This window comes from Peromyscus leucopus, chromosome 8b (genome assembly GCF_004664715.2).
Source record: "Peromyscus leucopus breed LL Stock chromosome 8b, UCI_PerLeu_2.1, whole genome shotgun sequence".
Taxonomy (NCBI): domain Eukaryota; kingdom Metazoa; phylum Chordata; class Mammalia; order Rodentia; family Cricetidae; genus Peromyscus; species Peromyscus leucopus.
The window spans coordinates 68,248,919-68,318,716 of NC_051086.1; the positions used below are offsets into that span (position 1 = coordinate 68,248,919).

General features: G+C 48.7%; 3 protein-coding genes and 1 pseudogene across 7 annotated transcripts; 2 read left to right on the forward strand and 2 right to left on the reverse strand.

The window, feature by feature from the left end:
* Window positions 1-2,851: 2,851 nt before the first annotated feature.
* On the reverse strand, window positions 2,852-8,590 carry Pigw (phosphatidylinositol glycan anchor biosynthesis class W). Of its 3 annotated transcripts, none has more exons than XM_028890562.2 (2): window positions 8,523-8,590; window positions 2,852-6,225 (listed from the first exon to the last, which is right to left on the reverse strand). In XM_028890562.2, exon 2 carries the CDS (start codon window positions 6,211-6,213, stop codon window positions 4,702-4,704), a length of 1,512 nt encoding a protein of 503 aa, XP_028746395.1. In that variant the 5' UTR covers window positions 6,214-6,225; window positions 8,523-8,590; the 3' UTR covers window positions 2,852-4,701. The 3 variants fall into 3 exon arrangements, with proteins under 3 accessions (XP_028746395.1, XP_028746394.1, XP_028746393.1); XM_028890561.2 differs by lacking the exon at window positions 8,523-8,590 and adding an exon at window positions 8,055-8,215; XM_028890560.2 differs by lacking the exon at window positions 8,523-8,590 and adding an exon at window positions 7,782-8,215.
* A 47-nt stretch (window positions 8,591-8,637) lies between these two features.
* Myo19 (myosin XIX) lies at window positions 8,638-41,010 on the forward strand. 3 transcript variants are annotated; one of them, XM_028890552.2, is made up of 26 exons: window positions 8,646-8,773; window positions 9,394-9,528; window positions 11,001-11,144; window positions 14,205-14,343; window positions 14,674-14,822; window positions 17,966-18,079; window positions 23,224-23,356; window positions 24,456-24,525; window positions 25,098-25,200; window positions 25,824-25,920; window positions 26,042-26,118; window positions 27,778-27,868; window positions 28,236-28,407; window positions 30,201-30,274; window positions 30,991-31,112; window positions 31,304-31,417; window positions 31,679-31,855; window positions 32,139-32,291; window positions 33,345-33,452; window positions 34,314-34,384; window positions 35,494-35,597; window positions 37,136-37,302; window positions 37,409-37,538; window positions 38,241-38,326; window positions 39,179-39,478; window positions 40,274-41,010. In XM_028890552.2, exons 3-26 carry the CDS (start codon window positions 11,130-11,132, stop codon window positions 40,400-40,402), a joined length of 2,895 nt encoding a protein of 964 aa, XP_028746385.1. In that variant the 5' UTR covers window positions 8,646-8,773; window positions 9,394-9,528; window positions 11,001-11,129; the 3' UTR covers window positions 40,403-41,010. The 3 variants fall into 3 exon arrangements, with proteins under 3 accessions (XP_037057375.1, XP_028746385.1, XP_028746387.1); XM_037201480.1 differs by lacking the exons at window positions 37,409-37,538; window positions 38,241-38,326; window positions 39,179-39,478; window positions 40,274-41,010 and adding an exon at window positions 36,703-36,819 and having other exon boundaries at window positions 8,638-8,773; window positions 37,136-37,223; XM_028890554.2 differs by lacking the exons at window positions 8,646-8,773; window positions 9,394-9,528; window positions 11,001-11,144; ... (4 more) ...; window positions 24,456-24,525; window positions 26,042-26,118 and having other exon boundaries at window positions 25,112-25,200.
* Window positions 26,953-27,080, forward strand: LOC114707755 (annotated as a pseudogene).
* On the reverse strand, window positions 40,843-50,187 carry Znhit3 (zinc finger HIT-type containing 3). Its single transcript, XM_028890564.2, has 5 exons — window positions 49,737-50,187; window positions 49,545-49,576; window positions 46,982-47,062; window positions 45,531-45,611; window positions 40,843-41,556 (listed from the first exon to the last, which is right to left on the reverse strand). Exons 1-5 carry the CDS (start codon window positions 49,820-49,822, stop codon window positions 41,375-41,377), a joined length of 462 nt encoding a protein of 153 aa, XP_028746397.1. The 5' UTR covers window positions 49,823-50,187; the 3' UTR covers window positions 40,843-41,374.
* Window positions 50,188-69,798: the final 19,611 nt, after the last annotated feature.

Genomic DNA, 69,798 nt, shown 5'->3' on the forward strand with positions numbered 1-69,798 from the left:
TCGAATATTTTCTGGTAAATAGGCTAAAGCTGTTGTTACTGACCTTTAAAAAGTATTTTGATCATCACATGAAGTCTTTGAAAGTCATAACAAAAAAAAACCCATAGTGCATCCTTAGCCATGTTGACTTATGACATTATGTGGTCACTGTTAGGGTAGGTGACATAATAAACTGGAAGAACCATTGTGTGTTCCCAAAGGTGTGATTATCTAGTAAATATGTCTTTGGGCCATACTAAAAGCCGAACAGTGTGATCCTTAGCTTAAATCCAGTAAGCATATGGGGTTTGCATGCACCTGCCAGGTGAAAGTACACAGAAAAATACGGACATTTTTAGAGAATCTGGTGTTTTATGTCTACAACTACTATAATCCATGTACCTGCTTTAGATCATTTGAATTTTAGGTTATGCTTGGTAACTAAGATTGAGCGTGGGGCCGGGCCCAGACTGCTAACTTTAATTTTCACTACTAAATACTGAAGAAAATGGCCGTTGATTAGCTGGAATACCTTCTGTTGTCACTATAAGTATAGGCTATACTATTTGATACGGCAGCAAAATCAGTGGCAGACTTATTTAAATTAGTATGTCTGAGAATATATAAGTTGGATTTTCCTTTTCATGATCTGACAGGAGATTCTGTTTTAGCAATTAAAAACAGAAACACAAGTCCAGTGTGGTAGCACATACCTTCAATCCCAGCACTTGAGAGGCCAAGGCAGGAAGTTTACCATAAATTCAAGGCCAGACCCAACCTCAAAATAATAATAAAAGTAAACATATATTAGGTATTTCTTTAAATAAACGTAGGTTAAAATGTAAGCTCTTTAAAGGCAGGGACTTTGTATTCCTGGCACCTACACCTGACACATTAGAGCTCAGTAAATCATTGTTGAATGATCTTTCTCTTCTGAAAAACAATCAGAGGGAGTTTTGGTAACTAATTCTGATTTTATGAATTCATTAGCCTTGCTTTAGGACCTTGGGAATTAGAAGATAGAAAAAAGTGTATACTTTGTCCTTTCTAGTTAAACCCTGTAATTGTCAAAGATATAAACTTAGACTAGAAAAGAATGGAGGGATGAGGATACAGTGGTAGAGCACTTGGCCTAGCCCAGGATTCGGTCTCCAGTACCACAAAAATAAATACCATAAAAATAAATAAGACGCTAGGCAGGGGCGGCGCATGCCTTTAATCCCAGCTCTCAGGAGACAGAGGCAGGCAGATCTCTGTGAGTTCGAGGCCAGCCTGGGCTACAGAGTGAATTCCAGGAAAGGCTCCAAAGCTATACAGAGAAACCCTATTTCAAAATAAAATAAAATAAGGCAAAATAAGTAAGTGCCAGGTGTGGTGGCACATACCAGCATTCCAGAAGCTGAGGTAGTTACATCTCAGTGAGTTCTAACCCAGCCAGTCCTATACAGTGACACACTGTCTTAAAAAAAAAAAAAAAAAGCAGTTATTAACAAAAAGCAACAGACCAAATGAGACACGTTCATTAAGTCACAGGATAACTACTTTCTCTAAATGAATGTAGTAGCTGAGCTACTCTGCCTTCTTCTGCAGCTCCAATAGATAAACTGTGGGGTCCTGGTACCGTGACACAGCAGAAAAATCAACTGTCCTAGTCATGCTTAATTTACATACTATAATCTTATTGGTTAAATTTCAAAAGTCTTAAACTATTTAATTGAAAATATAATCTGATGTAATTGTAGTCAGCAAATACGTCATCTTAACACAAAATTAGCCACTAACAAGCTGAAGTTAGTATATTTACATTAAAAAAAATATATATTTACATTAGTTAGTATATTTACATTAAAAAAATACATTCTCAGAGTTAGGGGTGTGGCTCAGTACAATGCTTGCCCAGCAAATTTGAAGTTCTGGTTTAATCCCCAGCACCACTAAAAAATTAGAGTCTACAATCTGAAGTCAACTAGTTCAAACAGCAAACCTGTACCAGGAGGCTCCACCTGTTCTGAACTACACAAATAATTTAGATTGCTAGTAAATATCAAATTAAACACCCTCACAATCAACTATTTCTGATTTGTCCTTGAAACCAGAAAAGCACAATTTCATTCTCATCCCCCACCACTACACACACAGGTCTAGCCTGGCTTCTACCTCCTGATCCTCCCACCTCCATCTCCCAAGTCCTAGGACTACAGGTTTATGTCACCACAGCTGGCCAGTATTGTCCCTGCCTTAAAATATACACATTGGCCAAGCATGGTGGTGGCCTGCATTTATTACAGCACTTGGGAGCAAATCCATCTCCATGAGTTGGAGGCCAGAGTGGCCTATATAGTTCCAGACCAGCCAAGACTACACAGACTATCTCAAAAAAAAACAAAACAAATAACATACACATTGAACATCAGAACTGGAAACTAAAGACCCTGTGATTTTTACATCTTTAGATTTAACAGGCGAGTCAAAGATCGGCTTGAAAACTTTAAATCGTTCAAGTTCTCAGCAGACTATTAAGCCTTAATGTAACCTTATTTTTATTAGACTATATGTGCTTGAAGATTTCATTTCTCACTGACTTTCTTGATGCTCTTTCCTTTAGTTGAGGCTGCCTTATCTGTTCCCATTTCTCCAGCTTACATCCCACACTCCCTTTTTCTGAGTTACACAGGTTCCCTCCCATCTTATAACTTTTGCTGACAGATTCATCATACATTCAGTACTCTCGGCTGTCTACCCTTCTATCCCCAGATACACGTATCATCCATTACGATTACCTCAAAAATATCCACCTATGGAGAAAACTTGTTTCCTTCCTAGATTGGTTCTTGGTTTGACGATTGTAACAATCCACAGGTTGTTTTTTTTCTTCTATGACTCAGTATTTATATTAGTTTAATGTGTTTCCCTTCACTAGACTGAAAGTTCCAAGATACTAGAAATTTCTTTTATCTTTTGAGACAGGATCTATGTAGCCCAGGCTAGCCTTGAGCTCTAGCTCCTGCCACAGCCTCCTGAGTGCTATGATTACATGATGGATGCATCCTTAGTTGTGTTTTATTATTGTGTGCCTAGCACAGAGTAAGCTACAATGAATCAGTCTTAAAACTTGTATAGCTGGGTTGAGGGTGCACACTTACAATCCTAGCATTTGAGAAACTGAGGCTGGGTGAGCATAAATTCCAGATGAGTTTGAGCTACAGGGAGAGTTCAAAGCTAGTGTGGACTACATAGTAAGATCCTGTATCAAAACTTAAAGATTAAAAAGGAAGATGTATCAGGTAACTGAAAAAAACTTGTTTGAAGTAATATATTTAAGATCATCCAATTCAATCATTATTTATTACACTTAACTTTTTTCTGGTTTCAAATGTATCTGGTTTTAAGCCCTTGCTTCTTAGTCCTAGACTTTATTAAAAGATGAACAGATGTGTTGAAGGAGCAGGAGAATTGGCTCAAATGGTTAAGAGCAATTACTACTCTTGCAGAGGACCACGGTTCGATTCCCAATACCCACATGGTCATTTACAACCATCCATCACTCGTTTCCAGGAGATGGAATGTTCTTCTAATCCTTTAAGACACTAAGCATGCTTGTGGTACACCTACACACGTGCAGGCACAACAAAGAAGAAAGGAATAAATCTAATAAAAAGAAAACAAAAAAAAATTGATGCATTGAAAAATCTATAATTTTCTGGGCATGGTGGTACATGCTTTTGATCCCAGCTCTCAGGAAGCAAAAGATGACAGATCTCTATTGAGTTTGAGGTGGGCTTGGTCTATATATTGAGTTCCAGGTCAGCCAGGGCTACATAGTGAGATTCCCAACTAAAAGAAAATAGAGGAACTTAAAAAATGGCTTAGTGATGAAGAGCACTTGCTTCTCTTCCAGAGGCCCCAGGTTCAATTCCTAACACCCATACGGCAGCTCACAACCATTTGTAATTCCAGTCCCAAGGTATCTAAACCCCCTCTTCTGGCCTCTGTGGGCATTGCACACCTGTGACGTACATACATGCAGGCAAAATATACACACATAAAATCTTTTGAAATGACAATTCGTAAATATCTTAATGTAAACATCATGTAACAAACATAATCATACAATTATATATTCAAATAAACCATCACAAATACAATGGCATAATGTTATATGAAAAGTAAAAAAAATCCCACCCTCCATCTTGCAGTGTCAAAACTACCAACAAGTTGGGTGTGGTGGCTCATGCCTGAAACCCCAGTGCTGAGGCTGAGGTATGAGCACCATAGTGAGCTCCAGACAAAACAAAATCCTGTAAACAAGTTCTTTAAAATACTGGTATTTTATAAGTTCCAATAAGTCACAAGACTTTGTTTCGCCTTTTTTTTTTTTTCCCCTTGAGGGTCTCTCTCCATAGCCCTGGCTGTCCTGAAACTCAACATACATATCAGGTTGGCCTCGAACTCACAGAGACCTGCCTGCCCCTGCCTCCCATGCTCTGAGATTCAAGCCACCCACCACTTCTGTTGGCTTGTTTTACATAATGTCGAAATGTATTACACATCCAGGTAGAGTGGCAGGAGTCTCCCTCAAAAAAGTCGAGTTTAATTTCTGTCAGAGGATTGAAACTTCATGATAAAATACGGTGAAGGCTGGATTGCTAAGAGCACATCTCCTCCACATTTACTCTCCTCCCTAAAATAATGCTGTTCAAATATACACAGCCTACCCATTCATCACCAAAACTTGACGGTTTTACCTTGTAAATCAAGGACATATATAACCAAACAGTTGGTAAACATATACATACCGAGCACAACTAAGGTCCAGGAGGCACTACTGTGTAATGTATCCACCATCAGGTTAATCAGACCAGTTGTTATATTTGACAGCAAGAAAAAAAACAGCTGGTTTCTGTTCAGAGCTGTGATTAAACAAAGGCTGGGTTCTTTTTTTTCACCTTCTAGGATTGGAGATTCAGAATGTTTTTTATTTGTAGCAGGCAACTGTATAAGTTTCCAAGAACATGGTACTAGAGCCCCTTTAATTAGAAATTTGGCAAAACTCAAAATTATATCACTCAGTAACAGACAGCTAAGAAGCAGCAGGCTAGAAGCAACCACCCACATACAAAAGGCTAAATTGGCCATTCTTCGAGATACGGCTTCTATATTTACTTGAACTATATAAAGGGAAATGAAGAAGCTAACAGCCACTAAGAGAATACAACAAGCAACTTTTATCCAGTCTCTGATACGTGTTCTGTTCTTAAGCACATACAACCCTGTCTGCACGCCAGCCATGTGGATCGTCACGTACCCCAGAGTGGAAATGATTCCTTCCCGGTTGGCGTTAAATAACCCAGCTCTCGTGCCACTACCATCAGTGCCATACAAAATTACCCTCTTGAGTGGGGTCAAGTCGAGAGCTAGCTGGTACAACACAGTAATGCTGACAGCCACAATCCACGACTTATTTAAAGGAAAAATAATCAAAAGAAGGGATGTTATTAATTTCACAACTACGATGGTAAAGAAAAAATTCCAGTGAACTCCATACTCAGTTAAATGTTCCTGATAGCCTATGGATTTTATAACGACTAACCGTCCCATTCCTAACAAGACGAGCGGCCAAACAGAATACAGTGATTTTCTAAGGTAATTAAATCTGGACCCTTCTACAGATTTCCTTCTAAGCTCTGGACAAACCATTGCAGCCCCAAAAATAAAACCACCTACTCCGTAATCCATGGCCCCTGTCCCATAAAGCTCCGTTTTGGCAAATCTTCTAGGGAAAAGTGGGAAGTCCACAGCCAAAATGGCAATAGCAGTGAATACACTGTTAATGACCCGGTAACAGGTGATGGCTGGATTGTACTCTGACTCTAGGCTGATTTTCAAGAAGTTTGCAAAGACTTTCTGGACAGGCACTTTGGCATAGCAAGTCCTCCTCTGATAGATCTGATACAACAGCCATGCCCCGCAGGCAATCACCGTGAGACTCTCCAGGAGAATAAACGAAGACAGTATAGTCAGAGTGACCACCAGGGGGACTATGAGAACAACAAAGTCCATGCAGAATCGTGTGCTCCGGCGGAGTGAGAAAGAACACAAGTGCTCTGAGAAAATGATCAAAAGGCCTCTGCACAGGATACAGAATGCAGGAAAGCACAAGCCCTGGGTCACTTCCAGCACGCTGGTTCCATTGAGGTTACTGACAAAAGCTTCCTTCATCTGCTTTTGAGACATTTTTTTCACTTCCTGTGAAAACAAGACCAAAAAAATGGATTTGAGGAAAACAACATTGCTGTGAAATCGGTAAACAGCTACCTACCTCACTTGAATTTACGTATTTCTCAGTTTCAGAATAAAAGCTTAGGGGCTGGAGAGCTGGCTCAGCAGTTAAGAGCACTGGCTGCTCTTCAGAGGATCTGGGTTCAATCACCAGCACCCACATGGCAGCTAACAACTGTCTGTAACTCCAGTTCCAGACACCCTCACAGGGACATACGTGTGGGCAGAACAGAAGTTTAGGACTACCAGGCGGTGGTGGCACATGTCTTTAATTCCAGCATTCAGGAGGCAGAGGCAGGCGGATCTCTGTGAGTTCAAGGCCAGCCTGGTCTACAGAGTGAGTTCCAGGACAGCCAGGGTTACACAGAAAAAGAGGTAGGCATTTAGGCCCTAGTGATTTCAATTCCCGTACTAAATGCTAAGATTCTAGGGGGAAAGTAACATTGATACATTAAGAGAAGATACAAGACATTTCTAGTACAAAGTTGCATCTTCACTATAAGGCAAACTCAAAAAGGAAAGTAAATGTAGAGGCTGGGTGTGGTGAAGCATACATATTATCCCATCCCTTAAGACACAAGATGGTCCTTGCTTACATACTGAGTTCCCAGTCAACCTGGCTTACATGAAACATTGTCTTTTTTTTTTTTTTTTTTTTTTTAGACAGGGTTTCACTGTGTAGCCTGGAACTCAATATGTTGACCTTGAACTCAAGAGATCCACCTACCTCTGCTGGCTGCCCCGCCCCACCTCCCCCACAAATGCTTAGATTAAAGGCATGTGCTACACATCCAGCCAGACCTGGTCTTTTTTTTTTTTTTTTTAATTGCAGTTTTTTCTTTATTTTATTTTACGTGCATTGGTGTTTTGCCATGGGTGTTGGGGCCCCTGGAACTGGAATTACAGACATTTGTGAGCTGCCATATGGGGGCTGAGAATTGAACCCAGGTCCTCTAGAAGAGTAGTCAATGCTCTTAACCACTGAGCCATCTCTCCAGCCCCCCAGACCTGGTCTTTAAGAAAGTAAATTTGTGGGCTGGAGAGATGGCTCAGAGGTTAAGACCACCGACTGCTCTCCCAGAGGTCCTGAGTTCAATTCCCAGCAACCACATGGTGGCTCACAACCATCTGTAAAGAGATCTGGCGCCCTCTTCTGTATACATAAATAAATAAATAAATCTTTAAAAAAAAAAAAAAAGAAAGAAAGAAAAAGTAAATTTGTAATATGAATCCAAATGGCATCACAGTCAGGAATTTCTACTGCGAAGCATAATTTCTGTCTGTCTCTTTCTCTCCGTATATATGTGTGTGTATGCATATATATATAATTACATATTATTAGCTATATGTATATCGTGATATATACTGATGTTATGAAAACCTTCATGAAAGCTGCAAACGCCTTGCTAAGAACTTTAAAACAAAACTTCAGGAAGGAAGAGAAATTCTAAGTGTATTTTAAAGTCAGGGTCCCTTGGTTTCTGTCCAGCGCCTCAAAACCTACTACAGCACGGGCCACCTACCGGTGAATGCATGAGACCCAGGTTGTTCTTTGCCTCCTATACACACACGGCCATATTTTCAAATTGAGGAGCAGGTGGACCGAATGGATGCATAGTACACACCAGGGCTAATGGCTTCTTTTCCCGCAGCCTACCACCTCCTCTGTCACATACTACTGCCTGAGACGTTGCACACTGAGCGAACACCTCCGTCGATCAGATGTGAATCACGGTGTGGAACGCCCCTGAAGGTAGACCATTGTGGTCTGTTTGGGCCCTGCATCAGCATCTCACCGTTCAGAGGCCCTGCAAGTCCTCCTCCTGACAGACCTGACAGCCGAAACCACGCCCGGCCCCAGACAGAGGGTCGCCGGCGTGCACAGAACAGGCTCCCACCGCACCTGCCGGCTCCCTCCGCTTCCGCCTCGCGAGCAACGCTTCCGGCCGGCGCGAGCGCAGCCTGTTCTTCCGGGCCCGCAGATTCCGCGCGCCCCAGCCGCCGGGGATGGCGACAGTCCCCGCCCCGCCGGCTCCCCACGCCCTTCGGTGCGTTGGGCTGGGTTCTGGAGACCGAGCCCTGCGACCTCGGACCCACGGCCAGGCGGGTCAGGGAGAGGGTCCGAGGAGCCCGCGCCAGACTCGGGCACGGCGACCTGCAAGGAGATCAGCCCCCGGGGGCCCCCGGAAGCCGCGCTTTCCCACCCCGAACCCGGGAGGCCACGGAAACACCACACCTCACCCCGGGGTCTCCAAACATCTCACCTCCCGAGTAGTCCGCCCGCCAGTGCGGCGGCCCGGGACCGGCCACGTGCGTCCAGCGCCGCGTGTGCGCGCCCCGCCCCTGGGGAGGAGCCGGCGGGCCCCGGGCCACTCCGCCCGAGCTGCTGCGGGCCGCGGGCGACCCGGAGTTGCGGGCTTTCGTTCCTGGCCGCTCCGGCTCCCTCTGCTCTCTTCCCTCTCCGGGGTTCTTGCCGTCTCCGCACTCTGCCCACCCGCCCCGGGCCGTGGGACCGGTGAGTGCCACTCCCCGCTTGGATCCGAAACCCTTCCCGGCCCGAGGGGTTAGGGAGGTCAGAGCTAAAGTAGAAGGGGGCACCTCACCTTCTAATTCTGCATTTCCCTTTCTGACTTTTTCCTGTGACTAAAGAGGAGGTAGCACAGCTTTTGCCCAGGACAAGGACCTTCACGGTCACTTTCAAGCTTGCCAGCAGGGGGCCACCAAGGGGGTGTTTCTGGCTGACCGGGGCTAGACGTCTGCCCCTTTCCTTGTCCTACCCAGGGACAGAGAAAGAGGCATAAGGAAACTGCGCCCTTGACTAGGGTCATATCCACCTTCCCGGGAAGGACGTATTCTCTCAGTACCAGGTGTTTCCGGAGTGGCATCCCAGCCCTGGGCACCGCGGGCGCGTTGCCAGTGCTGGAAGTACTGGTTCCCGCCAGGAATCTGGAGCCAAGAGGGCTGGACCCTCAGGACCCTGACCCGGCTCATAGACCTCCGGCTGTCCTTCCTGTCAAAAAAAAAGAAGCCGAGTTGGAAGAGGAGGGGGTTGTGATCTGCTTGCCACTTGCTTTGGACTTGGTCTTCCAGCTATTCATTATTCTCTTCTGCCTACTGTGGTCACACCCTCTCCAGAAATTCTTGGTGGTAACCGCGAGAGGAGGGTGCCAGAGAGCCCGGAGAACTGGAGAAAACTGCTCTGATCTGACTTGACTTCAAGCAGGAGCTGACACCGCAGAGTCATAACCAGCATTTACCAAGATCTCACAGGTACTTGCCCATCCGAGCCATAATTTTGCGCTCTGTGGTGTCGTATTAGACCCTTGGCAGCCGTTTGAAAACGAGGCTCACGGAGCCCCTGCGATGTGTTCTGGGAGGGTTGTGAGCTTTGGATTCTAACTCAGTGCTGCTGGGGTCTCTCCCTGTTGGCCTTCTTCTCAAGGTGAGCCTCCAGCTGAGTCACCAGAGACCCTCGGAGGATGGGTACAGTGTCCAGAGTGAGGGTGTCTAGCACGGTCCTGATACCCTTTTCTGCTTGAAGTTTCCCTCTCCCCGTTTCCATGGAAGTCCCTGGTCTAGGTTCTTCAAAGACTAGGTGTGTTCCAGAGCCTCAGAAAGTCTATCAGGATTATCAGGATTAATCCATCAATCCCTTTTTTTTTTTTTTTTTTTTTTTTTTTTTTTGGTTTTTCGAGACAGGGTTTCTCTGTGTAGCTTTGCTCCTTTCCTGGAACACGCTTTGGAGACCAGGCTGGCCTCGAACTCACAGAGTGCTTGGGATTAAAGGCGTGTGCCACCACCGTCCAGCTCACCAATCCCTTATAGATGTCCCTCGTTGCTAGGAAGGGATTGAGGCCTGGGAAATTGCAAGTCTGAGTGAGGCTCACCATTTTTGAGATTCTCCCCTCACAGCACCCCTCCTCAGATGGATTCCTCTCTCCTGGTCTCACCTTGTTTGTTTGAGACAAGGTCTTATAGTGTAGCCCAGACAGGCCTCAAACTGAGATCCTCCTGCCTCAGCCTCCTGAGTGTTGAGATGACAGACACGTGCTGCCAATCTCAATCTCACCTTTTGGGCCTTTCCCCACCTGATGAGTGTCCCCAGACAGGTTATCCACTCTGTAGTTAATGCTAATATTCATGCTCAGTGATACTCAGATTTGTACTGTGCTTTTAAACCTTGGCCTCATTGACCTTCATAACCTCTCAAAATAAGGTAGCTTTAACTATCCTTGCTTTCAAGGTCAGGGTTTGGGGTGATAGGTTTGCCCTGGGGTTGCATACCCATCCAGTGACTGAAGTATGGTAACCTTCTCATACAGCAGCCTCCCAGGAACATTGGGCATTGACTCCAGGCCTACTTGCCATCAGCTGCTGACTACGTTTACATACAAGGGTATTTCTGTCTAGTGGTGATGAGCGGGTCAAGGTTATCTCCCCCGAGTGTCTTCATTCTCCATAGCATACTGACCCAGAAGATTTTGAAAACCCAGCCCATCACTTGCGTACATTAAAACTGCCCCTGGCCTTTTACTGTCAGAAAGCGTCCCGGGTAGTCCCTGGAGGCTCTCATCAACGTTTCCTTACTTCCTAATTGGCAAGGGAAGGCACAGACTCTCACTCTCTGCCCAGGCCTGCCTGCTTCTCCTTTGGGTTCCTCCTGCTTGGTGGGAGGAGTAGGAGTGAGTCACCCCAGAGATGCCCTCACCTGTGTGGCCCTTGTCTTCTGTCTCACGCTACAGGTTCCGAGATGACTTGGCTGAGATTCCCACACACCTGAGTCTGCTGCTGGAGCAGTGGCCTCATGACCAGGTTGATAGACAGTACTGCTTGTGTCTATGACACAGAACTCGGGCTGCCCACACTAAAGCATGATGCTTCGGCAGGTAAAGCTGATGTAACCAAGCACCAGAGACACTGTCCTATTTGCCTGTCTGAATGAAGACTGCAGTTCTCCTAGCTGGAAGGACAGGAAAGACCCCTTCTTCAGATAGTCTTTCCAGTGCTCTTCAGATACCTACCTTGAATGTCTTCCCTTTTTGTGGTTTTGTGGCTTGAAGTGGATAAGTTGAGCTAGGTAAAGGAGTCTAGGTCTCTTTGATGACCTTCAATGGAGTATATCCTGACAGAAGTCCTTCCTGGGCTGTTTTATTGATTCACAGTGGAAGTTTGGGGCTTCCAAGAATGTTCACTGAAGCTGAGCCTTTAAGAATAATAAAGAATTAGCCAAGTAAGCTGGGCATGGTGGCACACGCCTTTAGTCCCAGCACTTGGGAGACAGAGGCTCGCAAATCTCTATGAGGTCACGGCCAGCCTGGTCTACATATTGAGTTCTAGGACAGCATAAGCAGTCCAGACAAAAGATGTCTGCCTGTGAAAAATGCAGGAGAAAGTAGCTTATGTGGGAGCATTCTGCCTCTGAAAAGGCTAGTATCCCTGGCCTGCAAGGTGGGAGCACCTTTCACCGTGGAGCTACACCTCATACACCTGGTAGCATCCTTCATAAGTAGCTGAGATCCCTTGGCACAATGGTACATATTTGCTGGAATTTGATTTTCCTAAATTTGTCCCATACTAAGGGCTCAGGGAGTTTGTGCTCTGGTGAGTTCTAGCAGGATAACCAAGGTGGGACTTAGCAGGCTCAAGAAAGCCATGGCAGGTGCTACTGGACTATCCTGCTGTTTTATAGGAAATGAACTTTCAAGCTACAAAAAAGCAGCCAGGACAATTGTCTACTCTGAGGTTTTTCTTCCTTCCTTCCTTCCTTCCTTTCTTTTCCTTATTCCAAAAGCGATGATTTTACCACAGCCATACTCGTGACTGCCCTGTGCTCAGCCCTTGTTCTGTAGTAGGCACTACATTTGAGTATTTTGTTTCATCTTCACATTGCAGTGAAAAAAAATATAGTAGTATGTACTATACAGTGCTGTTATGTCCCCGTTCTGGAGATAAGACCCAGATGAGTTAGATGGCTGACTCAAGGTCACGTTCGTTATCAGGAATTTGGAAAAATAAAGGCAATCAAAAAGGACATTAAAGTTATCTAGTCATACTATCCTAACACAATATTTTAAAGAATGCTTAGAATTTTTTGCCCTAATTTTTTGGTTTTTCGAGACAGGGTTTCTCTGTGTAGCCCTGGCTGTCCTGGAACTCACTCTGTAGACCAGGCTGGCCTCAAACTCGGAGATATACTTCCTGAGTCCTGGGATTAAAGGCATGCACCATCACACCCTAGTTCTTGTTTTGTTTTTTTTGAGATCTTTCTGAGTAGCCCAGGCTAGGCTTGAACTCATGGCAGTCCCCTACTTCTCCTCCTGAGTGCTGGGATTACAGGTGTGTACCACCATACCCAGCAATAACTCCTTGAGTACCTAAGAGGTAGGCACAGTCACCATTCCCATTTTAGTGTTAATGAAAACTGAGATAAAAAGAGATAAAAGAACTTTAATAAATCCCAGCACTTGGGAGGCAGAGGCAGGTGGATCAAGGCCAGAGGCAGGTGAGTTCAAGGCCAGCCTGGTCTGCACATCGAATTTCAGGACAGCCAGGACTGTTAGACGGAGAAACCCTAAAGAGAAAGAAACTCAACTAAGACTGTAGAGGAATAAGTGGTGCTGTCAGGAGTCAGACCCGGGTGACCCAGACCCCGTTCCCATTCTGTTCATCTGCAGCACCGGGGTTGACCTGTGGCCTCACTCGGGCGCGGCAGGCGCCCACCAGACTCTATCTCTTCTGTTTTTTCTTTTTATTTTGAGACCAGAGACTTAAATTGCTGCGACTGGCCCTGCACTTAACCGTCCTCCTGCCTGAGGAAACAGTCCCACCACCAGGCTCAGCAGTCTAGCTTCCTTTGTTGTTGTTTTGTTTGCTTTTGAAGACAGGATTTCTCCAGGTAGCCCTAGCTGTCTTGGAACTTACTATGTAGACCAGGCTGGCTTCGAACTCACAGAGATCCGCCTGCCTCTGCCTCCGAGTGCTGGGATTAAAGTCATGCTCCACCACTGCCCAGCATAATCTAACCCCCAAGCTCTCGGTCACTAGACTCAACTCCCAGTTGATCAAAACTGTTCCTAAATTGCAGCTGGTTTTGTAAGTAGTCCCTTCTTCCTTTCCGTTCTCCTCCTCCACCCTTCCCCTTCTCTTTCCTTTTTCCCTCGGCCCTTGCCTTTCCATAGATTGAGCTGTAGGCTGTAGCAATCGCCCTCGAGAACAAGAGCCTGCTTTGTACGTTATGATGGGCCTGAGCCTCACGATATTCAAGAGAAACTCATTTCTGTGCTCCTACATTGGCTTGTTCCTGAGGGGCGTGTGCATTGAGGGCTCACCAGTCTCATTAGAAACACAAGCCAGAACAAGACTTCAGCCTCCTAAGCTGATTCCAGCTAGATGCCTGTCTTCTCTTCCCATTCCGTCCTGTGCTGTACAGACAGCAGCTCTGTAAGGCTGGTAGCCTGTAGTCTAAAAACTGCCTCAGCTGGAGCTCACAGCAGAGGAGAGAGGAGGCTATTGATATATCTCACACACACACACACACACACACACAGGATTTCTCTGTGTAGCTTTGTGCCTTTCCTGGAACTCACTCTGTAGCCCAGGCTGGCCTCGAACTCACAGGGATCCACCTGCCTCTGCTTCCCCGAGTGCTGGGATTAAAGGCACCCAGCCCAAGGGTATTGATTATTAATATGTACTCTCAAGGCCTCGACTAAAGTGCTCTGTGTGGTTTTTTTCCCTGTAACCTGGGAGTTGAGTCCCCCCCCCAAACAAACATGGCTCATAGAGGTGACTTACCCAGGCTCGCACACAAATGAGCAGCAGAGCTGACACATGAGCCACCTGGATCTTGTAGAAACCTGTTCTTTCGCCTGTGCAGACTCCGCCCTTGCTAGCTGCCAACTGGTCTGAGACCCAGGTCTCATGGCTCTTGTGTTGTTCCCCTGCAGGTGAATGGCCACAGTTCAGGCTCTGATGCCCAAGGCAGGGCATCCCTCAAGGGAGACCTACAGGAGTTCCTGGGTGGGGAGGCCCGACTCCACCAGCTGGATGACCTCACCAAGGTGAATCCTGTGACACTGGAAACAGGTATGGGCCTTCCTCTCCTCCAGACTGCTGCTCCAGAAGCATAGGGATGTAGCGAGGGTCTTCAGCACTGTTTGCCCAGTTCAGACCAAGCACTGAGACTCCTGACCTGGCCTCTGCCCCAGGGAACCTGCCACTGCACCTGGGCTCCCCAGGGCAGGCTTGGCTCTAGGTTTGGGACTCATCTTAATTAGATCTTCTGTCTGTTCATCAGGGAGCTACAGGGTTCTAATGGTACTTAGCTAATTACAGAGGGAGGGCTGCTTAGCAGATGTGTGTCTGGGCTTCTGTCTGCATTTGAGCCAGGCCTGGCTAACAGCATCTTTGCCTCAGTCCTGAGATGCCTGCAGGCCCGGTACACAGAGGACATATTCTATACCAATGCTGGCTGTACCCTAGTAGCTCTGAACCCCTTCAAGCCCATCCCTCAACTCTACGCAGCAGAGCTGATGCAGGAGTACCATGCTGCGCCTCAGCCTCAGGTAAGGCTCCCTGGCTTCTGCCTAAGCCTCCCTGTGGCTTCACCCCCCTTCTTCATCTCTGCCCCAGTAATACAGTCATTCAAAGCCTGCTAGTGTCACATCCCTGCCCAACAGGAGCTCTCAGAAATTGGACACATAACTGAGGTGCAATGTGGATGATAAATATTTAACCGAGGTTGAAACCTAAACTAGAAACAAAACAAAGGTTTTGATTATTATTATGAGAAAGGACTTACAGGTGTGGTTGTGTCTCTGTCTTTTCAGACAAGAATAAAAGTGTATACAGTAGGGATTGCCCTTGAGCAGTCAGCACGTGTCCTTCTGTACTGAGACTAAATTATTTGAGGGATGGAAGGGAGTGATGCAGGCTGGAAGCGGACGCGTGTTCAGGGAGAGGCAAGAACAAGCTGGCTAGCAGGAGGAAGCCTGGGTCGAGAGGTGGTGGATAAGGGTCTGAAGATGAGCACAGTCAGACAGGAGTCCCACCGCAGGCAGGCCTTTGAACAGAGTCTGCAAGAGGAAGGTTGAAGTGAAAGGAACAGAACACTGAGGCTTCTTAACAGTTCAGGGACTAGGTAGCTGCAGCAAGGACAGGTAGAGAAGGACAGACAGCTCTCAGGAAGCTGTAAGCGATCATTGCTGGGTGGCTAGTGAGGCGTGGTGCAGATGGCACTGCCCTGAGGCTCAGGGAATGAGAAGTTTCAAGTGGGGTCCAAAGAAGTCCATCCTGGTCTGACACGCTACCTGCCTGATACTCGAAGGCAAAAGTCGGGCCATAGTCCCCTCTTTTCTACAGTGCCCAACTGGATGTCAGCACACTGAAGACAGTACTTATGAAAGAAGAGTGGCAGGGCAGAAGAGATGGCTCAGCGGTTAAGAGCACTGGCTGCTCTTCCAGAGGACCCGGGTTCAGTTCTCAGCACCCACATGACAGCTCACAGCTGTCTACGCACAGTTACAACTCCTGTTCCAGGGGATCTGATTCCTGAATACAGTCATACTTGCGGGCAAAACACCAATGTATATAAAATAAAAATAAGTTATTAAAAAAGGAAAAGAAAAGAAAGAGAGGCTTTGAAATTCAGGTCACACAGGTGTACTTACTTGCTGAGGTCCTTGGCAGGTTGTTATTATGCCTCTGAACCGAGCTCGAATAGCTCATCTTTGGGTTAGCCATCTAACTAATGTGCAGACTTCTTAGGTACCGTGCTGGCTAGTTCTATGTCAGCCTGGCACAAGCACCTGGAATCATCTCATAGGTAGGAACCTCAATTAAGAAAATGCCTCCAGCCGGGCAGTGGTGGCGCATGCCTTTAATCCCAGCACTCGTGAGGCAGAGCCAGGTGGATCTCTGTGAGTTCGAGGCCAGCCTGGTCTACAGAGTGAGATCCAGGACAGTCACCAAAACTACACAGAGAAACCTTGTCTTGAAGAAAACAAAAAAAGAAAATGCCTCCATGAGCTAGGGAGATGGCTCAGTGGTTAAGAGCACTGGTAGTTCTTCTAGAGGACCCCGATTCACTTCCCAGCACCCACATAGCAGCTCATAACTGTTTGTAACTCCAGTTCCAGGGGATCCGACACCCTCATACAGACATATGTGCAGGCAAAACCACCAGTGCACATGAAATAAAAGAAAGAAAAAAAGAAAATGCCTCTATAAGATCATGCTGGAGAGATGACTCAGAGGTTAAGAGCATTGGCTGCTCTTCCTGAGATTCTAAGTTCAATTCCCAGCAACCACATGGTGGCTCACAACCATCTATAATGAGATCTGACGCCCTCCTCTGGCCTGCAGGTGTACATGCAGAGCAGTCATACATAAAATACAAATAAATGAAATTTTTTAAAAAATCAAAATTGTGCTGTGGGCAAACCTGTAGAGTACTGTAGGGTATTTTCTTAACTAGTGATTGATATGAGAGGGACCAGCCCATTGTGGGTGCTGCCATCCCTAGGCTGGTGGTCCTGGGTGCTATAAGAAAGCAGTATAAGCAAGTGGCACTCCTCCAAGGCCTCTGCATCTGCATCTGCTTGGGGTTCTTGCTTCCTTAACTTCCCGCTCTGACTCACTTCAGTGATGAACGGTGATATGGAAGTATAAGCAAAATAACCCTTTCCTCCCCAGGTTGCTTTTTGGTCATGGTGTTTTGTCACAGCAGTAGAAATGAACTAATACAGGCAGTAACTTAAGAAGAAATTTTCTTCCAACTGATAAAGTATAATAAAATAAGCAGCAGACTCAGACTATTAGAGAAAAGTGCAGAGGCCGCTCAGTGGGTCAAATGCTCACCTGGCATACATAGATGTGAGTTCCAACCCTAGAACCAGGTGTGGTGGCACTTGGGAGGTACAGGTAGAAGGGACAGAAGTTCAGTGTCATCCTCAGCTACATAGCAAGTTCTAGACCAGGCTCCAGGAAAACCTGGGAGGGGTTGGGAGAGGTGGGGGTGTAGGTAGAGAGACAGCAGCCTTGAAGGAGGCTAGAGGGATAGTTCAGTGGTTAAGAGCACTTTCTGCTCTCCAGAGAACCAGGATCCAATTCCTAGGGCCAGTATGTTGGCTCACAGCCATCTTTCACTCCAGCCCCAAGGAATCTGACCTCCTATTCTGGCCTCCAAGGACACCGCACACATGGTACAGACGTACACACAAGCAGAACACCCACACACAGAAGATAATTTTTTTTTAACTTAAATAAAATCAGAGCCGCACAGTGGTGGTGCACACCTTTAACTCCAGCACTCAGGAGGCAGAGGCAAGTGGATCTCAGTGAGGTTGATGTCAGCCTGGTCTACAGAGCAAGTTCCAGGAGAGCCAGGGCTACTCAGAGAAACCCTATATCAAAAAAAAAAAAAGAGGAGGAGGAGAAGAAGAAAGAAAGAAAAAGAAAATCCGATGAGAGCATAAAGTGTTAAGGTCATAGAGTGCTGGAAGCTAGCTGCATGCGTGCTGAGAGAACCTCCGTGAATGAACCAACCGTAGGAGTTTTGCAGTTGGGTCTAACTCTGTGACATCCGGGCAAGGTTTTTTTGGAGGAAGCATGTTAACAGCACTCCTGGCAGCCTCCCAGTCTAGGCCGTCATTGGATCTGCCACTCTTGCAAACAGGTGCTCACGTGACCATCCGCTCTGATATTTCAGACATTGAAACCCCACATCTTCACAGTGGGTGAACAGACCTACAGGAATGTCAAGAGTCTGATTGAGCCGGTCAACCAGTCCATTGTGGTCAGTGGAGAGAGTGGAGCCGGAAAGGTAGGCGCGCCAATGTCTTATCCTGTCTCATGCCTGGCTAGGTGAGCAGAAGGCGAGGGCCATTCACAGATAGGCTGCCTGACTGAACCAGGGTGTCTGCTGTGCTCAGCAAGCACCATACCAGAAGCCTGGGCTCCGGCGCAGCCTCCGCGGCTGGCTCGGCTGCCACCCTGGTGAGATGCTTTTCCCTCACACCTTGACTTTCTCACTGAAGGTGCTTCTGGGATCTCTAGGAGCAGCAGTCAGATGTTGGGGAACCCAACATCATGTCCATCAGGTAGAATGCCTCAGTCCTTTCTCTTGTGAAATGGAAGGGAGTAGAAGGCCAGCACCTGCATGGGACTTCTGTGTGAGCAGAAAGGAGCCTGTGTTGTTGGATGAGGTGACACACCTGTAATCCCAGGACTTAGGAGGCAATGTAGGAGGATCACAGGCCAGCCTGGACTACATAGTAAGACTCATCTACAAATAAATGAAGTAAACAATGTAAAATCGGAGCTCGTGCACGTGAGGCCTTGGGTAGCATGCTTGGCACATGCCTTGGTTAGCATGCTTGGCACATGCCTTATGTGCACTAGCTCCTACTCCTCAAAAGTAGCCGGGTTTACTATGGGGAGAAGATAGGAAGAGACCAAAGCCTGCTGGAATTGAAGCTGGAGAAACAGCTCAGCTGTTTAAGAGCACTGGTTGCACTTACAGAGGATCAAGTTCAATTTCCAGCAACCATGTGATGGTTAATAACTATCTAAAACTAGTTCCGGAAGATCCATCCAATGCCCTCTTCTGACCTCTGTGGACACTGCACACGTGTGATGCAGACATACATTCAAGCAAACACCCACATACATAAAATAAAAAAACCATAATAAATATTTTTTAAAAATGAAAACCCTATTGGGGTTGCCAGTGACAGCAAGGGCAGTGTATGAGAAGCTCTGGGATAGCCAGAGGGCCTTATAGATAGCGGAGCTCAGCAGGTGAGACAAGTGCTACCTAAACCAGGACTTCCTCCACTGGTGAGAGGAAGCCTCACCCAGCCTCACCCAGCTGCCGCTCCCTCTCTGCAGCACTATAAGAGGGATTCTTGGGACTATACGCCCCTTTTGCCTACACTCACCTATCCAAGAGCTACTGAACATTAAGTACCTCCTGGGCGCTAGACTGCAGGCTAGGAGTAGACAGGTGTCATGGAAGAAGCCTGGGTGAGAATTGCAGTATGGGCTGTAGACTGCAGGCTAGGAGTAGACAGGTGTCATGGAAGAAGCCTGGGTGAGAATTGCAGTATGGGCTGTAGACTGCAGGCTAGGAGTAGACAGGTGTCATGGAAGAAGCCTGGGTGAGAAATGCAGTATGGGCTGTAGACTGCAGGCTAGGAGTAGACAGGTGTCATGGAAGAAGCCTGGGTGAGAAATGCAGTGTCTACTTCTGACCTTAGTCTCTAAGCAAAGGAAGACAGGAAGTTGGGTAGAGAGGCCATAGGTCAGCAAAGTGCCTGAAAACTCAGCTCCTGAACAAAGAGAATTGTCCACCAGAGTAGTCTGGGAACTAGGGCAGAACCTGGCTTAAGACCAACACAAGCAGAGCTCAGTAACCCTTCACTGAGTAGCCATCATGGCCATTGAGTAGGTCTGCTTGTTGTTTTTATTTCTTTTTTTAACATTTAATTAGTTAGTTGCGGGTGGGGCAGCACATGTACACAGTGCATGTGTAGAGGTCAGAGGACAACCCTTGAGAGCTGGGTCTCCTCCACCATGGGGATCCTAGGGGTAAAGCTCAGGTCATCAGGCTTGGCAGCGAGAGCCTTGACCTTTGAGCATCTTGTTGGACTTTTTGTGTTTATTCTGTGCTGGGGATCACACCCAGAGCCCTGAATGTGCTGTACAGGCATGCTACCAAATGAACTATGATTTATCCTCAGGCCTTATTTTACTTTCTAATTTTGAGACAAGGTCTCGTAAGTTGACCAAAACGGCCTTGAACTCACTTACATAATTCAGCTCTCTTCTGGCTTCCATGGGCACCAGACATACCTGCAACCAAAACACCTATACACATAATAAAGTAAAATAACTTTTAAAAAGACCTACTACTCTATGGACAGGATGTAAAATAAATAAATATATATATTTATTAAAAAAAAAAAAAAAAAGACCTACTTCCAGGTATAGTCACAATGGGGAAGAGCTCATTTCTCTCCCTATGCCCCCATATTAATTGGGTGAAATATTTCGGTCCACAGAACACCTTAAACAAAAGGGAAAAATAAGTTGCCTGGGTTTGGTCCCCAGCACTGGAAACTGAACTTGCTTGCATATTGGGCTGGGGGTATGACTGTGTGGTAGACTGCCTGCCTGGCATTCACGAGGCCCTCGGTTCAGTGCTTAGCACCGCCAAAGTTAAATAACTGATTAAAACCAAGGCCGGCGGTGGTGGCACATGCCTTTAATCCCAGTACTCGGGAGGCAGAGGCAGGCGGATCTCTGTGAGTTCGAAGCCAGCCTGGGCTACCAAGTGAGTTCCTGGACAGGCGCAAAGCTACACAGAGAAACCCTGTCTCGAAAAACCAAAAAAAAACCAAAGCCAATAGTGAAAGATAATAAAATAGGAAACAGAATTAAAAAAAAAAGAGTGAATTCCAGGGTTCTTTTGTTTCTGAGGTGTGGGGAGTGAACTGCAGACCGTGTATGTGCGAGTCTGAATTTGTTAAGAAAAGGGGATGGGGTGGTGCCAGGAATGCAGCTGAGCTGTCAAGTGATTGCCTGGCATGAGGGGTAGAAATAAACTGTGTTATAGGTGGCCCACACCTACAATAGAGCACTGGGGAGGCGGAGACAGGAAGAGCAGAAGTTCAAGGTCATCCTTAAATTATAAGTTCAAGGCCAGCCTGAGCTACAGTGAGACATCGTCTCAGAACAAAGGAGAGGGAAAGCTGTAGAGTAATTTATCAAGGTGATAGGACACAAAGTCCATGTGTAAAGATCCAGCTGTGTTCTTCCCCTAAGGAGACTAAAAGACAGAGATTTGAGTTCAAGGCCTGCCAGGGCTACATAACCACACCCTGTCTCAAAAACGAGTAGAGAGAGGCATAATGGAGAGTTTGGAAGGAAGAAATGATGTGATTACAGAGGCAGGCAATCTCTGAGTTCCAGGACAGCCTGTACTACAGAGTGAGTTCCTGGACAGCCAGGGCTACACAGAGAAACCTGCGGGGGGGGGGGGGGGGGGGGGGGGGGGGGGGGGGGGGGGGGGGGGGGGGGGGGGGGGGGGGGGGGGGGGGGGGGGGGGGGGGGGGGGGCGTGGAGATGGATATAGCTGGGCATGGGGATGTAAGTTTGGGTTTTGTTTTGTTTTGTTTCTTAAATGGGGGTACTTGGTTTTATTCAAGTCTTTTGTTTTTAGTTTTTAATGTTTTGCTTGCCTGCATATATGTCCGTGCAGCACATGCATGATGTGCCTTGGGGGTGGGGGACAGAAGAGGGTGTTGTGAGCCACCACGTGGGACTGGGAGTTGACCTCTGATCCTTTGAACCACAGAGCCATCTCTCCAGCCTCTCAGGTCTGCTTCTAATATACTCCAAATACCTTCTTTTCTGGGTATGGAGGCAGAAGCATTTAATCCAAGCATTTCGGAGGAAGAGGCTAGTATATCTCTCTGAGTTGAAGGCCAGCATGGTCTCCCATAGCTAGTTTCAGGCTAACCAGGGCTACATAAGTGCGATCCTGTGTAGAAACACACACAGACACAAACATACACACAATCTAAATACTTTCTTTAGTCATTATTTGTTTGTTGTTTGCTTTTTGTTTTTTGGGTTTTTTTTGACAGGGTCTGTAGTCCTTACTGGTCTGAAACTCACTAGAGAAACCAAGCCTGGCCTTGAATTCACAACAATCCTTTGGCTTCTACCTCCCAAGTGATAGGATTATCCCTGGTTTCAAAACTCAATTTTTGTTCTGCTCTTCTTTGAGACAGGGTCTTACTATGTAGCCTTGGCTGGTTGGAGCTTTGCTAGATAGACCTGCCTGATGAAGAATTTACAGAGATCTGCCTGTCTCTGCCTCACGAGTACTAGAATTAAAGGCATGGGCCATGATTGGCCAGCATTCGGCTTGTTTTGATTCATTTTTTACATTTATTTTGTATCATGGGTGAGCATGCAGTGGTACATGGATGTAGAGGTCAGATGATAGTTCTAGGGGTCTGTTCTCTTCTCCATGTGGTCCTAGAGATTGAACTCAGATGCTCACCTAGATAGATGAGCTGGCCATGGTGATGTGAGTTGTTTCTGTTTTGTTGTTTTTGAGGCAGGGTTTCTCTGTGTAACAGCTCTGGCTGTCCTGGAACTTGCTCCGTAGACCAGGGTAGCCTTGAACTCATAGAGATCCTCCTGCCTCTGCCTCCCGAGTGCTAGGATTAAAGGCGTGCGCCACCACCTCCAAGCTAGGATGGTATGTCTTTAAGGCACTGGGGAGTCAGAAGCAGGAAGATTTCTGTGAGCTCAAGGCCAGCCTGGTCTACAAAGAAAGTTCTAGGCTAACAAGGAGTAAGACTCTCTCAAAAATAAATAAAGAGCTGGGCATGGTGGTGCATACCTTTGATCCCAGAACTCAGGAGGCGGAGGCAGAGGCAGGCGGATCTCTCAGTTCCAGGCCAGCCTGTCCACAGAGCGAGTTATAGGACAGGCTCCAAAGCTACACAGAGAAACCCCATCCCCAAAAACAAAAATAAATAAATAAAATAAAAATAGATATGATAAAGAACTATAGATATGATAAAGATAAAAACAAATATAAACCCTGCATCTCCAGGGTTTGTTAAAAATATATATATATATATATACACAAAAACCTATTCTAGGATAACAGCTGTGAGGGCCTCAGAGATGCCAAGTAGCCTGTCAGGTCTGGGCTTGGGGTGTGGGGAGGGTGTTCCTCCTGTGTTCCAGCCTCTTTCCTTAGTGCTCTTCTGAGCTGAGAGAAACGGGAAATGCCTTGCCTAAGGCCACAGCTAAATTGAGCATCCTTCAGGAATCTGGTCGGGCAGCAGCACGTGATGGAGGAAAGCACTGTAGTAGGCATCTCTTGGGTTCCACAGTGGGAGGGTGAGGAGGAAGACACTGTCCACATGGCTGTGTTTGCTACAGACATGGACCTCCCGCTGCCTGATGAAGTTCTATGCTGTGGTGGCTGCCCCACCTGCTTCCTGTGAGAGCCACAAGATCGCAGAGAGGATTGAACAGCGGATCCTGAACTCTAACCCTGTCATGGAAGCTTTCGGTAAGCTTGGTGTCTTCTGCACCATACTCCAGCCCCATTTATTTCCTCTGGGATTCGCCATCTTCCGGGAGAGAGGTAGTGCTTTTCGACCTCTCTCTGGGCTGGAGAATGACTGTCCTTCACTTCCTGGATCCCAGCCTCTTCCCAGATTTCCTCAGCTCCCTTCCATCAAAGGTGCTGTCACATGGGAATATAGCTTGTTGGTAGAGCCTAGCGTCTACGAGATCCACTGCCAGCTAGAGCTGGTGTCATTTGGTTCATATAAAACAGTCAGACAGAGAGTGTCTTGGGCTCATCTAGTCCAAATCTTATCTCTCCATTCAGTTTCTAATGTTCCAAAAGGGAAATTTGTCAAAGGTAGCATAGCTTTGGGAGGGAGGGGGGTGATTTTTTGTTTTTATTTATTTTTGTTTTGGTTTGTTCGTTGGTTTGTTTTTGAGACAGGGCCTTGATATGTAGCCCTGGCTGTCCTGGAACTCACTATGTAGTTCAGGCTAGCCTCAAATTCACAGATATCTGCCAGCCTCTGCTTCTGATTAAAGAAGTACGCCACTGTCCCTGGCTTATGGTGGCATAGCTATATTAGTGTCCATGTTGGGCCTGGAGTCCATATGTTGTGTCTGTGTCTAAACCCAGTAGTGACTGCTTGCTTTCCCCTCTTCTTGTCAAAGCAGAAAGTCCCTGACTGGGCTGGAAAAATGACTCAGTGGTTAAAAGCATCTGTTGCTCTTGCACAGGACCTGGGTTCAGTTCCCAGTACCCACATGGCGACTCACAACCATCCTATAACTCCAGTTCCAGAGCAGGCCTGACCTCTTGCAGGCCTTGCAGACATGAATGTAGACAGAACACTCATCCACATAAAAGAAAAAACACCCTCACTGCCTAGGCTTTCTCATTCCTGTTCCTGGTTGGGAAATACTTGTAAATCTCTTGACCCCATGTGCCAAAGCCTGAGAGCCCATTCCTCAGTCCTGACGCCCATTACATGGAAATCAGCAGAGGGCCTTTGGGTGACTAGGGACAGGAACACAGCCACAGCAGCTGGTGAGAGCTATGAAACCTGGGGAGTGGGCATAAACACGGTGTTGATCTCTAGGGAATGCGTGCACACTGCGGAATAACAACAGCAGTCGCTTTGGGAAGTTCATCCAGCTCCAGCTGAACAGGTAACAGCTACTGCCATCCAGCACATGGGACAGCAGAAATGGGGACTGGAGGCAGCTGGGGCAGTCAGTCACCCGCCTGGGTCATCCCCATGGGCAAAACCCTGCTCATAGCTTTCTATGTTGGATGTGTGGGTTTCTTGAACTCAGTGAACTCTGGGGGTGTCCTTTTTTAGCCTACAAAGCCATAGCTACTGTGACCTTGAGCTAGTGCCCTTATGGCTCAGAAATTTCTTGTTAAAATGCCTCTTTGGGATATAACCCTGAACTAGGGCATCAACTCCTACCTTGAGATGGGCCAAAGTGATAATGCTGAGGTGTTTGCCATGCCTGTCTGAGCTACATGCCAGAGAGTATCCCAGACACTCAAACACATTTTGAGTTTTGTTATTTGAGACAAAGTCTCCTAGAGCCCAACTTAACCTTGAACTCCTGGCTTCCCAAGGACATTGTGAATGTCCCCAACCCCAGAAGAGCTTGGAAGGGATTTGCTAGGTGGCAGTCTGTTGTAAGCTAGTGGTAGTAATGGCCATGGAATGAAGGGATAATAATGGGGCTCTGCCTGTGTGTGCCAGAGCCCAGCAGATGACGGGAGCTGCAGTCCAGACCTACCTCCTAGAGAAAACGCGTGTGGCTCGTCAGGCCTCCAGTGAGAGGAACTTCCACATCTTCTACCAGGTCTGTGCCAGTGGAATGCACTGTGCCACAAGCAGGGCAAGGTGGCTCGTCCCTCCACCCCAGCATGCTCCACACCTGGCCCCTTCACTTGCTCTCAAGCAGAGCTGCTCACCAGGCACAGCTTGGGCCTAGAGGTAGGATTTTCTGCCTCGTGCAGATCAGAAGGTCCTCTAGGCAGGCGCTCTGTCTTCTGAATGGAAACTGGGTCACCTGCATTAGACTGAGGACCCTTCTAAGATGAAACTATTTCCCACAACAGCATGATGGTTGCTCTGGGATTGTGTTCCTTCCCTGGACTGGGCTTCTCCAGGGCATTGATAGGGCCCCTTGCACCCAGACTAGGAGCTTCTTTAGGTAAGGGGATGTACCTCTGTAATCGAGACAAGGACTCCCCAGCAAGAGTCTGCATTCTGCTTCAGACCGCCAGCTTTCCCGGAAGATGTTTTTTGGCCATCAGGCTGGAGACATTCTGGACAGTGGTGGTTCTTTCACCCCATGCCCTGTGCTTACTTTGGGGGACCTCTCAGCCTTGCAATGATGCTGCCATTTCTCACTCCTCATTTTAACCTCGGGCCTGAAGGCCCTCCCACCCAGCTCAGCCTCCTGTGCATCTCTCCCCGCAGATTTGCAAAGGAGCCACCAAGGATGAGAGGCTCCAGTGGTACCTCCCCGAGGGGGCTGCCTTCTCCTGGCTACCCAATCCAGAAAACAGTTTGGAAGGTAGGAGGAGCCTCCTTGGTACCCTAGACTGCCCCAAAGCCCCACCCATTCTGCCCAGGGCCTGTCTCCCCTTCCCCACTGGCCCTGCTGACCACTGGGCTGTGACATGGATTCTTTTCAGAGGATTGTTTCGAGTTGACCAGAGAGGCCATGCTCCATTTGGGCATCGACACCCCCACCCAGAACAACATCTTTAAGGTCAGAAGAAAAGCCATGCTGCTTGCACTTAGAGGTGATGGTAGCCCCTCTCGTGAATCGTCCCTGGACTTGGGACTCTCTCCATGAGTGTCTAGGACTTCAGGCCTCAGAGGACCATACCAAGGAGCTGGCCAGCACTTTGGGGACCTTGGAGACAGGTGCTGGACTGGGCTGTAGGGTCATTGACATACCATAATAGTACTTAGTAATGAACATGGCACAGTGACTCGCACACCCAAAGCACAAGGACTTTAGGGCAGGTTTGTTTGTTGGTTGGCTTTTTGTGGGAGGGGACAGGTTTTATTACAGTGACAATATCTTTCTCTGTTTGTCTAATTAACACTTTAAAGCTTAGAAGTGATGTTCACACCTCCTTGCTCACTTGATTTTTATCAACAGTCTCTTATGCATGGAGATTATTTCTATTTTATACTTGAGAAAATCCGAGGTAAAGAAACGTACCCAAGACACCACTACGTGATGCAGTTGGTCCAGGCGTTGTTATTCCAGATGCCCACCTCTTCCTCCACTCTGTCCTCTGCCTTCCCATGCTCACTGCCTTTCTGCCTTTGCTGAAGGCCAGCTGCTTCCCTTACTTCCTCATCTAGAACAACAGCATGTGATGTATAGGGTGGGCTGGGGACAGAGACAGGGAAGCCACCGAAGGAAGATGGGGATATTGATGGCCTCCGAATGCCGTTTAGGAAGCTAAGGTGTCACACCCAGTATGGATCGCACTAGGTAAGAGTTTGTGCAGAGGACAGTCCATGGAGACAGGCTGGAGGGAATGGACAACACCAGGAGTCTTTGTGGGTGCTGGTTTGAAGGTGTGACATGCTTACCTGGCAGGGAAGACACCATGATCAGGAAGGTGGTTTTCCCAGGGCGAGACTCATCCATTGCCCTAAAAGTGTCAGGACCCTGTGCCACAGCCGTGCTGCCCATTGGGCACAGGTGCCCTCTCCTGGGGCAGTTTGGGGCCAGAAGACTGGTAGCCTATGGAGACTGTCTGTCTGGGACCCGGCAACAATAGCAGGAGAGACTCTGCTCTCTTAATAGGAGGTCCAAGGGTTTCCAGACCTACTGGGTCTACAAGTGTTCTGCTCACCTTCATACTGGAAGTTACCGCTGTAGGTCACTGAAGGCAAAGGCAGAAGGGTGGTACCTATTGTAGAGACCAGGATCACAGTTCTGGCTGGACTATCACAGCCCAGTAATGCTGAGAAAGGCTTCCGGGAAGCCATGACCAAGCCCCATCAGGCAGAAATGACACTGGCCCGTAACTAAGGGAGTGAGCAGTACTCCCACAGGGACCGTTCCTGAAGGTGAGGAGTAGGGCCAGAGGGTGAATGGAGGTAAGGTCCACTGGCTGTTCCGGGAGGCATCGGAAGTCTTGGTGCCTAGACTCTAATCTTGCCTTTCTCCTAGGCTCGACATTAACCTCTCCCATCTCTGTTACGGGCATCATCGTGGCATGTGCCTCATGGGATGTGGAAGAGATTGTCTTGGGATGCACTAACTTATATGAAATCTTGTCTGACAGAGGTAGACAGTGGGACAATCATCAGGAGCTCCTTTCTTCCTCCATTGTTGTGACATCAGCATAAGAACTCATCTTCTTCAAGCCCCTGCTTCCTGACCATCCCTTCTGCCCCTCAGGTCCTAGCTGGACTCCTGCACCTTGGCAATGTCCATTTCGCTGACTCGGAAGATGAAGCCCAGCCCTGCCAACTGATGGATGGAACCAAGGGTGAGAGACAAGGATGCGGGGAATGTGCCTGGCAGGAAAGTGACTAGTGTTGCTGAGGTGTGGTGGGAAATTGCAGGGTGAACTTTTCCATCTGGCACCCTTGGATTAACCATCTGCTGTAGGGCCTGCGATGGGTCATTTACTCCTCGGCCTCTGGTGAAGCCAACGCTGTTGTCTCCATCTTACAGTGAGAAAGTTAGTCAGGTGGTTAGGAAGTAATTTGTCCAGTTGTAACACTGGCTTCAAGTCCTGCCTCTGCCACGTAAGGAGGCCTGTGCAAGCCTCTTCACCCATCAGGACCTGTGTTTCCTCCATCCACTCAGTTCCAATGGAGGGTGTTTGCCTAAGGAGGACTCTCCTCTCCCAGTCTCTGTCAGGACCTCAGCCTCGCTGCTGCAGCTCTCAGAGGACATGCTGCTGGAGACCATGCAGATTCGAACCATCAAGGCAGGCAAGCAGCAGCAGGTGTTTCGGAAGCCATGCTCCCGAGCTGAGTGTGACACCCGAAGAGACTGTCTGGCCAAACTGATCTATGCACGGTGAGCCATTTACTCTGGGCCTTCACTTCCCACTGGGTTCTTAACCTGTCTGAGGTCGGACTAAACACTTGTTAGGCAGTAGATGGAGGCCCAAGATGGAGGTACTGAATAAAGCAGACCAGTTTGCTGGGACTTAAGGAGATGGCAGGGCATAGCTCCCAGGTTTGCCCTAAACGCTACCTGTATTGAATGGAGAAGTTGCCACATTCCTGACCTAGATTCAGCTTGTTCAAGTACAAGAGCCTGCTTTGACCTTGGCCATAGGTGAGGAAAGCCTTCTCAGCTCTCTGTTGGCAAACAGGCCCCAAAGGGGATCTCCACCTTTACAGTTCCAATTCAGACTGTTGAGTGGTGATAGGCTCCTTGTCTCCTGTACCCTGGTTCCTGCGGTCATTCACCTGGGGAGTTGGAGACAGCAGTGGAGCCAGAAGCTCAGAGTCAGTGTCAGCCAAGCATGCAGCAGGCAAGGCAGCACAGCAGGGAAGGGGGCCTGAGCTTGCTGGGACATGACACATGGTCAAGGGTTATCTCATCTTGAGTTCTGAGAACCTTCGAGTACCTTGTAGAAGCTGTCAGGGGCTCAGAATGCCCTGAGATTATCGGTGACCGCTGTATATTTGTGTGCATGTGAGATCTTGGACAAACCTGTTCAGAGCCAAGAATCTGAGGTCTGCCTGAGCCCATGGCAACGAGAGACAGAGATACTACTGCCTCAAAGCAGGTTTTAGGTCAAAAGTTGGGAGATTTTTGTTTTGGGGGTGTTATTTTGAGACAGGGTCTCACTATCAGTGCTGTGACTAAAGGTGTGCGCTACTACACCCAGCAGTCAAAAGATTTCTAATCCTTTGCTACATTTACTGCAAAATGAAGAGTTACAGATAGAATGAGCTTCTAGCCATAGGCCATTTTACACACGAAGCAGTCATGTTACACTAGTTCATTCATTTTAATATCTTGCATGAGTGTTTGAACCCCTGTTGTTGCTAAATAAATAAATAAATAAAGTGGGTCTGAATTAAGCCGTTTGCAGAGTAATTACTTAAGGAGAAACTGAGGTAACCCCAGCACTCTTTTGGCTGAAGCAGTGGTTGCTGGTTCCATCCCAGAGTCTTCTTGTAGACTGTTTCCAGAACTGGGTAGGAGAAGGCGGTGTGTAGGAAAGAAGGCCCTCAACAGTGTCGTGCTTGGTGCCTCCTTGTATAGAAGTTTCATTTTCTATGGGCTAGTGACAGTTCAGAGTTCTTGTGACTTGGGACCACTTGTTTGGGATTGAGTAGGATCTGCAGCTCCTTAAGCCTTTTTCAGGGGAATTCAATGCACTCAGCTCCTTACTAGCCTAACTAGGACCTGCCAGTGGTCTCTTCTAGTCACAGCATCAGCTGGTGATGGGACTCATGACTAATGCAGACCCAGGAGCTGCACCGTGCTATCCTGTGCTGTCTTGTATGAGGACAGGTCAGGGCCATGTATACCTGGAAATGTATATGCCCAGAGCCTGCCTCTGCAGTGGGTCAAGATTGCATAGGCTGGGCGGTGGTGGTGCACGCCTTTAATCCCAGCACTGGGGAGGCAGAGGCAGGCGGATCTACAGAGTGAGTTCTAGGACAGCCAGGGCTGTTACACCTAGAAAACCTGTCTCAAAAAAAAAAAAAAAAAAAAAAAAAAAAAGATTGCATAAGCCAGAAACAAGAGGTTGGCCTTTGGCCTGGTAGGTTCAGAACCCAGGGCCTTCTAGCATGCAGCATCCTTCCTGGAGAGCAGTTTCCCCACATCCCACTCTTTCCCATCAACAGGCTGTTCGACTGGCTGGTATCCGTGATCAACAGCAGCATCTGTGCAGACTCCAGCTCATGGACTGCCTTCATAGGTAGCAAGGCTCACCCTGCCAGGAGCCTCCTGGGTGGAGGGAGGATCCCTGGGTCACCTGTGTGCCTCTGAGCAGCTCCTTTCTCTTCTCGGCTGGTGTCCTCATCCATCCATCCAGGAGTCTGGTGATTTGATTGCCCACATATGACATGTCCATGGCTCTCCAGACAGACCACTTTATGCCATGTCCCTGATGGTCCTTTTTCTCCCAGAGACTTAGCTCCAACCTCAGAAGGACAGTCAGAGCTGGATGGGGAGACGCAGTTGAGATCAGCGTTGTTGTGATCTTGGGAGAGGAAGTAAAGCCTAGGGGTGCCAACACAGTTTGCTTAAAGAGGGGCATCAGCTAGGCTGGTGAGATCAAGGTCCTCTGAACTTGGTTGTTTCAGAGAACATTTCCTGGTATCACACAAAAAATGGGACCTGATATCCTCAAGGAGGAGCCTATTGGGGCCAAGGTTTCAGACTCAAGAGTGTACTGATGCCTGGGCTGCCCTTCGTTCAGATTTTTGGCTTTCTGCCTGCTCTGACGTGGTATGGGGTGGGGGAAGAGGTCCTGGGTTCTACCCTGGGTCGGTGATGGGAGCAGGCGATCACTCCACCTCATCCCAAGGCCGTAGCAAGTGAGGCCTCAGCAAGGGTCCAGCCACTGGGGCCCCTGGAGTTGTCGTCTCTACCGTAGCCTGTGGTAGCCCCATGGTCTCTCTGTCTTCGAAGGTCTGCTAGACGTGTATGGGTTTGAGTCATTCCCTGACAACAGTCTGGAGCAGCTGTGCATCAACTATGCCAATGAGAAGCTGCAGCAGCACTTCGTGGCTCACTACCTGAGGGCGCAGCAGGTGAGGCGCGGGCCAGACAGGTCCTCCTTCCGGGTCCTCCGCCTCTTCCTAACTCCGCCCAGTCATGACAGGCACCTTTGTTCCTTGTCTTACGAAGTGATAAGTAATAACTGTGTAAGAAAGTGTTTTGTTCCTTCCTTAATGCTCTTCTGGAACTTGCTTTCTCCCACTGCGCCCCACCCCGCTCCTAGGAGGAATACGCAGTTGAGGGCCTGGAGTGGTCATTCGTCAACTACCAGGACAACCAGACCTGTTTAGATCTGCTCGAGGGGAGCCCCATCAGCATCTGCTCCCTCATAAATGAGGTAGGGGAGGTTCAGCTAGCGGGCCAAGCAGCAGAGTTGGTCCCCGGGCTTTTCTGGTGCTTTGGTGACTGTTTTGTGTGCCCTTTAGTCCGTCTCCCTCCCACACGTGCAAATCAGCGTGCTAATCCCTGTGCCCTCCCCCCGGAGTGGCTGTTGTTGTGCCTGTGTTACAGCTCCGCTGCCCCGGGGGCCCTACAGCGAGGACGGTGACGATGTGGTAAGACCTCGTCACTGTCATGACCGCCCGCTCCCACCCCACAGGAATGCCGCCTTAACCGGCCGAGCAGTGCCGCGCAGCTGCAGACGCGCATCGAGAGGGCGCTGGCAGGCCAGCCCCGCCTGGGCCATAGTAAGCTCAGCCGGGAGCCCAGCTTCGTGGTCCTGCACTTCGCAGGACCCGTGCGCTACCACACGGAAGGCCTGGTGGAAAAGAACAAGGTGCGCCTGGGCCGTAGCATGTGGGTCCTGGGTAAGAAAGCTGGGTCACTGCTGCACGCACAAAGCAGTTCCTAACTGGCATCCTCTCTCCTAAGTCTCCTCAAAATCCGGGCTCACCCTCTTGAGCCCTGCCTGAGACCTTTGCTAATCCATCCTGACTTGCTGGAAGTGGCCTGTGTCTCTGTGCCTTCCAAGAAGCCTCGTGCTTGGGTAGGGGTGCCAGAGCAGTGGCCAGCACTGGGAAGCAGCTCACCTGCCTGCCACCCTTGCCCTTTCCCGACAGGACCCTGTTCCCCCTGAGCTGACTGGGCTCCTGCAGCAGTCCCAAGACCCTCTGCTCATGATGCTATTCCCTGCTAACCCTGAAGAGAAGACCCAGGAGGATTCGTCTGGCCAGAGCAGGGCTCCTGCGTTGACTGTGGTGTCCAAGTTCAAGGTGGGTCTGGTGGTGCTGATATGAAGTGCTCAGTTCACTCCAATTGTCTGTTGAGCACCCCTCAGGATTGGGGCTGTTCACTAGGGTCAGCAGTGTGCCATGCAGGAATGGCCCTGGTCTCTTCCAGTTTATGCTTGAAGACCGTAGGAAACAGACGACACACGGGATATGACAGGATGGGGGCTCTCACCCCGGCCAGTGGGGCAGTCACAGAAGAGTAGCACTTTCTATGGAGCTCTGCCTGCCCTGTTCAAACCGTGTGTTGGCTTGCCCATACTACCACTTCCCTGGGCGCTACCTGCTTCCTTTCTGCTCACCTTCCTGGGATCTCTTGACCACTGCCCTTCAACAACTTGGTCACCCACCCTGCCCCTTTTTTATTTGTCCCTGCTCATATGTTAACCCCCACTTTACCATGGCTTGAGGGGGCCCCCTGGGAAACCCAGGTTTATTGTCTGAGGAGTGTGCTCCAGCCACAGCATCGGACACTGCTGACTACCTGCACAGCGTGTGTGTCATCAGGCTGAGCTGTGACACAAGGCGACTGTCTGAGTCACATCTCTGGCACATCGGAGAACAGCAGGAGTGCTGTGCAGCTGTTCTGTAGGAAAGAAGTGGGCAGAGAGGACAGGGACAAGCCCCAGACCAGAGGGTCGCCAGTGAGAGCCACTGGTCCCCAGGCATCCCTGGGGAAGGGTGAGAAGTAATGGGTGGTTAAACTCTGCTTTGCACATGTTCTTTAAAAACCTCCAAGCCACCTGGTGGCGGTGGTGGCGCACACCTCTAGTCCCAGCACTCGGGAGGCAGAGCCAGGCGAATCTCTGTGAGTTTGAGGCCAGCCTGATCTACAATGCAAGTTCTAGGACAGCCAGGGCTGTTACACAGAGTCCCGGGATGGGGGAGGGGAATTTCCAGTAGTGCCCAGGGCATATGTGGGTCCTGTTCTCAAGGCTGGGAGGGCCACCAAGGACATAATCTACTCACTAATCAGAATTCAGCTTATGACCCGGAGCTGCCCCAATCCTGCCTTACCCCAGATTTCTCCATCTGCAGGCCTCACTGGAACAGCTCCTTCAGGTCCTACATAGCACAACACCCCACTACATTCGCTGTATCAAGCCCAACAGCCAGAATCAGCCACAGACCTTCCTCCAGGAAGAGGTAACTAACCCTGAGTTACAGCTGCCTGGCATCAAACCCCATCTGGCAAGGCCTAAGGGGAGAGCATCTCCAGATGGAGTGATCACAGGCAGGTGTGAGGCTGGGCATGACATTAAGGAGGGCTTGTTTCCCTGCTCTGCCTGGGCGAGCATGTGTCGTGTGCCTTGCCAAGGTGGCACGTGGGGACTCTAGAACATCTTGCTCCCTGCTCACCTATCCTATCTCTGACAAGAGACTGAACCTGCTCGGGACAATGGGTGTTTTGTGATTTAACATCTCTTTACAGTCTATGCGGTACAGCTATCTCTGGATTGTTAATCTCATTTTCTAGTTTACACAAAATCATTCCTCAAGGTTTCAGGTTCTGAGTGGGTATAGATGATGTGTGAGTGCTGGACCGCACTGAAGAATGTCCAACAGTCACCTGGTAAATGTGGCTGTGTAGCCAGGATGACTTGGCTGTGTGGTAAAGTTCTGGGTTCAAATCAAGTAAGAATCTTCACAGTGTAACCTTCCTTGCTTGAGCGGCTCTGAAGGCGGAAGAGAATAAATAGTTCTGCATTGTGAAGTGGTATCAGCCCTGGACAGGACAGAGACAGCCAGGACCGTTGCAGACCTTAGCTATAGCAGGAGCCAGGTACCAGACAGGGCCCTTGTGGCTCCCCCAGGACCTCTCCTAGCAGGGAGATCTTCAGCCCCCTTGGTTTCTCATGGTCCCATGGAGACAGACATCTCTGTCAGCCAACCCTGCCTGTCACTGAAGGTCATGACCAGAGATGTGCAAAGGAAATAGCTTTTCTAGCTTCTAGATGTGCAAAAGAAATAGCTTTTCTAGCTTGCTCTGTCTCCCCACCGTTGCAGGTCCTGAGTCAGTTGGAGGCCTGTGGCCTTGTAGAGACCATCCACATCAGTGCTGCTGGCTTTCCCATCCGGTAAGTAAGCCACACTGCGGTAGGGCCAGAGCTGGGTGGCACTCAGAACTTGGGCCAGACAGAGGGAGGTAGGGCTGAGGAGAACTGTCTGTGGCAGTCCAGCTGTGCAAGCACACACTTCCACAGATAACACACACACACACACAAGTGCTAGGAAAGAAACAGAATTTGTTGTAATGTGTGATCTGGTTATCAGTGCAGGCCCAGAGAAAAGGGAAGGGCCAGCCTGGGAGGACTTAGAACAGAGGGCAACCATAATGCTGTCAGGAAGTGAGACACCAAGGGACTGGGCCACAGACAACAGGGAATGTACGGAGCCGGACACAGCTGGCCGTGTAAAGCCTCGACTGTTTGCCCTGGCGTGAGGAGGAAGTGGAGAGTTCTTGCACTGCTCACTGGAGGTTGGATACAGGATACAGGCTTAGGACAGAAGGGAGATGGGTGGTGTTTCGGGTGTCTAGGAGGCAGGATTAGCTGAGGAAACTGGGGAGCAATGTGGCAGACTGAGATCTATAGCTCACGGTGAAAAGAGAACCGGATGGTTTGCAGGGTCAGGTGAGGGCTCCGGGAGGAGTCACCTCCAGGCTGTAGACGTCACTGCTGTCTTCTGGGGCAGATGGTTGAATCAGGACAGTGTACCAAAAGGACTAGTCTGGGGGAGGCCGCACTTGGAGTGTGAGGGAGAAGGAAGGTGAGAGTCAGGAGTTCTCCTGTGGCTTTGTCAGATTTGAGGAGTTTTAGAGACAAGCCTCAGAGTTTTAAGAGCTGCACAGGTACATGGTGTCCTTCCTCGGTGGCTTTGAGCACCCGACAGCCAGCAAGGAGATGTGCCACACCACATGAAGTCAGTTCTCCCCTCCCACCACATGGGTCTTGAGGATGGAACTCTTTGGGTTGTCAGGCTTGGTGACAGGCACCTGTGTCTGCTGAGCCATTGCTGGCCCCGGGCTCGATTTTCAATGGTGTCTGCAGGCTTCCCCCTGAGTGGCCCTTGGCCTCTCTAGAACACACCCTCCTCCATTCAGTGGGGATGGTAGGGAGCACTGGCCTTGAGCCCCAGCTAGACACCTGGCTCACGGTCATTCTCTTTTGCCTGCTTTGGTTTCCAGGGTCTCTCACCAGAACTTTGTGGAACGTTATAAATTGCTGAGAAGGCTCCGACCTCACACGTCCTCTGGCCTCTGGGGCCTGTGTTCTGCCAAAGGGCCCACCGGTGAGTGGGGCCCATTTTCTGTCATTTGTTCAGCCATTGGTTACTGAGGACTTAGGTGAACCTCCTCAGCGGTGAGGGTACAGTGTGGGGACAAACCCCCGCTTACGATGGTGGAGAAGGACAGAGAGCTCAGCCTGACTCCAGGGGCGATGTGGACATGGGAAAACCTTTTAGAGGAGGTAGTGTGTGGGTATAAACTGGGTTAGCCAGTTGACAACCGCTGCACATGACAGGTAATGGGACAAAAGCTTCCGAGCACAAGACAGACGTAGATGTGACAGGTAAGGCTAGGGTGCCAGGTGGGCACTAATCAAGAAACATGGACTTCATTCCCTGGGTAGATGAGAGGGCCCCTTCAGGGGAGAGAACCAGTGTTCCATCTACCTCATGCTCTCCTCCACTCTATGGGGTTTGTGGAAGGTTTTGGGGGTGAGGCCGTAGAGCCACCCAAGGAGAAGCCAGAGCTGTGGGCAGCTGAGTAACAAGTGGGCAAAACCGGTCAGTAGGCATGGCTCCATACAGATACAGAGGGAGACAAAAACATGGGACGAGCGGGCAGAAGGGAAAGCTGGGGAATCTGGACCAGCCCTGCATGGCCAGCTTGAGCTCCAGGTCGTAGGAGGCATCAAAGGGGAGACATGTACAGAGCACTTGGGCAAAAGTCTAGCCTTGTGGGCACAGTGTAGCTGTCCATACTAAGGATGTGTTGGGGCTGGAGAGATGGCTCAGTGGTTAAGAACACTGGCTGCTCTCTACCAGAGGACCTGAGTTCAGTTCCCAGCACCCACATGGTGCCTCACAACCACCTAGAATGAGATCTGGTTGCCCTCTTCTGGCCTGCAGGGACACATGCAGGCAGAACACTGTACATAATTGAAAAAAAGAATGGGGGGATGCAGAGGCTCAGGGGCAGGTGGAGGGACAGACACGGGGACTAGGGCAGACGGCAGCCCAAGCACGGCTGCGCCCGCCCCCCTCTGGCCCCCCAGCCAGCTCTTTCTGCTGGAGTTGTGCCACTCTCCTCCTCCTCTTCCTCCTCCTCCTCCTCCTCCTCCTCCTCTTTCTCCTCTCCATGGTTTGCTCTCCTGTCTCTCTTACCAACAAGCACTCTGGGCCCCGGTCCGTTCTGTGGATGTCTCTCTTCTCTCGTCTCCTGCATCTGCTTTGGTGGCTTCTGGCTCCAGAGAGGCGCTGGGCCGCTAACTGTGGTCAGAGCCCTCAGGTAACCCTCCCACACAGGGGCAGCCCAGCAAGCTTGGGAGGGCTTTCCCACAACTGGGTAGAGCTTCCTTTTCTCCATGTGGCTGACTGTAAGGGGTAAGGGCTGGGGCTGAGGGAGTGGCCAGGGAGACATGGTGCAGTGGGACCTTCAGAACACCCCCAAACAGCCAGGACTGCGAGGGACATCGGGACCACCTCTACAAACGACTAGATCCGGAACAGAAGAGGCTTAGAGAGCTGTAGGGAGATCAGTCTCTTCAGGCTACAGAGGCGTGTGGGAACAAGCAGGCACTGAAGAAGCCTTTCTCCCACCCCAGAGCAGCCTCTATGTGCCAAGGAGGCCACACTGCAGCCTCTACTACAGGACATTCTCCATGCTCTGCCAGCTTTAATTGAGACAGCGCGCACTCCGGGTGACCCAGCCGAGACCACACAAGTCCCACTGTACTGTGGCAGGACAAAGATCTTCATGACTGACTCCATGGTAAAGTGGCTGGGGGACGAGCCTACAGGCGCCCGCGGCAAGTGAGACCATCCTCGGGGTAGGGGGGAGAGGGGCCAGGGACCTCACTGGGCTCCTCTTCTCTCAGCTAGAGCTTCTGGAATGTGGGCGTGCCCAGATGCTGGAGCAGTGTGCCCGCTGCATCCAGTGTGGCTGGAGGCGACACCGACTCCAAAAGCAGGAGAAACAGAGGCGGGCCGCGGTGCTCCTTCAGGCAGGTAGGTGGGACCCAGCCACCTGCTGGTGAGGCCGGTAACATATGACAGGCGTGACTAACACAGTCCTGACAAGCCGATTTTGAAAATGAAAATAATTTGTCTTTTTTCAGTGCCATGAATTAAACCCAGGGCTTTACTCATGCTAGGCAAGTGCTATACCATGGAGTTACATGCCCACACAAGCCAAAATACATTTATAAGGCACAGATAGGGGTTGGGGATTTAGCTCAGTGGTAGAGCTGGGTTTGGTCCTCAGCTCTTGGTCGGGTGTCTGTGTATGTGTGTGTGTGTGTGTGTGTGTGTGTGAGAATCACCATGTGGGTGCCGGTAACCAAATCTGGGTGCCCTGCAAGAGCAGTTTAACCACTGAGCCATCTTTCTAGGAGTGACTTTTTTTTTTTTTTTGGTTTAACGAGACAGGGTTTCTCTGTGTACTTTTGGTGCCTGTCCTGGAACTTGCTCTGTAGCCCAGGCTGGCCTCGAACTCACAGAAATCCACCTGCCTTTGCCTCCTGAGTGCTGGAATTAAAGGTGTGTGCCATCACAGCCCAGCTCAGGAGTGACTCTTAAGCCCCATTTTGCCTTATGTATTGACATAGTGCATCACTGGAAAACAGGTCTCACATTTCCACATCAACCCCGGTATTGGCCACATGACTGACAGCTCTAATACTGGTCTTGCTGTCTCTGCTGTTTCCTTAGCTGTTCGGTCCTGGCTAACCCGGAAGCACATCAGAAGGCTACACACGGCCGCCACGGTCATCAAGCGTGCATGGCATAGGTGGAGAGTGAGTATGGCCGGAGGCCAGGGTGGGCAGTACTGGAGATTGGGCTCCAGACAGGCCTGAGGGACTGTCTCTGGCACTGCGGCACGGTGTGCTGGCAGGCAGGCCATGCAGCCTCTAAGCCGTGTGTCCCCCTGGATGGTGAGGTGGACAGAGGCAGCTCCAGTCCAGGGCGGCTGTGGAAGTAATGTGGAATGAGCGACTCTAGGGACAAACTGCCAACAGAATTGCACTTTCTTCACGCTCTGCCACGTGGAGCCATTTAGTCGGCACCGCAGCCAAGGCTTCAGTTTACCTGTCAAGCCGATGTTTCCAGCGGGAGTGCTGCCAAGAGCCCGGAAGATGGCTCAGCAGGTAGAGGGGTTTGCTGCCGAGCCTCACCAACTGAGTTTGAGCCCAAGGACCCTTGTGGTAGGAACAAACTCTCAAAAGCGTCTTCTGACCGCCACAAGCATACCCTGGCGTGCTCGTGCCCACACACATGCATAAAACATGCATGCGCACAAAAGTAAATGACTTGTTTGGTTTTTCGGGGCATGGTTTCTCTGTGTAGCCCTGGCTATCCTGGAACTTGATTGACAGACCAGGCTGGCCTCGAACTCAGAGATCCGCCTGCCTCTGCCTCCCTATTGCTGGGATTAAAAGTGTGCACCACCACTGCCTAGCTATTTTATTTTTTTAAAGAGGGCTAAATCTTGACCACTCAAGATCAATCCTCAGAATGTATAAGTTGTCCTGACTTCAGCATCTCCACGATAGCATACCTCCATGTAGAATAAATGAATGCCAAAGTAAATTCTTTTAGAAAGAAGGCTGGACAAACCTAAAGCTATAAAAGACTGTTTTCTCTTTAAGATCAGAATGGCCTGTCTTGCCTCTAAAGAACTGGATGGTATGGAGGAGAAACCCATGCCTCAAGCTCCCAGCTCCCTGAGCTCCTCGCTGCCCGCAGCACATACTAAACTACTGGGGGCAATAATCCACCTCTGGCCCCTGGGACTGGTGCTCGCCAACTCAGCTGTGGGTGTGCGAGGCTTTCAGAGGAAACTGGTGGCCCATGCCTGCCTCCGGCTTCCCACGGGCAGCCCCAGCAACAAGTTCCAGACCCCACAACAAGATGAGGCTGGTATTACGTCCATCAGAGCACTGCCTCGGGTATGTTCTCGTTCTGTGACACCGTGGTCGTCCTCCCACAGCTCCAGGTTGTTCACTGAGAGCGGCAGTGAACAAAGCTTGCCCGTCTCTGGGGCTGGGGAGGTAGCATGAAGCCCTAACCTGCTGAGTAAGCCAAAATCTACAGGTGTGGATTTCTGCCATTGTTTCAACTAAAAAACAGGATCTTCAGAGCCCTTCATAACTGCTTCTAAGCATTTTGCTTGAGTGTTTGGCTCTTCCTCAGTTAGGCATGCCCCTCAGCCCTGTCTCCTCTACCAGATGGTGGCTGTAAGGAATTAAAGAGTGGTATAGTTAACTGTTGGACGTTGGTCCCACTTGTAAGCAATGAGTGTGGCCATAACTTGTCACCTGAAATGACGCTGCATTCGGCAGTTTCCTCAAATTCTATTACTTGGCTAATATATGGCAGGTCCTGTGTGTTCTTTATGCCACCTGTCTCACTGGGAAGCAGACCCCACAGCCTGGTCTCAGCTCAGCCCCTACCCTGGATAACCTTGGTGATGGTACATGATCTCAGAACCTCCACTGTTCTCCTCTGTAAGTCTGGGTTAATACCCAGCCTGGTACAAGGGACCAGAGGACAGAAATGGAGTCAACAAGATGCTACATAATCTGTACAAAATCTCCATGAAATTGACAAGGGGTAAAGAGAGCTGTTCTGATCTTCCTTCCTACGATTTCCTGTCACGGTGGGTGGATGTGACATTGTATTCCTGGTTTCTCTTTGGGGTGTCTTTGGGCCCTGCCACTCATAGTGCACCTCTTTCTCCCTAGGGCTCGATAAAGTTTCACTGCAGGAAGTCTCCACTTCAGTACGCTGACATCTGCCCTGAACCTTCAGACTCTAGTGTTACTGGTTTTAATCAGATTCTGCTAGAAAGACACAGGCCAGTCCAAGTGTGACTCTTCTGCCCCCACCTGCCTACGTGATCTTTAGTGCCTTTGTTCCACGAGGCCTTTTCCTGCCAGCTGCCTTGCCAAAGACATCTGATCAATTGCCAAGCTATTCCCACAGGACTCCACTGCACGTGCAAGCAGCAGCAGTTCCCGTCTGTGAGCCAGGGCTTCTGGTCAGAGTGCCAGCCAGCCAGGACTGTGGCCTCAGCACTGGCAGGAACTGGGGGTGCTAGTTACCAAGCCAGGATTAGGGCCACTACGTCCCAGCTTACTGTCTTCAGGTTCAGCAGATGTGACTGTCAGTCCAGAATGTTGTCCCTACAGCAGGATACATACTGGGTCATCCACAAGCACTTTAAAAGGGCCAAATCACCATGAAATTGGCTCTAGAATTTTGGCTCGGGAAAAACTTACATATATAGTTCATTAAGGAACAATACTATTTAATAAATTGATTTATTTAATGTTACCAAGAACAATGAACAATACAGTGTACAACAGAATCACATCTTAAATTTATTCAGTAACACTATCAATTTTTAATTCAAATGGATAAACTTGGTATTTAAGATTTACATCTGAACTGTACCAGAAATAAATTTAAAACTACCACATAAATGTAAATAGCCTTTTCCCTTTATTTTTAATGTATGTGTGAGTTTTGCCTGCCTGTATGGCTGTGTACCACATGTTTACAGTACCTTCAGAGGCCAGAAGAAGGGGGTCAGGTCAGATCCTCTGGAACTGTAACTACAATTGTTCGCAGTCATGTGGGTACTGGAGATTGGTCCTCTGGAGGAGCTGAGCCATCACTCCAGGGCTACAAGTTTCCTCTCCATAAAGGCTCTGCACCTTGAGTATCCCCAACTTGTCTGAAGCAAGCCGTGTGATGAAGACCTACATGTCCTACAGCAGCCTTGGAGACAACCTCCTCCTGGGAGGAGCAGTGGGCAGCTTGAGCATAGAGCACGTTCAGTTTTAAGAATCCCTGTTGTGGGAAGGCTCCACGATTCCTAAACAACAGTCCGCAAACTCCACAAACAAGGGCTCCTGCATGCAGGCTTTCATGAGCTGTGCCTTGTCGTCACCCTGGTCCAGGTTAACCATCAGCTGTCTCAGGTGTGGGTTGAGCAGTAAGCTTCTTAGAGTTGCAGATTCACCTTAAAAATCAAATCAATGCCAGCTTTTAAGTTCAAGGGGAACCCAGGGCAGAGGCTAAAAGCTAAGTGTTTCCAGTTGATCAACTATGAAGGGCTTGTAAGTCCTCAACCACTATGCTGTTGCCCCCATGTCCTCAGGCTATACAACCAACCACACATTTAAACCATTCAACAAATGCCTTTAATCCCAGCACTTAAGAGACAGAGGCAGACAGATGTCTTTGAGTTCAAGACCAGTCTGGTCTACAGGGCGAGTTCTAGGACAACCAGGGCCACACAGAAACCTTGTCTCAAAAAACAAAAACAAACCAACTTTTAACATCTGTACCAAATGTGAACTTTTTTCCTCATCATAACTACACATTGTTTGCATCAAATTAGGTTAGATGATTTAAAGTGCATCAGTTATATGTATTCCACCATTTTATAAAAGGGACTTGACCGTCGTTGAGAAACACATCCTAGAACCAAGCTGCCTTGAACATCAGATGACTACTCACAAATGAACTTTCAGAATACACGTGAACGAAGATCTGCGCTGGAAAGATGACTCAGCAGTTAAGAGTGCTTGCTATGCAAAGCATGAGGCCTGTGTTCCTGTCTCAGCACCCGCTTAAAGGCCAAGCATGGTCCTAGGCCCACCTGTGACCCAACACTGAGCAAGACAGGCAGGCTCACTGATTTGTGAGCTGCCAGCCTAGCCAAGGTGTGCGCTCCGGGCTCAATGAGGACTCGACCTCAAAGGAATAGGGTCGAGAATGATGGGGACTCAATGCCTCCTCTAGCCTGTGTGCACACACACACACAAGTGAGATTAGCACCAATAACACAAGTCTTACTACAAGCACCAAAGGAGCGGTGCTGCAAAAACGTGCCTGACTAAGCTAGAGAGAGACGGCTCAGTGGTTAAGAACACTTACTGCTCTTTAAGAGGACCCAAGTTCACAGGGTGGTAGTGGCGCACAAGCCTTTATAAATCCCAGCACTTGGGAGGCAGAGGCAGGCGGATCTCTATGAGTTCTAGGCCAGCCTGGTCTACAGAGTGAATTCCAGGACAGCTAGTGCTAGACAGAGAAAGCCTGTCTTGAAAAAACAGGGGGGGGGGGGGGTGCGGCCCACGGGGAAGGACCCAAGTTCATTCCCAGCACCCAATCAGGCAGCCTACAACCACCTGTACTCCAGCTCCAGGAGGACGTGGCGACTCTGCTGTGTGAGCGTGAGCGGCACCCACACTGGTGCACACACCCGTAGACACATGCACATAATTAAAATGTGGTGAGCACTAGCCTCTCCCTGGTGATTACCCAGTCTATGACTAGACCAGAAAGTGAGCATGGAAGACAGGTGACAGTGTCTGCCCCACAGGCTGCTGTAAGAGGTACAAATCACTACCATCAAATGTGACTAGGTAGTAAAATTACTAGTCAGACCAAGGCACTACGGGAAGCCAGGAAAGTACCTAATCTGGGCCTGAAGGTGGAGAAAGGCTTAGGTAAGCAGAGAAAATGAACTACATTTTTAAAGCAAAATTATGCCGACCTGCAAAATCTGTAGGATTCCAACAGAACACCTGGCATGTGCAAGATGGGAGATTTGCTGACGGAATCCTATGGCTGGACAGGAAAGACCCTGCACAGCACATTACAGAGTAATCTTACAAACAAGTAGGGGAAGGAGCGATGGCTCAGCGGTTAAGAGCACTGGCTGCTCTTCCAGAGGTCCTGAGTTCAACTCCCAACAGCCACATGGTGGCTCACAACTGTCTGTAATGGGATCTAATGCCCACTTCTGGCCTGCAGGCACACGAGCAGAATAGAGCACTCATACACATACACACACACACCACACAAAACAACAACAAAAAAAAAAAAAAAAAAAAAAAAAAAAAACCCTGTGATTATGCCAGACCCACCCAGGAGAAAGAAAAAACAAACAAACAAACAAGCAAGCAACCTTAGAAACAAGAGATAGAGGCAGGCAGAACTGAGTCTGAGGCCAGCTCGGTCACCAAATTCCAAGCCAGCCAGAAACATGATGCGATGTCCTAAACCCCATTTATGTACACATGGAGGTCCACCCTGGGGTCTTCCTCCACTGCAGTTGCCCCCCCCCCCAGACAGGCTCTATGTAGCCGTGGCTGGGAGTGCTGGGATTCAAGTTCACCCCACCACACTCGGCTTCCTCCTCATTTTCTTCATGCAGGGTCCTTTACCAATTCCCACAGATCGGCTGGGCTGGCCAACAAGACACTGGAATCCTCCTGCCTCTACCACCCTAGTGCCAGGGTTACAGCACTCAGCATGTTGCCTTGTTAAATAAGCAGAGATGCTGGAGATGAAAGTCAGGTCATAAATCCTACACAGTAAGCACTCAAGCCATCTCTCCAGCCCTAAAAAAAAAATTTTAAAAAATCCCATCTTAAAAACAGAGCTGGCAGAATGGTCCAGCAGGTAAAGATGCTTACCCACCAGGCCTGACGACCTGAGTTCTATACTAGTGACGAGACTTGTCCTCTGACCTCTATGTGTGCCTGCCGAGGAGGGCAGAGACGGCTCAGGGGTGACTTGCACTCGCTACTCTTGTGCAGGACCTGCTCAGTTCCCACACTGTGGTAAGTGGCTCACAACCACTGCAGAACTACAACTTCCGGGATCCAACGCCCTCTCCTGGCCTCCACCAGCCCCTGCACTAAGGTGCACAGAGATGTACACAATTTACAAGTAAATCTTTCAAGATAAAGAGGGGCAAGGGAGGTGGCTCTGCAGACTAGAAGAACCTGCTGTGCGGGCCTGGTGGCCTCCGTGTGATCCCCAGGACCCACAGTCAAAGGAGAGAAAGACCCCTGCAAAGTTGTCCTTGGAACCCCACTCAAGCCCACACTCCCACACATCATACACAACAGGACAGCGATTCTTCTGAGTGCGGAGATACTGCATCAGGAGGCAGAGACAGGAAGGTGGCATCAAGTCTGAGGCCAGTGTGGTTTACAGTGAGTGCTGGGCCAGCCAGGACTATACAGTAAGATTCTGGAGAGAGAGAGAGAGAGAGAGAGAGAGAGAGAGAGAGAGAGAGAGAGAGAGAGAGAGAGAGGAGAGAGAGAGGAGAGAGAGAGAGAGAGACAGACAGAGAGACAGACAGAGAGAGAGACAGAGAGAGGGAGACAGAGAGAGGGAGACAGAGAGAGAGACAGAGAGACAGACAGAGAGAGAGACAGAGAGAGAGAGAGATGCAGGGAGCAAGGAAGGGAGAGAAGGAGTGGGGAGGGAGGGAGAATGAGAGACCTGGTATGTTAGCTGCCTCAGGATTCCTGAGGTATCTCAGCTCCCTGCCAATACAGCTCAGAGACCCACCACCCACACCCTATACATAGGGAATGGTATTGTAACACTCCAAGTATGAGTCGTGCGGAGGGAATTCTGAGTGCTTGTGAGAAAATGGCCAAAAACAAGAGTTTTGTGATCTGTGTTTCTTCAGAAACTCGAAGTTGTTCTTGGAATGTGCTTTCATGACCCTCCCAGGTGTAACTTCGGATAACTCATTACAACTGACTAGGGCCTTATTTCTTATCTGCCTCTATGGAAAAACGTGCTTCTGCCTCCTGCAGCTTGTCTTTGCTTTGTACACTCTACGAAGGTGATTTTTTTTTTTTTTCCCTCGAGACAGGGTTTCTCTGTGTAGTTTTGGTGCCTGTCCTGGATCTCACTCTGTAGAAGCGAGAACTAACAGACACCCTCCTGGCTCTGCCTCCCAAGTGCTGGGATTAAAGGCGTGTGCCGCCGCCGCCACCGCCGCCGCCGCCGCCCAGGTGATTATTCTTAACACTCAGGGTATAAACTGTCTAATGTTATAAATGAAGTTGGCTATTGCATGAGACTTTGTTCCACCTCATTTTTAGGCTCCATTCTCCCGGGTTCCACTGCCGTTACAGCAGTAAACAAAACAGTTAACAAAAAACAAGCCCAGCCAAGACTTACCTAAGTTCTTTAAACTCTGCAGAGACACTCTGTCTTCTTCCTCATCACTGTTGAGGAAATCAGCTACAGACTCATCATCATCTGAGGAGTGCAGAGCATAACCAACTGGTCAGGACAGCCATGTTGACAACGTGTGTGCATGTGTGTGACAGTGAGGGGCACACCAGTAGTCACAGTCAAATAAAACGAACAGCCCGCTTTTCTGATTTCACAATTCAACACCCCCTCTTGCCGGGCATTGGTGGCACATGCCTTTAATCCCAGCACTCAGGAGGCAGAGCCAGGTGGATCTCTGTGAGTCCGGGACAGGCTCCAAAGCTACACAGAGAAACTCTGTCTCAAAAAAACCAAAAAAATAAAAATAAATAAAAGTAAATTAAGGGGAAAAAAAAAAAAAAACGCAAACACCCCGTCTTGCAGGACAGGGAAGGTAGCAGAATAGCAACTGTGCTCCACAAGTGTGTGATGGTTCATGTTTCCTGTGGTTTACAGGCGAGAAGTCTGGTTTTGCAGGGTTTTTTAAAATTTGTTTATCATACAATAATAAGTATTATTATTCATATTTTTTATTTATTATGTATATAGTGTTCTGCCTGCATGGATGCCTGCTGGCCAGAAGAGGGCACCAGATCTCATTACAGATGGTTGTGAGCTCCATGTGGTTGCTGGGAATTGAACTCAGGACCTCTGGTAAGAGCAAACAGTATGTTTAACCTCTGAGCCATCTCTCCAGCCCAGATTTGTGGGTTGTTTTTTTTTTTTTTTTTCTCTGTGCAATTTTGCTGCCTGTCCTGGATCTCGCTCTGTAGACCAGGCTGGCCTCGAACTAACAGAGATCCTCCTGGCTCTGCCTCCCGAGTGCTGGGATTAAAGGCGTGCGCCACCACCGCCACCGGGCCAGTTTTGTAGTTCTTAACACCCTACCTGCCCTGTCATGACTCCAGGCCTGTGATGGACCAGTGAATTAGACCCCGTACAACCCTGCCAAACACGACCCCCGCACAGAGATGCCCAGGCCCACACAGGACAAAAGGCCCATCCCCTTTCTGTGACCCCTTTGTGATACAAGAGGAGCAGCTTGCAGAGCCATGATCCTCAGGAGGCACTGTGGACAGATGACTACATGGACGCATGAACCAGGAGTGGAATGACAGCCCATTACTGCTCTAAACTCTAAGACTCCAGCAGTTCAAAGGAGGCCTCCCACGTGCGCCTACCAGGGCTCAACACAAACCCCAGGCCCCTGCCCCTTCCTGGAACCATGCTTCAGGATGCTCTCAGCACCACCGGTGACAACCTGTGACCCACCCTGACGCTAAAGCTGCCACTCCAAGCCCATCCTTCTGCACCCTGCCCATCCGCCTCTCTCCTCTCCTTTCCGCGTACTGTCTTTGAAATCCCTCTATCTTTGAAATCCCTCGTCGCTTGCTCGTTGAAATCGACCGCCTCACCTTTGTTTTCCTCAGGCTCTGTATTCACAGGAGCCACTGTTCTTCTGTTCTCAACAGGACGGATTTCCGGGTTGCACTGCTCTGAGAGAGACACAAATTTCAGGCATACACAAACACAACCTCTCCGTGCCAGCGGCAAGGCTGCAGCTCCCCCTCAAGCCGGGGAGAGGCATCTGTACGAGGTAGAGATGGAGAGGGAGGGCAGGTCACATGGAGCGATGAGCCAAAGAAAACCCTGGGTAATTCTGAGTCCGGCAGACGGGCTGTAGAAGCTGTAGGTGCCCCCACCCTAACTTCACAGGACTTTCCCCAGGATTAATGGAGGCAGTGACTTCCACAGCATCACATTTTCTCAGCAGTTTCACGCATGCTACCGTGTGCAACGAGGGATACAGATGACTCCCACATCTGTTAGTCATGGAAGACACTACAGAGATGGATGAGGTAAGAAGGGTCTGGCCTGAGGCCTCCTGAGGAAGCCCAGAGACTTAAAGGAGAAAGCTTTGGCAGGCAGAGGAGGAGCGTTTTTGGAAGGGAGAGAGAGGTCTGTGCCTGGGATGGGGGAAAACAGAGTAACAAAGACACAGAGACCAGGCTGCATGTGCACCAGTGCCTCTGGAGGCCAGAGGGAGTCAGGGCCCCTGAAGTGGAGTTACAGGTGTTTGGGAACCCCAAACATGCGTGCTGCGAGCCAAACTCAGGTCGCCTGGAAGAGCGCCAAGCGCACTTAACTGTTCAACCATCCCTCCAGTCCTAGAACTTTTTTTTGTTGTTGTTGTTGTTGTTTTTGTTTTTCGAAACAGGGTTTCTCTGTATAGCTTTGCGCCTTTCCTGGAACTCGCTTTGGAGACCAGGCTGGCCTCGAACTCACAGAGATCCACCTGCCTCTGCCTCCCAAGTGCTGGGATTAAAGATGTGCACCACCACTGCCCGGCTGTAGAACTTTTTTTTAATTGCAAACAAAATAGACCAAAAATAAATAAATAAATAAATAAAAAAGTTAAGAGTTCCAGGGCAGCCAGGGTTACACAGAGATACCTGTCTTGAAAAACAAAACATTGTTAAATTCTTGTTAGAAATAATTGAGGCCACACGCATGCTGCCAACGAGACCCAGAGCCTCGTGCATGCTAGGCAAATGCTACTGATGACCAAAAGTTCCCGCTGATTTTTTGGGGGGAGGGCTGTGGGTTTTTGTTTTTTGTTTATCTTTTTCAAGACAAGATAATAAGTACTCTGTGTAGTACTGGCTCTCCTGGAACCAGGCTGTCCTCGAACTCAGAGATCCAATTGCCTCTGCTTCCTCAATGCTGATATTAAAAACGGAAAAATCTAAACCAGGTGGGATGACACACCTGTAAACCCAGCCCTAGAGGGATCTAGGGCAGGAAGACAGAGAATTAAGTAAATCCAGGGTCAGCCTGGAATACATAAGACCCTATTACCAAAAAAGGGGGGGGGGGCGGTATTTGTAGATGTATATGCACAAGTAAATACTTATACTGTACACAAAGTGTGCTCACATTATACACATAACTTACCAGGTGTCAGCCTTTCTCAGTCTCAATATGAAGCCAAACTGGCCTGAAACTTGTAGGGATCCTCCTGCCTCAGCCTCCCCCACGCTGGAGTTACAAGTCTGCACCATCACCTCCAAATGACCCCCACCCACTACCCCCATTTAACGGTTTTGTTTTTATTTGTGCATATATGCAGCAGTGCACAGGTGCCGCTGAGGCCAGACAGGAGCATCAGGTACCCTGGTAATGGACCTACAGGTTGCCTAAATAGTAGGTGGGTGCTAGGAACCAAACTCAGATCTAGAAAAGCAACAAGAGGCTCTTAATGGCAAAGCCGTCTCTCCATCTCCAGGTTTTTTCTCAATAGGTCAGTAACTTGTCTTAGCCAGACCTGGTGGCACAGGTCTGTACTCCTATAATCCTAGCATTTGGGGTAGAGAAGGCAAGATCATGGTAAGTTTGAGGGCATCCTGGACAATATAAAAAAAAAAAAAAAAAAAAAGGACCTGTCTCAAAATACCACACACAGGCCGGGCGGTGGTGGCGCACGCCTTTAATCCCAGCACTCGGGAGGCAGAGGCAGGCGGATCTCTGTGAGTTCGAGGCCAGCCTGGTCTACCAAGTGAGTTCCAGGAAAGGCGCAAAGCTACACAGAGAAACCCTGTCTCGAAAAACAAAAAAAAAAAAAAAAAAAAATACCACACACAGAAAAAGAAAACGTCTCTTTGTAAACAATAAACAACCGTTATTTTAAAGACAGAAACGCTGCTGGTTAATCCACCTCGGCCAGGCAGCTTCCGCAATAGCAAAGAGCTACAATAGAATGCTGGGGGGGGGGGGCACGACAGCTAGGGCTGACTTTTTTCCAACAAAGCAGTTAACCTGCTTTGGTTTGAGACAGGATCTCAGTCTGTAGCCCAGGCTGGCCTTGACCTCATGGGAATCCTGCTTCGGGCTCCTGTGTACTAGGATTACCGGTCATGGGGCCCTGTCGAGTGCAAGGAAGGGCCGAGGGCTGCGACCGCGGTCAAGGGTCTTCCTTACCTTTGTGCTTCTGGAAACAAGTGACCGAGCAGCTGTAACAAGAAAGACAGGCGCCGTCAGCCCTGGCGGCCGCAACACGCCCCTCTGGCCGGCAGCCCCCGGCCGCAGAACGAGCCTCCCGCCCGCCCGCAGCCCGGGCCTCCCTCCTGGCCCGGTGCTCGCGCTCCCCAAGCCCCATGAGCCCCGGCTTACTAGGGCACGCGGCAAACCGGGCAGCGGTATTTCGGCTTCTCCAAACAGATGACGCAGACCACAGTTTTGCAGTTCAGCGACGCCATGGCTCCCCGAAGACCCCACGCTGCAAGCCCTGCTCTCCCTTTTACCCAAGCAAGGACCAATCACAGCGCTCCGCACTTCTTGGCAGGCAAAAGCAGTGGCTTGATCCTGTTCACTCTTCCAGGCCTCACAAGTAGAGAGTCGATACATTCGATAGCCATTTAAGCAAGTGCCTCCGAGTTTTCTCAAGCCATGGAACTCAGGAACCTTCTGACTCTCCATCCATAGCGTTGCCATCACAAGTGTGCCCCGCCACGCCCAGTCAAAGACATTCTTTTTAAGTTATATGTTTACGTGTGCGCCTGTGTCAGTAAGTGCCATTGCCCTGAGAGGCCAGAAAAGGACGTCAGATCCCCTGGAGCTAGAGACAGGCAGTTTTGAACCACCTACCTACTGTGGGTATTGGGAACTGAACTCGGATTCTCTGGCACAGCAGCAAGTGCTCCTTCTTCCAGCCCAGAAGTCTTGAGGTTGGGCCGCTGGCAAATGTTTATTGAACTTCGGCTGTGAGTCCTACAATGTCCAGATACTGGGGGATGGTTAGAAAACGGTCTCTTCCCTAGGAGCATAGGGCTTGTAGTGAAGACAGAAGAGAGAAAGGACAAAGGACGCGAGACTCGTTTTTAGGGTCAAGCCCTGTATTTGCATGACTCTGAGAATGAGTGTTCTTTAACTATCGCCCTACCATCCCCCACCCCAGGTTCATCTCAGTTCACTCCACTACCAGCTGTGGCAGGGTAGACTGACCACAGAGCAGATCAGTGGCCTCTAGGCTAATGAGTCAGGATAGATGGGCTATGATTGGTCTCGAAGGCCACACTAGACTTTAGGTATAAACAGTGTCATGGTTGTTTGTTTTGTTTTTTGAGACAGGGTCCTGGCTGGCCTTGAACTCACAGAGATCTACCAGTCTCTGCCTATCAAGTGTGGAATTAAAGGTGTGTGTCATCACACTCTGCTCAAAGTCCTATTTTTTTATGAACCTTGCTCCTCCTTGAAGCTCTGAGTTTGGCCAAACCTAACCTCTGCTCCCAGGACCTTAAATCATGCTCCTCCCAAATGCCTTCTCTTTTATGTTGTCTGTTCAGTCTCTAGGGTCCCTTTGTTTGTTTGTTTGGTTTTTTTGAGACAGGGTTTCTCTGTGTAACAGCCCTGGCTGTCATGGAACTCACTCTGTAGACCAGACTAGCCTCAAATTCACAGAGATCCACCTGCCTCTGCCTCCCAAATGTTGGGATTAAAGGTGTGCACCACCACTGCCCAGCTTTTAGGGTTCTTTTTTTTTTTTTTAATAATGGTGCCCACGAGCGTCTGAGCTTGCTGAGACATGTTGTTTGTTTTTTGCTCTTTGGGGGGGGGGGGCACTGCCCAGCTCCCAAATAAATCACACATGGAGGCATATTCTTAATTATTAATGGCCGGCCTTAGCTTGGCTTAGTTTCTAGCCAGCTTTTCTTAACTTTAAATTCCCCTCTACCTTTTGCCTCTGGACTTTTCCCATTCTCTTGCTTCTGTGAATCTTACTCTGACTCCATGGCTTGCTGTGTAACTGGGTAGCTGACCACTGGAGTCCTCCTCCTCCTCTGGCTCCTTCTTCACTCCTCCACCTCTCTTCTCCCTCCTCCCAGATTTCTCCTTCTATTTACCCTCTTTGCCTGCCAGCCCCGCCTATTTCTCTCTCCTGCCTCGCTATTGGCTGCTCAGCTCTTCATTAGACCATCAGGTGTTTTAGCCAGGCACAGTAACACAGCTTCACGGAGTTAAACAAATGCAACATAGACAAAAGGAACATACCTTAAAATAATATTCCACAGAGATGATCTGCTACAACATAGGTGATGCCTGGAGTCCTGACTCTTGCTCCCTGCGTGTGTGTCTTAGAGGCTTGGTTGCCGCCGCCGAGACCTTTCATCAATTAGAGTGGATGCCCAGGCCTGAGTTCTTCAGCTATTGAGAGTCAAAAGGAAAGGATACATAACAGGATTTGTACTCCGTAGCTGGCAAAAGGGTTGTTTCTATGATATTTGGAAGGACTCTAATCTCCTGGATTTCTGCTACTGACTCCACCAGCACAGGCTGCTAAGTCTTGGGTCCAAAGGTCAAGACAGCCCAGTACAATTCTGTGTCTGCCTCAGGAGGAAGTATGGGAAATGAGCGAGAATCCTTTGGTATCACTTTTTAAAAATGATTTACTTTATGTGCATTGATGTCTTGCCTGCATGTACATCTGTGTGAGGATGTAGGATCCTCTAGAACTGGAGTTATAGACAATTGTGAGCTGCCATGTGGGTGCTGGGAATTGAACCCAGGTCCTCTGGAAGAGCAGCCAGCACTCTTAACCGCTGAGCCATCTCTCCAGCCCCTGGTATCACTTCTTGACCATGGGAATGCTGTCCAGGCCCAGGTGCCAAAGCGGAAGGGCCCTTGGGCCGTCTTTCTTTGCTTCCATCAGCCGCCTGTTGCTTAGGATCCAATACGCACCGCACTGACCCACTGACATTTCACATTGCTATTCTTCAACAGTTGTACCCGCTCTGGTTTGAACCTGAATCTTCCCAGAAGGTCTAAATTAATGTGGGATAGCCAGAGAAGGCCAGCAACTCATCCATGACCGCATTTGAATCTGTGTCGTGGGTGGCGAGGGTAGAAATTTTCACTGACCACTCCAGATTTTTACTGTGTGTTGTATGTAAAGGCTGAGGCTGGGAATCTCTCCTAAGCACACTTCCTGTGGAAGAGATGCTGCTCCCTCTATTCGGGAGCTTCGGGGATCACAGTCAGTCTTTCTTCAATGTCCAGGGCAGAAAAGGAAGTGTGATGGGGACCAGGTTGGGGAATACCGAGAAGACGGAACTGTATGACTCCATCATCTAGTTGTCCACACTTGAGGTCCCAAAGAGAGCACCCTAGCTCTGTACACACTCCTATCAGAACCATCTCAGATGCCACCTACTCCTCGTCACGAGCCTGAAGCGCAGTGAAAAACCTTGGAAAGAAGCGAGGTAGCAAAGGAGGGTTTTAAACTCTGGCACCTAACGGGCACTGCCCTGGCGGCGGCTCCAGAGACGCTCGTGGTGCTGCGGGCCAGCAACAGGCACCGCCAGGGGGCGCTGCAGGTCGCCTTTGGAACTGGTGTAGTGAGTACTCTTCCAGCTCAGCTCATACCCAGCAGATTAAACTGGCAGCATAGATAGAAAAATGCTAGACCGGTGAGGCGATGAAAACAGGGTCTCCTGGGGGAAAAGCAGGACACGTGCCAACCTAGGGCTCCAAATGCTGAAAGCTGTCCAAAGCCAGTTAGTCCTTTTGTCTCTTAGCTACGAACTCATGTACAACTCCAGGATAGTGGCGGTCCATCTGGAAGCTGGCCACCTGTATTAGCCTAATGAAAATTTAGCTGTACTTTGGAGAACATTGGAGTTACCAGCTAGAGTAGTGTTTCTCAACTACTACCGTGGGTCAAGACCCATTTGTGGGGGAGTCAAACAACGCTTTCAAAGGGATCGCGTATGACCATCAGAAAACACAGATATTTACATTGTGATTCATAACAGTAGCAAAATTGCAGTTACGAAGTAGCAATGAAAATAATTTTATGGTTGGGGGTCACCACAACATGAGGAACTGTATCAAAGGGTCGCAGCATTAGAAAAGTTGAGGACCACTGGACTAGAACATGATCCATTGCCGTGTGCATTTCTTGGTTATCCTGATAGGATCGGCAGATTAATCTGTTCTTGGGGGCTGGGGATACAGTTTCATTCGCTAAACATGCAGGAGGTCGTGGGTTCAAGCCTCAGCAATGCACAAATCCAACATGCATGCCTGTAATCCCAGAATTGCAGGTGGAGGCAGGAGGATCAGGAATCCAAGGCTACGTGGTAAGTTTGGGATACTGAGACCATATATATATATATTCTCCTCACTTGTACCACATATGCTCTTCCCAGAGGCCTGAGGTTAATAAAGCTGTCCTTTGCTATATTCTAGCTCCTCTCTGCATTTCTAACATATCCATTCCATCCCAGCACTGAAAACTGGCTACCATCAGTCCTCGGGAGACTATTTCCACATTCTCACCGGTATCCGTTTCCATCCTAGGACATAAGAGAAGGCAGGGCCCACGAAATGGCTCGGCAGGTATTAGGTGCCAAGCCTGAAGACCTGAACTCCGTCTTCAAGATCCCAGCCCGGTAGGAGAGGTCTGATTCTGGCCAGTTATCCTCTGACTGCTCACATGTGCCTCCCTCCCCTCCACACACAACAAGCAAATAGACAAATGTTTTCATGTTAAGATGAAGGAGGATGCCCCCTCAAGGTGAGGGCATTTGTTTGCTTGTTCACTTAAAAAAAAAGGGGGGGGGCTCTCCTAGAGTCCAAGATGACCTCAAATTGAAAAATCACAGAAAGGGGATTATCTTTTGAGAAACTTCTGGAGCAGGGTTAGGCTGGTCACGTCTGCCCTTGTGGGGATTCTGTTCAGCAAGGTTTCACAGAACCTAATTCTCTGGCCCATCCACAGGGCTGGAGACTGACGTGTGAATGAGTCAGAGGGAACCTTGTAGACTTTAGGCTCCAATCCCAAGGACGAGTGGAAACTCTTGGTGTTCGAATCTAAACATCAAACAACTGTTACTTCCTTTTCCTTTCCCCGAAAAGTAGTTAACAGAGTCTAGATTCTCCACATCAGCCACTGGGTACATTTAATTTGTGCCAAGTATGACTCTTTTTTTTTTTTTTTTTCCATGCTCAGAACCCAACTCAAGCTGTGTTAGTGCGTGGCTGATAAGTTAAACCCTCAGCCCGTGATAGCTAGCAAACATGCTAGGCAGTCAAGCTGTCCTCGGCATCCTGAGCGCTCATGCCAGGTTTCCATCTCTCACCTCACGGCCCTCTCCGATCTTCCTGGAATTTTCTCATTGGGACAGTACATTTCTGCCCCTCCTTTAACTCTCAGTAAATGTTTCATTTCTTTGGAAAAATGTTTCCCGTCAGCCAAAAGTAAGCACAAATGTTCTCTATTCCGAATACTTGTTAATCCACACCACTCGGAATTTGACGGTAATTTGTATCTGCCCCTTCATCCCCTTCTACCTCGGCCCTGGGATTCATCTCAGCTGAGATCTGTAAGTAGAGATTTTGATATTTTTTTTAAGGAAGATGACTTTTTGGGGTTTTGCTTTGTCTTTTGACACAGTCTTGCTATGTGGTCTTGAACTCGTGGTCCTGCTTCTGTCTCCAAGTGCTGAGACTACAGGTCTGCACCACCACATCCAGCTTTGAAATGGATGGTAATTCTGCTTAACCTACACAGTCCATTTGATAACAGTGCTATTTGACACGTACTCGATGGGCTGAGATAGTTTATAAAAATGAACATGATCTCATGAAAAGGAGACAGTGAGCATGACTTCCATGGAAATGAGAGAGTTTATAAAAAAAATGAGCATGGTTTCATGGAAATGAGACAGCTTATAAAAATGAGCATGAGGTCATGGGAACAGAGACAGCTTTCCTCTGGATCCTGGTAGTGATCGCTCATTAACAATGCGGACCTCAAACTGTAAGAAGTACAATGGCTTAAAAATGTAGTGAGTGTAGCTAGAGACATGGTCCAGTGGTTAAGAGCGCTTGCGGCTCTTGCAGAAGACCCAGGTTTGGATCCCAGCATCCACACAGCAGCTCACAATCATCTGTAACTCCAGTTCCAAAAGATTCGATGCCCTATTCTGACATCCCTGAACACCAGGCATGTACATGGTGCATTCACATACATGCATGTAACATGCATGCAAGCAAAACATTCATACACATAAAAATTAAATCAATAGGGGCTGGAGAGATGGCTCAGTCGTTAAGAGCACTGACCGCTCTTCCAGAGCACCCACATGGTAGCTCACAACTGTCTGTAACTCTAGTTCCAGGGGACCTGACACCCTCACACAGACATACACACAGGCAAAACACTAATGCTCATTTTAAAAAGGTTTAAAAATTAAAATAAAAAATTTTAATTAAATAAATAAATCCTTTTTAAGTAAAAATATACAGTGAGAGGTAACCCTACCTCAGAGCCCCTCCTACTCTGTCTCAGGGGTTTTCCTCATTTCCCCTTAATATATCTACATTCTTACCATGTGTGGTGGCGCATGCCTTTAATCCCAGCACTCAGGAGGCAGAGGCAGTCAGATCTCTATGAGTTCATGGCCAGCCTGGTCCACAACTGAGTTCCAGGACAGTCAAGGCTGTTACACAGAGAAACCCTGTCTCAACCCCACCCCCCTAAGAGAAAGAGAGAGAGAGAGAGAGAGAGATCTACAAGTACTGAGAAGTTTCTGGTTCAAAGCATACCACAAGGTGGCTAGTCTCCAGCTGGCGACAGCAGCAGAGCTTGGTCAGGTCCAGCATCCCAGAACCTGCTCTGCTCACTGTTTCCTTCTTCCCAGGAGCCCAGCATGTTCAGGGGAAGGTTTAAGGGAGCCCTTTGCAAGGAAGGTTTGTTTTCAGGTTGCGGCAAACAGGCTGGCACGGGTAATTTGGGCCTTCCCTCTTATCTGCAAAGAGAGTGTTTCAGACTCAAGTGGTAAATTCCTTCTGGACAGAAAGCAAGACTTATCTGCTGCTAATGGTTTTAATGGTTTGTTTTTAGATATAGTTAAGAAAAATGTTTTTAGATATAGTTAAGAAAAAAACGCCAAGGGTCTGGAGAGGTGGCTCAGTGCTTAAGACCATTTGTTTTTGCAAAGGACCTGGGTTCAATTCCTAGCACCTGCATGGTAGCTCACAACCATCTGTAACTCTAGGGGCCCTAGGGGATCCAACCCCCTCTTCTGACCTCCAAGGACACCAGATACTCATGTGTACATATATACATGCAGGCAAAACACTCACTCATACACAGAAAAATAAACTATATTTTAAAAAGAAAAAGAGGAAGACATTAAGCTAGGCATGGTGGTACACATTTGTAATCTCAGGACTCAGGAGGTTGAGGCAGGAGAATCACCAGTTAGAGATAAGACCATGTCTTAAAAAGAGGGAGAGATGCAAAATGGCTCAGAAGATGAAGGCACTTGCCACCAAGCCTGATGACCTGAGTTTAATCCCTGGGACCCAGATGATGGAAGGAGAGAACTGACTCCAGAAAGAACTTCCAAATGTGATCATGACAAGTTCATTCTCTCTCTCTCTCTCTCTCTCTCTCTCTCTCTCTCTCTCTCTCTCACACACACACACACACACACACACACACACACACACACACGTTATTTTGGTTTTGGAAGCATTTGTAAATGAGTTGTATGGCTCTTGCCTACGGTGGGCTTGGAAGGAGCCATGTCCTTGGGCATCCCTGGAGGGCCACGGCTCAGTGCTAAGCATCTGAGGTAAAGAGACAGTTGATGAGGTCAGGGGAGCTAGGTGGAGTATCGGGGTCTACAGAGACACCGAGGGGGGGCTCTTGGACACATTGTCCATTCGTGGGGATTTGGCAGGGACAGATACAGTGAGGGGCAGACCTGCTGCCCCTTGGCTGACTGCTTAGCCACAGGAAGCTCTAGGATGAGGTCTAAAAATAGTCACAGGCTCCAGGACCTTCCTCAGCAAACATGGGAAGCTGAGGTGTAGGACTGAGCAGGCCCAAGAGACAAAACCAAACCAGAAACTCCTCCCCTCCATCTTTACTTTCTTTCTTTGTTTAGTTTTGACAGGGTCTTACTATGTATTTTTGGCTACCTTGAAACTATGTAGACCAGGCTGGCCTCAAACTCAGGGATCCACCTGTCTCTGCCTCCTGCGTGCTGGGATTAAAGACATGCGCCACCGCTGCCTGGATGCTTTTTTCTCTTTATTCTTCCTTTCTCCATTCTTTTCTACTGTTCTAATAAGAAGCAGGGCTCTCACCTCAAAGGGAAAAAGGGATAATTTATTCTGGAGCCAAATATGAGTGACTACGACCCAGGGACACAGATTCTGGTTACCGTGTTCCAACATGGTCATACTTTCATGACACTTTTATATTTACGGTAAGAAAAAGAAAGCCCCATATTAAAGCATTCTTCGAATACATGGCTGGGAAAATAGTAGGCAGGTTGTAATAGGCAGGGCAATCTGTGCCACAGGACTCAGACATGACCTGACATGGAGGCCTTGGATTTGAAGTTGGAAGCTAGTGGTGTGTTAAAGTATACAACCCAAAGGTCTCCTGTGATAGTCACAGGAGTGTCAGGTCAGACACAGAAGTGAGCAGCCATGAGCAGCTAGGGAAAGCCAGATAATCTGCATCTCCAGCATTCCAACTCTCTACAGTCAGTCAGTCAGGCTTACAGAATCTTTATCACGTGTGGCTTTCTTTCCGTGAACCTTAGTTGACATTGCCTGTAAAGCCAGCTCAGCTAACTGGGGCAACTTTTCTAAACCTTTTTTTTTTTTTGGGGGGGGGGGTTCAAGACAGAGTTTCCCTGTGTAGCTTTGCACCTTTCCTGGAACTCACTCTGTAGACCAGGCTGGCCTCAAACTCACTGAGATCTGCCTGGCTCTGCCTCTGCCTGCCTCCTGCCTTTTCTAACTCTTTAGATAGGTTATCACCCAGTGCATGAATCACTAATAAAAAGCCTATTAAAAAGCTAAGCATGCCCAGTTCAAGGCCATACCTGGTCTACAGAGTGAGTTCCAGGACAGCCAGGGCTGCACAGAGAAACCCTGTCTCTACTAAACAAACAAACAAATAGATAAAGCAGAGCAAGGGAGGACAGGCCTGTAATCCCAGATCTGGTGGCAGACTGAGTATGGAGCCAGACTGGAATACATAGGAAGGACCTTGTCCCCAAAACAAACAACTAGGTCCTTAAACAAAATACATGGTGACTTTGGTTTGGGTGATTTTCACATCCCCGAGGTTGTTGGGAGGTTCTGGCGCAAATGTGTAACCTCAACAGAAGGTTTGGAGTGTAAAGAGACTAAGGGTCTGTGCAACTCCAGGCAGAGGACAGGCTAAATTCAGGGCAGCAGGTAGGTGGGCCTCTCCAAGGTTTCCTTGATGTGGGAACTAATTTTCCCTAAAGCTTCAGGTTCCACTGGCCATCCTGGCCACCCTCTCTCTTGCTGGGAATTGAACTCAGGACCTCTGGAAGAACAGCCAGTGCTCTTAACCACTGAGCTGGCACAGCCATGTCTATTGGAAATAGCAGAAGTCATAAATCCAGGACGGCAGCTTGACAAAGATCCAGCAAAGCTGAGCCACATGATGGCCACCATGCCACCTTTGGTTTTCATCTCCACCTCTTACATACTTGGGGCACTTCTAATATTTGTACAATTTGGGGTTATTGGATTGATGGGAAATTCCTTATGAATCATTTATGCCCTCTCCCAGGAATGCTGCTTCTGAATTTACCCAGGAAAGTCCTGAACATACTGTTCCCTACCACTTTTAGGGAGATATCCTTATCTACTTGAAGGTCTTCCTTACGCCTTGGAGGTTGTGACACATAAAGAAGCCAGAGGTCTCTTCATGAGGCTATGAGACATTCTTGAAACACCTGTCCCTGCACTTACACGGGAACAAGATATTCAAAACAAAGTAAAATTAAAAAGGTCAACAAGATTTGGTGGGCTAGAGGAGTTGGCCACAGTTCAGATTACAAGGCTCTTCCCACTGTACACTCAGACAATTATGTGACATTCAACTCTGCCCTTCATAGAGACATATTGATGAGCAAAGTATGGAGTGGAAAGATGACGAAAGTATGAGGTGTCAGGACCTCCCTCTCTTAGAAGTTAGCTCATGTAGAGCCACTATAATGTTATATGACCAAGGAACAACAGAATGTCAGGATTAGACATATAGACAATTTCTATAAAGATATAAATGTCAACATTGATTGTATTATGACAGAATTTGAATAATAACTGCAGCAGCTTTAGACTGAGGATTTTTCCTGGCCACCCTGACCACTAAGAGTTAATAATACATTGCTTGAGACATGGCAAAATGCCCAGGGTGTTGAAGATTTTGTTTTGGCCTAGTGTCCTTGAAGCAACCAAAGCCACCAGCCTGAGCACAGGCTGCCATATGCCTCTAGATTCTCAAAAATTGGGTTGGGGGTTAATGAGTAAGAACGATAACTCTGTTTATTAATTATGTCAAAACTTGAAGGGAAATGATAGGAAATGATAACTCTGTTCTGTCATAGGATGACTAAAAGATGAGCAAGAGGAAGTGAAACACATGCCCAAAACCAAAAATGTTTTGGAACATCATGAATGTATCCCTGCTTACTAAATTCTGTATAAATAAAAAAACACTCTGCTGCGAGTCAGTCAGCAGAGTGTTTCTGCAAGATTCTCCTGACCACCATGGTCTGGCTCACTTCTTTCTCCCGCTGACTCCTTACACCTTCTGCAGGACCCATCCACTGCCGGGGATGACACCCGGCACTGAGCCATCTCTTTGGCCCCTGGATTCCCACTCTTGACAGAACCCCGTCCTGCAATTCTACATATGTACTCATAAATGTATGTATGTATGCATGTATGTATGTATGTATATGTATGTATGTATGTATGTATTTTTGAGATATATGTACTTTGGGACATGGTTGAGCTACATAGCCCAAGCTGTCTCCAAACCTGAGGCAATCCTCCTGCCTCAGCCTTCCAGATACTGACATGAGGTGTGAACCACAGTCAGTCAAGGATGTGTGAGTTCAGCCTGTTTACACACAGGAATGGGTCTTTTGGTCCTCCGTGGCGGTTGAGAACATTGTTTGCTGAGGAAAAAGAGGCAGGGCTGGTCCTCTGACAACTACAGAGGTTTTTTTTAACTGCCTGCAACACTGAGCAGGAGCTGAGACCTCTGGGGGAGAGGGAGCTTGGGAGGATGCAGACCTGCTGACCTCTACACCAAACACCCCCCCAACACACACACTGCTGATCCCCCCCCAGAAGGGTTGGAGTCCTGGAGCCTTAGGACATGGACTGTCCCCAGATGAGACCATGCCTGTGGGGTGCATCCGGTCAAGGTAGTCGATGTTCAGGAGCTGGGAGGTGTGTAGATGGTGTGAATCTCTAACAGGAACCCTGCACCCCATCCTGACACTAAGCCATGCTAGCCTGTTGAGGCTTCCCAGGTCTTGCTGGACCACAAAGCACTATGGTCTCCAAATTCCTCCTGTTGGCCAGCCTGAGCGCCACTCAGACAAGGGCACCTGACAGTCCCCTCTCCCATGACATGAATCTCCTCCCCACACCTGGCCCTGTCTGTGAGAAGTTTTGGATGGGGAGTGAGCACAGCCAATGCCCTCCACATAGGGCCCCACCAGCAGCCTGAAGGTGCTGTCCAGCCCAGGGTGCTGAAGCGTTCTGGGCTTGCCTGTGAAATCCAGAGATGCGCCTGGCCTGCCCTCAGCCACCATTCTAAACTCAGACTACTCCAGGCTGCTACCACACAGACTACTAATCCTCAGACATGACCTGCCCCACAGATTTAAAACTGAATTCACCTTGGAAATTTAAGGAAGGGAAGGGAGGGCAATGCCCATCTAAAGGGTGGGCAGCTTAGAAGGCCAGAAGTTTGTACCCAACCTGGAAGTCACAGGCATTTGCACACTGGACCTACCATTCCAGGACTGTCCTATGAATTCTATGGGAAAACAAATCTCAGAGGAAGGTCCTCTGACCTTCCGTGATCTCAAGTCTTCCTCCCAGCTGCCAAATGGCAGGTACTGTTACCTATGGGATAGGTCAGAGCAAAGCCTTGACTGCCCCATACACATGCCAGGCAGTGACTGTCTCTCTCTCCCAGGTCTCCAGAAGGACCCAATCAGCTTCCACATAGCCCTTCCTTCCACTGTAAGGCCAAACACTCAGAATTCCAAAAGGTCAGAATTCCTCAGCAAAGGAATTTGCAACTTGGAGTCTGGAATCTTGCCTTTGAATTGGAGGCACATACAAGTGTGAGCCACTGTGTAAGTGCTGAAAATTGATCCAAGTCCTCCAGAGCAGCTCAGCTCCCAGGTGGCTGAGCCATCCCTCCAGCCCTGGCTCCAGCTTCTCAAAGGGTCCATTGCCTCTCACATCTCCACACTGGGTATAAGCCTCCAACACACAGACCTATAGGGGACAAACTACATCCAACCATAATATGGATCTTTAGCCTATCCAGGAGGGGATGGTCAGGTCCCTGCTGTCCACAAAACATGATTCCAAGCCCTCTGCTGTCTGTGGGATCTGGTGGCAGGGTTGTTTCCAGGCCCCTAAGGCCCAGGAGTGGGAAGACAGTGAAAGGGTGGGAACTGTAGACTAGATCAGGCAAAAGTTTGATTCAATTCTGCTAGGCCATTTTGGGGTCGGTGAGATAAGACTCTTACTATGTAGACTAGGCTGGCCTTGAACTCACAGAGATCCAATTACTTCTGCTTCCCAGGTGCTGGGATTAAAGACATATGCCACCACACCTGGCTGCTAGGCCCTCTCTAGATGGAGGTCAGAACACAGGGGAGCTAATTTTGTACCCTGATGTTCACAGCTCAGGAAAAGGTCTAATACTCACCTCAAAAACACAAACCCAGTATAGCTTAAGGTCAGGGGTACTGGGTAAAGGATGACAGGAAAGTCTGGGCTTCCTGTGACAGTTGAGAGACAGGAGTGGGGTGAGGGGGAAGAAATGGAGAGGGTGGACTTTCGAGACCTGTGGGTAACACTATCCTGAGCCCCTGTGTTACATACAGCACAGAGATTAAGTGTGCTCATTTTCTCCAGTCTCAGTGTCTCCATCTGGAAAATGGGGTGAAGACAGTACCTCCTTCAGGGCTGTGGTTAACTCAGTTCCATTGGCCTGCTCAGATGACTAAGCTCAGCTGCCTTTCTCTGCGTTATAGGCTAGGAAGCTGGGGCGGAGGGGGCCTGGGACTCCAAATCTGATCTATTCCACTCTGATATTCCTTCAAGGCCATTCCTCTGCCTCCAACCAACTTTGTCTCTAGAACTGACCCTAATGGTCTCTGGTCACAAAAATACGTAGTGACTTCCGGTGCCCTCAGTGTTATGATATATTTCACAGGGGACCCTGAGGGTACTCTCTCTGTGCAGGGAAGCATGCTGGCATGCTGGGCAGATGCGGCGGCAGGCTGGCAGGTGACCCACCCCATGCAGGCATAGCAGCGGGGCGGTGGGTGGACATTCACAACCCAGACGTTGCATCCATGCAGAAATGGTTTATTATACTAGAGAGATGAAGAGATGATAGGAGAGAGAGACAGAGACAGAGAGACACAGAGAGAGGGGGGGATCAAGAGGTGCACACCTTGTGGGAGGAAAAGCAGAAGAGAGGAAGGAAGGGGAAGGGCCTCTCCCCAAAAGGAGACTTTTATGTCAGGACCCAGGGCGGCGCCAAGGGGTGGGTCAGAATATTATCATTGGTTCCTAAGGGGCAGTCAGAATATTAACATTCAGTACCTGCTGAGAGAAGGCCTAGTCAATCCTGAGTCTCACAATGGAGGGGGAGCCAGGCAAATCTCCCACCTTGCCAGGGCCTGAAATGGCTGCAGCTCACCCCCTTTCCTCTCACACCCGGCTTACTGCCCTCCTTGGATGGACAAGATAGTTGCGGGAAGCCTGGGGGATGAAGAGAAGGGACAAGAGATGACTGGTGTGACTACGGCGGCAGAATGAACAGGAAGGCTACTGTTAAATAGTTTGCAGCAGCAACATGGAGAGGGCCAAAGGCCCTGTATACAGATAAGCACCGGAGAAGCCGGGAAAGTTAACCGCACACAGTTCACCTCTTCAGTGGAATGAGGTGCGTAGCTGCTCTTCCTGAAACGCCAGGAAGGGTGTCCTTTCACAACCTGGTGATGAGACAGACTCTGACTCTGAAGAATTTATGTTTTTACTTATCCAAGACCTTTTCCCCCTGAATCTTGAGCATTGCTTTTACACGATAACCCTCTTCTGACGAGTGATGTCACCTATGCTTACAACAGCCCAAGGGACTTCTATGTTCCCCTAGGGCCAGACTCTAGAAGTCCTGGTCCAACACCGGTTACAATAAAATTGGACTGAGCCAAGTTTCATTCTTGTCTCTTCATGGATTGTTTTTTGTTTTTTCCCCTGACACAGCAATGGATGCATTTAAAAAAAAAAAAAAAAAAAAAAAAAAAAAAACCTTGAAATAAGAGAAAGAGTTCTCTTCTGGCCATGCCCCCTTCCCCCTCCAAGTGTCCCACCAGAAGGAAGCAGGCCCACAGCAGCAGGGGGCTGGGATAAGAGCTTCAGGGGGCCTTCCCAGAGTGTTTACCCACATTCCTGTGGGTCCCAAGGGTTTGGCTGACCTTCCCAGGATGGCCAGAGAAGGATCAAAAGCAGAGACCCTGACGTCCAGAATGGACCTAATTCTCACAGCCAGACCTCAGCCAGATCATTTGATCCTCCTATTGGACATAAACAACCTCAGAAAAGGCTACCTCGGCCATGAAATAGTAAGAAAAAATGAAGTCAGATTCACTGCTGCCACCCATAAGATGCCAGCAGACCCTCTCTGGGTTAAGATGAATGACTGTCTTTAACAACTTTATTGAGGGGCTGGAGAGATGGCTCAGCGGTTAAGAGCTCTGGCCACCCTTCCAAAGGATCTGGGTTCAATTCCCAGCACTCACAATGGCAGCTCACAACTTTCTGTTACTCCAGTTCCAGGGGATGTGGCATACGTATAGACAAAACCCCAATATACATAAAAAAAAAATTTTATAGAGATATAAGTCACATGCCAAATAATTCACTATTTTCCTGGTTGGTTGGCTGTAATATTTGTTTGTTTTGTTTTTGAAGCAGAGTCTCATGTAGCCCAAGCTAGCCTCAAACTCACAATGTAGCTAAGGATAACCCTGAACTCTAACTTTTACCTCTACCTCCTCACTGTGGGGACCACAGGAATAGGCCACCACACTCGACTCTAATGAACTCTTTAAAAGTGTATAATTCAGTGCCTGATGGTATATTTGGAGCTGTGTCATCATCATCACTAATGCAAACTCAGCTCTCCCCTCAAAGGAAATGAGAGATCATTTTATTCTGAAGCCAAATATGCCCATGTGTGACCAAATGTGGCCATGGCCTAGGAATGTAGATTTAAGTTGCCCAAATACCATGTTGCATCACAGTAATGATTTCATGAAGTTCTTTTTTTCTTTTTTAAATGGTAACAACATGACCAGAATCACAAATCAAGGTCCTTTAAAAATACATTGATGAACACCAGGCGGTGGCACACACCTTTAATCCCAGCACTCGGGAGGCAGAGGCGGGCGGATCTCTGAGTTGGAGGTCAGCCTGGTCTACAGAGCAAGTTCCAGGACAGCCAAGGCTGCACAGAGAAACCCTGTCTTGAAAAACCAAAAGATAAAAACCAACAAATAAACAGAAACACATTGATGGGGAGGGGCTGGGGAAGTGGCCCAGCAGGTAAAGGCACTTGTCACCAGACCACGGAGTCCGATCTCCAGAACCACGGGTTCCTGGTTGGCTTTCTGTTGCTGTAATAAAATGCCCTGACCAGGATCAGCCTGGGGAGGAAAGGGCTTTCTTGGCTTTCAGGTTATAGTCCGTCATGGAGGGAGGCCAAAGCAGGAACTCCGGGCAGGAGCTTAGAGCAGAAACCAAGAGTAACACTGCTTTACTACCTTGCTCCTTCCGGCTCAAGCTCAGCTTCCTGTCCTTTGTGTTGTGTTGTTTTGTTTTTTGGGGGTGAGGTCTCTCTACATAGCCATGTGTGGCCTGGAATTTGCTATGTCTTCTAGGCTGGCCTCCAACTCACAGAGATCCTCCTGTCTCTGCTTCCCAAGTGCTGAGATTAAAGGAGTGAGCCACCAGGCAGGCTCAGCTACCTTTCTTATATACAGCCTAGGCCTAGGTGCACAGGCATGACATCCCCCACCCTGGGCTGGGCCCTCCTCCATCAATTAACAATCAAGAAAATGCTCCACAGACATGTCCACAGGCTGGTCTGACGGAGGCAATTCTTCAAATGAGGCTCCTTCTTCCTAGGTGTATCAAGTTGACCACCAAGATTAACTATCACACCACATTCCAGGAAGGTGGAAGGGCAGAACCGACTCCATAAAGTTGTCCTCTGGCCTTCCTTGGTGGAAATATCCTATGGGTGGTTACAGAAAAGCTAGGACATAGCTGCTGGAGACCTCAGATGTTATATGACGACAGCTTTAGCCTATAGGTTGGTGGAAGCTGGATGGATGCTCGTAAATTCCAAACTAATGTACCTAATAGTCACAGGATGTTAGGTCACACCCAGAGGTGGTGGGCACTAACTGGCTGTTAGGGTGCTATAGATAGTCCAAGATGATTTCCTTCCCAATCTGTAACATTCCAGGTATCTACAATCACCGGAGTTTTAATCAGTCAGTCGGGATCATAAAATGTTTATCACAGGTGTGGCTCCCATCACCCTGGGAACTTCAGTTCAAGCCACCGTGCCTGTTAGCTTTTGTTATTGCACTTGTCTCTGAGACAGGATCTCACCATGTGGACCTCGCTGGCTTGGAATTCACTGTGAAAATCAGGTCGGCCTCACACATACATTCTCTGGCCTCTACCTCTCAAGTGCTCTGAGTGGAGTCACATACCACCATCCCGGCCCTCTACTCCCTTAATAACATTAAAACACATGAGTTTGGTCATCAATGCCTGCATTCATTCAAGGGGCAAATCACCTTCAAATCCCAGCACTGTGTCAAATTTAGAACCAAGATACCCTGACACCCCACTCACCACTTCAAAATACTCCCACCCTCTCAGCAAAGACTAAGTTACTTCCTGCCTCTCTGCTTGCCTCGACAAGTCTCAAACATTTCGTATGAGTGGAATCAAAGTGGTATGTGGTCCCTCATGAAGTGTGGTCTTCCTTCACTTAGCATAGGGCCTTCAAGTTTCATGTAGCATGGAACAGTAAATCACTTCTGAGAAGGCTGTTTTCGTGTTATCCTGAGTCACAGGATACCCAGTCAGAAGAGGGAAGATCCCCTAGCACACACAAGTTACCGCTGACAGTTGTGAGCCAAGGTGTGAGTGCTGGGAACTGAACCCAGGTCCTCTGCCAGAGCAACTGTGTGTGTGTGTGTGTGTGTGTGTGTGTGTGTGTGTGTGTGTGCTCTTTTTTTTTTTTTTTTTTTTTTTTCGAGACAGGGTTTCTCTATGTAACAGTCCTAGCTGTCCTGGAACTCACTTTGTAGACCAAGCTGGCCTCGAACTCACAGAGATCCACCTGCCTCTGCCTCCCAAGTGCTGGGATTAAAGGCATGTGCGGCCGCCACCCACCAGCACCACCCGGTACAGCATGTGCTCTTAATCACTGGGTCATCGTCAACCTTTTGGTTGTTGTTTTTTGTGGGTTTTGTGTGTGTGTTTATTTGGTTGTGTTCTGTTTGTTTGTTTAGGTTTTTATGTTGTTGGAGTTTTGTTTTTGTTTTGTTTGTTTGTTTGAGAGAAGGTCTCATGCAGCTCAAGCTGGACTTAAAAGTCCTGATACCCCAGCCTCTATCTCCAAGTGCTGAGATTATAGGTATAAATACAAAATACAGTTCTCAACCCAAAGAAAACAAGAATGTTCATTCTGGAGCCAGAGGCTGGCCTCAAACTCGTTATAGAGCTAAGGCTGGCTGGCCTTGAACTCCTGATACTCCAGTCTCCAACTCCCAAGGCCGGGTATTACAGATGTCAATACAAAATACAGTTCTCATCTCAAAGGCAATAAACAAGTTTATTCTGGAGCCAAATACGAATGACCTTAGTAACCCAGGTACACAGACTCGGGTTGCTCCAAATAACCCGTTCCAATGTGGCACAAGATGCTTGACGTTTTTATCAGCACAGAGAAAACGTGGGTCATAAATCAAGGCACTTTCAAACACATTGGTGGGAAGGAACACCAGGGAAGTTACAGCAGGACAGGGCAAATATTTGCAACAGACGGTAAAAGCTGTCTGGTGACATTCTTAGCATGCGGGGTGGTGGAAGCTAGTGGTCTCTTACTGCACTTCAAAGTTCTTCATGATCATCCCAAAAGTGGCTATGAGGCCGGCTAAGAAGGGCCGAAGATATCTCGGCATTGGATCTGTAACACTGTAACTCTCGATAATCACAGAAGTTCTTGTCCGTAGACCAACAGGTGTGGATTTGTTCTGGGAACCTCAGTCCACAAAAGGCAGTGCCACCATGCCCAGAAGGACCTTAATTTCAGTGACATTGTTATTTGAACCCCCACCCAAACTAGTACCAAGGTAAGGGATGTGGGTGGGATAGGCACTGATAAAGAGGAAGGCTGGAGATAAAATCAGCAAGAAAAATAAACCTTTCTCCACTCATTGAGGGAAATACTGGGGCTGGGAGCCACCGTGTGGGCTACCAGTGAGCCAGGGGGGTGGTTTGGTCAGATCTGTGTATCCAGAAACCTCACCCAGCAAAAGCAGAGCCTACTTAGTGAAGGGGGACTCCTAGTCGCTGGTTTCTCTAAGGCGTCGTTTCACGGGTCTGTGGAATGGAGCTGTGAATACAGAGATGTTAGGAACCCAGATCACTTGCAATAGATTCCTTTTCTTTTCTAAAGATTTAGGGTTGGGGATTTAGCTCAGTGGTAGAGTGCTTGTCTAGCAAGTATAAGGCCCTGGGTTCGGTCCTCAGCTGGGGGGGGGATTTATTTGGGGGAGAGATGTATTTATTTTGTGTATGAGTGCTCTATCTGCATGTACACCTTTATGTCAGAAGAGGGCATCAGATCTCATTATAGATGGTTGTGAGCCACCATGTGGTTGCTAGGAATTGAATTTAGGACCTCTGGGTGAGCAGTCAGTGATCTTAACTGCTGAGCCATCTCTCCAGCCCAATAGATTCTTTTTCAAAGGCATAGGTGTTGAAAATCATTGCTTCAAAGCCAAGACTGGAGGGGCAGTAAGGAGTGTTAGAAACGAAGACGGGGGAATCTGAGTGGGGCTTCCAGGGGAGGACACTGAGCAGGGACCACATACAAGGACCATCTGAAAGGTTGACTTCCTGGGCTGGAGGGAGGGCTTCAGGATTAAAGAGAGCTTTCTAAGCCAGGTGTGGTGACACATGGCTTCGATCCCTCCAGCTGCAAGGCAGAGCCTCTGAGTTCTAGGCCAGCTAGGACTGCATAGTGAGACCCTGTCTCAAAGGAGGATAGGAAGCAGAGGGAGAACATTCTCTGCTCTTCCAGAGGACCAAGCTCAGTTTCCAGCCCCCACATGTAACTCCAGCTCCAGGGCATCCAACAGCCTCTTGGTCTCCACGAGCACCCGAACTCAGATATGTGCACACACAAACTCATATACATATACATAAATAAAAAAATTTAAACTAAATCTTTTTTTAAAGTTGACTCTAAACATAGTACGATATGCCTGCAATCCCAGGGCTTGGAGAATAAATCCAACATCATTCTGGCTACATACTGAGTTGGAAGTCCAGCCTGGGCTACATGAGACCCTGTCACACGGTAATTTTACAAATTTAGATTTATTTTATGTATATGAGTGTTTTGCCTGTATGACTATATGTGCACCACAGGTATGCATGGTGCCCAAAGAGTTTCCAAAAGAGAGGGTTGGATCCGCTGGAACTGGAGTTACAGATTGTAGTGAGCTGCCATGTGGGTGCTGGGAACTGAACTCGGGTCCTCTGTAAGAGCAGCCAGTGTTCTTAACCTCTGAGCCACCTCTCTAGCCCCATTTTGTTGTTGTTGTTGTTTGCCTTTGTTTAAATAAAACAAGGAAACACAACTTGGACTTATCAGTGAGTGGTGCCCAATGCTTTCTGACCAATCAACAAACAGATAGGTAAGTCAGATCTCCAGGGTCCCCAACATTTCTCCTTTCTATTCTGCCTCAACTCTACACATAAAATGAATGAGAGGAGCCAGTGTATGGGACACACTTGTAACCCCAGCACTTAG

Coding starts and splice junctions, on each gene's coding strand:
- Myo19 (XM_028890552.2), top strand. Junction 14,344..14,673: donor TCCTGTGACACTGGAAACAG/GTATGGGCCTTC, acceptor TCTTTGCCTCAG/TCCTGAGATGCCTGCAGGCC. Junction 18,080..23,223: donor GAGAGAGTGGAGCCGGAAAG/GTAGGCGCGCCA, acceptor TGTTTGCTACAG/ACATGGACCTCCCGCTGCCT.
- Znhit3 (XM_028890564.2), bottom strand. CDS start 49,822: ATGGCGTCGCTGAACTGCAAAACTGTGGTCTGCGTCATCTGTTTGGAG. Junction 47,063..49,544: donor TTGTTTCCAGAAGCACAAAG/GTAAGGAAGACC, acceptor TGTCTCTCTCAG/AGCAGTGCAACCCGGAAATC. Junction 45,612..46,981: donor AGAGCCTGAGGAAAACAAAG/GTGAGGCGGTCG, acceptor TGCACTCCTCAG/ATGATGATGAGTCTGTAGCT.